Source organism: Sarcophilus harrisii, chromosome 4 (assembly GCF_902635505.1).
Source record: "Sarcophilus harrisii chromosome 4, mSarHar1.11, whole genome shotgun sequence".
In the NCBI taxonomy this organism is placed as follows: Eukaryota; Metazoa; Chordata; class Mammalia; order Dasyuromorphia; family Dasyuridae; genus Sarcophilus; species Sarcophilus harrisii.
The window spans coordinates 16,725,073-16,787,739 of record NC_045429.1 but is presented as its reverse complement, the minus strand read 5'-3'; the positions used below and the strand labels follow the sequence as shown (position 1 = coordinate 16,787,739).

The 62,667-nt window shown below is 35.1% G+C and overlaps 1 protein-coding gene across 2 annotated transcripts; it reads right to left on the bottom strand.

The window, feature by feature from the left end:
- Positions 1-6,881: 6,881 nt before the first annotated feature.
- Positions 6,882-39,430, bottom strand: LOC116419008 (cytochrome P450 2J2). Of its 2 annotated transcripts, XM_012547574.3 has the most exons (9): positions 39,105-39,430; positions 36,523-36,685; positions 30,856-31,005; positions 28,763-28,923; positions 26,547-26,723; positions 17,411-17,546; positions 12,733-12,920; positions 9,344-9,482; positions 6,882-8,204 (listed from the first exon to the last, which is right to left on the bottom strand). In XM_012547574.3, the coding sequence occupies exons 1-9, from the start codon at positions 39,315-39,317 to the stop codon at positions 8,023-8,025; spliced, it is 1,509 nt and encodes a 502-aa protein (XP_012403028.1). In that variant the 5' UTR covers positions 39,318-39,430; the 3' UTR covers positions 6,882-8,022. The 2 variants fall into 2 exon arrangements, with proteins under 2 accessions (XP_012403028.1, XP_031824875.1); XM_031969015.1 differs by lacking the exon at positions 26,547-26,723 and having other exon boundaries at positions 39,105-39,425.
- Between the last annotated feature and the right edge of the window lie 23,237 nt (positions 39,431-62,667).

Below are 62,667 nucleotides of genomic sequence, written 5' to 3'. Positions count from 1 at the left end.
AGTCTAGTAGTGAAATTGGCCAAGAACCTAGGAATTATGAATCTAGTTAAGAACTTATCAATCAGATTATACCCAGCAAACTGCAACTGGGACCTTGATTCAGTGGGAGACCTTGGCATTTGTAAACTTCCTTCCTTTCTTCTTTTTTTTCCTTCCCTCCTTTCTTTCTTCCTTCCTTCTTGCCCTTCCTTCTTCCTTTCTTTTTTCTTCTTCCCTTTCTTCTTTCCTTCCTTCCTTCTTTTCTCCCTCCCTCTCTTTCTTGCTTTTATTCTTTCTTCCTACCTGCCTGCCTTCCTGTCTTCTTTCCTGATCTCCTTTTTTTCTTTTTCAGTACTTTGACATTCAAAGGCTAAATTCCTTTCTTAAGGATAATGCCTCTTTGCCTCATTTAATTCTTACTCAGCCTCAGTCAAACTATGACCTTTTAAGATCTAGCAAGCACAGTGATGGAGACAACATGGTGGAATAAAGACAGGGATTTGCCTAAGCTCCCCCCAAAACTTCTCCAAATGCCTTTAAATAATGACTCTAAACAAATTCTAGAGTACCAAAACACATATAAAGATAGTGTAAATCAATATCTCAGCCTAAGACAACTTAGAACTTTAGCAAGAAAGGTCTGTTGCACCAGGATGAGATTGGGGGTTGAACCAGATTGTATCAGCACAAACCTGGTCCCAGCAGAGAAGGTCCTAGCAGACCAGGACAAGTCCTTGAGATCTCTCAACTTGACAGAAGTAGTGGCTTCTAGATATCTCAGTCCACACACACCAAAGAAAATTTGCAAAGTCAGTAGTAAAAGTTTGTCACACTAGGCTGTGCTAGCACAACCCTGATCTCAGCAAAGCAGGTGCAGGCATTAGGAACTAAATCAAGAGAGGCAGATTTCATAAGGCTCAGCCCACAGATAGTAAGGGGTCAAATATTTGGTCAAAAGGAGAAAACAGAAATCTCTGCTAGCATTGAGGGAAAACTCTTGCCTTGTCCATTCTCAGATCCAGATTACGATCGTGTGTCACAATCCCAGAGTGAGAAAGAGTACTAACACAATAGAATTTATGATCAAAATGAAGTAGGAACTCTCCTCACAGTTCCAGGACAGAAAAAAGTACTTGTCACCAGTCACAGACCAGAGTCAGGGCAGGAGAGTAGTAAACACACCTCTCCTTAAATCATAAAATCTCGGAGGAACTAAAAAGTGAAGTTCCTAGAAGTATCTCTGAAAGCAGCTGCACAAAACCCCTGAAGCTTAGGACGGTGACTCACTCTGTGAATGACTTCACTATGGAAATGGATCCCTACTTAACAAAAAAATTAAAAGTCAAGTAATAGACTGGGAAAATGAGCAAACAACAGAAAAAGATATTGACCACAAAAAGTTACTATAGGGACAAAGAAAATTAAAACACATACTCAGGAGATGATCACAAAGTCAAAACTCCTACATCTAAAGCCTCCAAGAAAAATATGAATTGGCCTCAGAACATGAAAAAGCTCAAAATGTATTTTGAAAAATAATAAGAAAGATAGAGGAAAAGTTAGTAAAAGAAATGAGAATGATGCAAAAGATATAAAATGCAAATTAGAGTAGAGCCTTAAGAAACAAAATTGGTCAAATTGGAAAGACCAAATTGAAAAACTCACTTTAAAAATCCTTAAAACTAGAATTGAACAATGGAAGCTAATGATTTCTTTTTTTTTTATTTAATAGCCTTTTATTTACAGGTTATATGTATGGGTAACTTTACAGCATTAACAATTGCCAAACCTCTTGTTCCAATTTTTCACCTCTTATTCCCCCACCCCCTCCCCCAAATGGCAGGATGACCAGTAGATGTTAAATATATTAAAATATAAATTAGATACACAATAAGTATACATGACCAAACTGTTATTTTGCTGTACAAAAAGAATCAGACTCTGAAATATTGTACAATTAGCTTGTGAAGGAAATCAAAAATGCAGGTGGGCAAAAATATAGGGATTGGGAATTCAACGTAATGGTTTTTAGTCATCTCCCAGAGTTCTTTCTCTGGGCATAGCTGGCTCAGTTCATTACTGCTCCATTGGAAATGATTTGATCTCGTTGCTGAGGATGGCCAGGTCCATCAGAACTGGTCATCATATAGTATTGTTGTTGAAGTATATAATGATCTCCTGGTCCTGCTCGTTTCACTCAGAAGCTAATGATTTCATGAGTAATCAATAAATAATAAAAACAGTACCAGAAGAATGAAAAAAAAATTAGAAGACAATGTGAACTATCTTATTGGGAAAACAATTACCTGGAACATAGATCCAGAAGAGATCATTTAAAAATTATTGGTCTACCTGAAAATCATGATAAAAAAAAAGACTCTAGACATCATCCTTCAAGAAACTGTCAATGAATATTGTCCTGATATTCTAAAAGCAGAGGGTAAAATAGAAATTGAAATAATCCATTGATCACCTTCTAAAAAGAGATCCCAAAATAAAAAGTTCCAGGAATATTATAGGAAATTCTAGGACTTCTAGATCAAGGAGAAAATATTGCAACTATCCAGAAAGAAATGATGTAAGTATAGTGGAGCCACAGTCAGGATAGAACAAGATTTAGGGGCTTCTATAATAAAGACTTGGGAAACTTGGAATGTGATATTCTGGAGAGCACAGAAGCTAGGATTACAATAACCAAGAACCACCTATCTCACAAAACTGAGTATAATCCTTCAGGGTAAAAAATAAATGAAAATTTAATGAAATAGAGGACTTTCAAACACTCCTGATGAAAAGACCAAAGCTGAATAGAATCTGACTTTTAAATGTAAGACTTAAGAGAAGCATAAAAAGTTAACCAGGAAAGGAAAATCATAAGGGGCTTGATAAGGTTAAACTTTTTATATTCCTACATGGGAAGATAATACTTGTAACTTATAAGAACTTTGAAATGAAGTCAATTAGAAGGAGAATATATAGACAGCATAAGTGTGAATTGAATATGATGGGATAATATCTAAAACAAAAACATAAAATTAAGAGATGACAAGATTCATTTGGCAGAAAGAGAAAAGGAGAGGTAGAATGGCATAGATTATCTCCTTGTAGAAATACTTTCATATCTCAGGAAGAAATTGATGAACAAAATGGAATAATTCTTAAGCTGACCTAGCAACAATCAATCCCTAATTCAATTTTTAACTTTGAAGTGATCATAAAATCCATTCTGGAAAATGGTTTTAAATGGCTACTTAATGAATCTCATATTAAGATGCTGCTCCGCTTCCTGAGAATCAAAAGTGGAATTTTACTCATCAGCTCTTGCAGGTTATGAATGCATGAAGTCACACAGTTTATGCACCACTTGGTCTGAAATTTTAACAGCTCAGAGCCAAAAGAGGAACAGCTGCTGTACACCCAAGGGAAAAAAAAAATAGCACTGTTTTTCCTTCAAGCAAAGTACTCAGAAAAAAAATCCCTTCTTTAATTCCTCTTTCAAATCTTCAAATTCTTATAAAGTGGGGGGAAGTTTCTTCTTCCCTTTCTGTTTTTTTAATTTTGGCTATAGTCCTTAAGCACAGATCACACAGAAGAACATATTGAATTTGAGTGACCAGAAATAAAAGTTGAGATGTAAATATAACTTTCTTTGCTTATCTAGCATTTACCCCACTTCTCCCTTAATTTATTCTGATCCAAATACTGACTTGAACAACTTACAACAAGAATCTTCCTAGAAAAACCACATTTCTTGGCTTATTTTACTTAGCTTTCTCCTTTGCTCCCACTTTTTCCCCACTTTGAATAAAAACACTCACTTGCTGTCTTATGGAGTTTCCTTAAATTATTGTCTGGTAAGTCTACTTGGAAAAGTGAAAAAAAAATAAAGAAAGAAAGAACAAACTGATAATTAGATCTTTTTTTCAAATAGTGATCTCTCAGAGAATATCTAAGTGATGCTAACAGGAGAACATCAAATCATGGCCAGAGTATTAGAAGAAAGCTCCCCCTTGTGGAAAAATTCTCTACTTGGATCCAAAAAATATAAAGGGGAGTTTTTCCTAAGAATCTGGGATGCAGATCTTTGACTCCTTCTGTGGTAGCAACACTATGACAAATTAAAAGCTCAAGAAACATAATTCCTGGGTAATTAATAACTGATTCATTAATTATGGATAACGTAATTTTAATATATTGAGATCACTGATTTTCTTTTATAAACCAAAGATCTTGGTTTATAATCTTGACGGTCCACTGGAAATTAAAATACTTTTGTCCCAACAGATAGAAATCAACTCTAATTAACAATTAATGAGAGAATGAATATTGTAAGGAATGATGGGCTTATTCTAATAAAGGGTCAGATTACTTGACTTTGATTTTGCCACTCTTGGACAAAGAGGCTCATCTCTTTCTAGACAACTTTCACCTCAGATATTCTAGACAAAAGAATCAGTCTCGTCTGAGTAAAACAATGTTGGAGTTACAGTAAGAATTTTTACCTAAACATTTATTTCACCTGTATATCCTTTGAAATTTAAAATCCTATAATTCAGTAGTCTTCAAACTGTTTTTTTTTTAATTAAGTGCACTCTATCAATCAAGAGCAGCTAGATAGAATCATAGTACATAGACTGCCAGCCTAGAGTGAGAAATACTCTTTATGAGATCCAATATGGCCTCAGAAACTAGCTGAGCAAGTCAGTAAATCTTTACCTCAGTTTCCTCATCTATAAAATGAACTGGAGAAGGAAATGGGAAACTACTCATATCTTTCCCAAGTAAACCACAAATGAGGTCACAAAGACTCAGACACAATTGGAACAAATAAACAATAGTTAGTCAAACTATTTTGAGCACATCTCCAATATTTATAAATTATCTGCAAGTCCTTTCCTAATAGATGCAATACATCATAAATATATACAAAATAGTCATTTCAAAAAGATGAGATAAAAAATAAATATTTTCAAAATAAGTATTTTAGCTGAATTGTGCTTTACTGGTTTAAAAATTTTGTGGTCATTCTATTTTTGTGTTTGGTTTTCCTGACTGTCATAACTGAAAGAAAAACTCCAGGACAATTCAAGCAGAAATAAACAAAAAAAAATCCTCATTTTTTATTAACTCGTATTTCTCATTTTTGCTACCACCCTTCAGCTATGAGATTTGTTCAGCTGGTATATTTCTGCCTTTCTTTATGCCAACCCATTCTTCCTAACTAGTTTTAAGATGCTATGAAACTCATTGAAACTCTTTATATGGAAGATCATTAAACATTTTATAAAATCTGTTTCTAATAATATTTTTAACTTGCAAATGTTGAAGGGATTTTTTTCATATGTGTATGTTCCCAACTTTATTTTAACAACAAAAGCTTTGTTTTCAAATGACCCATTAATTATGATGGCTTCATACTGTCACTAGCTAATATCTCAACACGTAACATAAATGTAGGGTTTGGGACTGTTGTGCAGTAATTTTAGTCATATCCAACACTTTGTAACCCTCCACTTGGACTTTTCTGGGTAGAGATACTAGAGTGGTTTGTCATTTCTTTCTGCAGTTCATTTTATAGACAAGGAAACTGAGACAAATAGGAATAAATGACTTGCCCAAGGCCACATAACTAGTATTTATCTAAGGTCAAAATGGAACTCGGCTCTTTTTTATTTCAGGCCCTGAACTCTCTCCACTATGCTACCTATCTACCCAAAATGTAGCCTGAAGTTTCTCATTAGCAATAGTAAATGAAGATGGGTATTTCTGATGATCTTAATATGTTTGAATGTTTTGAAGTCTCTGAATTAGACAAGCTGCTGAAAAGCTTCTATTATAATAATTATTTTGGCTATTTTCAGGTGGTTAAATGGTGAAGCAGTATTAGTGTAATCTTTAATCTGTGGTTTCTTAGCAGGAAAGTAGTCGAATGGGGCTCAATTAAGTGAAAACTACATAAGCTCATCCATAAATTCACTTAATCAGGTACATCATACATAAGCTTCCAACTTCATACCATGGCTATTTTTCATTTTAGAAATGCATTTTCATTTATTGAGGTTCTTCAAAAGTCAGTGCAAATCATATCCTTAGTATCCCATATTAAGGGTTCCTGCATTAACATTCCCTATACATAGTTTCTAATATCTTTCTCTCTGAGGTTACCTCTCCTTTACATTTTATATATATATATATATATATATATATATATATATATATATATAGTTGTTATTACCATGCTGTTTCCCCTTCTAGACATTGAGTTCCTTGATTTCATGAACATATTCACCATAGTTAAATGTTTGTTGACATGACTTTATATAATTCCAGTTTTTTCCTAAACATGACTTGTGTACCAAGAAAGGAGGCTACCACTCAATATCAATTAATATATTAAATATTAGTAAAACTGAATTCTTTTCTTAAATTTGGGTAAAAATACAGATAGCTTGACATTTTAATACCTTTCTTCCATGTCCCAAATAATAATCTAGAAAAAAAAAATTGGGAGGCCTAGAACTCATTTGGTAAACTACTGTCTAGAGAATGAGAGAGATCACCAACACCATAGGCTATTTCCCATTTTTAATTTTGACACTATCGACTGGCACATAGTAGGTCCTTAATGTTTGTAGAATTGAAATCAATTCACTGAAATGAAATGAATTGAAAAGGTATTCAGAGAAATATGAAGTCACTTTGGACTGAGATTGTTGGTTCAACATCTAAAGACGAGCAGAGATTGTTCTTACCATCCCTTTGTCCTGGAATTGTTTATTTTCAACCTTTGGTTTGGTAAACTCCTTTTCTTCTTCTGTAAACTGGGCCTAACACTGCTCACCATACAGACTTGCTGTAGTCATGACAAAAATCTGCAAATAAGAGAAACTGCCACAAAGGAATTGCAAGTACATTTAGTTTATTGGCAGTGGATAGTAAATTGCCAACAAGATAGATCCATAATGACTTCATTTATGAATTCACAGAGTATTTTTACAGGTATAATTGAGGAATGTTAGAAAGGAGAACATAAAAAATAAATGAGGAAGATTAGTAACATTTACATTTTGTGTTTAACTGGAGTATTACTGAGGGTTTTATTATCAGCATGGGAATCTCCCTTGTGCATGCATCTCTGACACAAGCAGGGAAACTTTTCAGGAAACTTTTTAACAGATGACCAGAGCAAAGATGGGAGCATTCTGAGCCTCATGTGAATAATAATAGTGAAGTAATTGTGATTTAACATCTATAACAAGGCTTTTCATAGGAATGAACAACTTAGCTCATCAGCTGATTTCACCTTAAAGTCAAAGAAATAATGAACATGAAAGGCAGTTCTTTAGAAATGAAATGATTAGCAATATTTATTGGGCTCTTTCTCTAGGCTGAGCACTGGGCTGGATGCTGTAAATCCAAATACAGAAAGAAAAATCTGTCTACAAGGAATTCACAATTTATAAGGATCTCTTAGGACCATCCTCATCAACTTGGGGACAGCTCTCCTAACTCATTTGAACTCTGAAATCTTGTATAAAATCACATTCATTGTATGAGTTATAAACATAGGAGAGAAGAATAATTGCAAACCAAAACCCCATCTGGCTCCACTGTTGAGTCAGGGGAAGAAAAACATTGGTTCTCTGTTCAGAGAATCAGAGGGTTGTCAATTTACAACTGGGGGGGACTTTAGAAATATTCCTCCTCCTCATTTTAGATTTGAAAACAGAGGCAGAGGTTCAAGGAACTTGACCAAAAATCATCCAGTTAATAGGTGACAGGCTTAGGATTTGAACTAAATCCTTAAACTTCAAATCCAGTAAGGACTATGTGCTCTCCTTTTGCTGGTGTTCATGCCTCTCCGTTTTCTGATTGGGAATGTTCAACCTGGGCTGCAGATAACCTCCCTTGTTCTCTCTTCTCTTTTTCCCTCCTTGACTTGTCTCCCTGTTCCCAGCCAAACTCCAAAGGCAGGGAGGATGAGGACGGCTCCAGATTTTTCCCTGTATTCCTTGGAAGCTCACCCTCCAGGCCTGGCTTGGTCTACATCTCTCGAGGAATGGCACAGATTTTGTAGGGGACAGGAGAGATGGTTAAGCCAAATCGGAAGTCCAGGCTCAGCTGGGTGTTTGGAGGAGGCTGGACCGTGAACTTCTGGAGCAGGCTGGTGAAGAAAATGAAGAGCTCAGCCCGAGCCAGCTGTTCTCCCAGGCACACTCTCTTTCCTGAAAGGCAAGGAGATCAGAAAAGAGTAAATGTACTAATTCTTGGTGCAGGCTGGGGGGTGGGAATCTCAAGAGCCTGGGAGTGAATCCTAGCACTGGGATTGGCCAGTAACTAGTCCACAATCACAAAGCTAATAATGGCCAATTCTTCTTATCTGAATTTTTAATAAGAAAGAGAATATAGTACTAATAAATAAGTACATATGGGATACCCTCACTTGGTCTCTCCCCTCTCTTTCCCTCCTTCCTGGTCTCCTTATTCTGTGGATATCTATGGCCACCTACTCCAACCTCCTCATTTCTTATAGATAAAAAAAAATGCACAGAATGGGTCTGAGTCACTCCAAGTCACACAACTAAGAAAAGGCACAATTAAAACAGATCCTTTGGTTTTCAATCCCTGTGTTTCTTAGATCTTGTCTCAGAACTGGAAGGAACCTTGTTGGCCATCCAGTCCAGTGCCTTTATGTGATAGATGGAGAACCTGAAACCCAGTTATTTCAATTAGGTTGCTCCAGTATACCCAGAGCTTGTGGGTAGTGTTTGGGCTTGGGGGAATTCTGGGGTCCTTGCAAAAGATCTGTAAATCCATCAGACAAACTGTTCTTTAAAGAGTACAGAACAACCCTCACTGTCTCCTCAGAGGCTCAGATGGCTACCATGTCCCCTGCAGAGTCACTTATAGGTTTATTTTTAAATGGTGAAGGTACTTTTGGGATGAATGAAATAAATATGGACTCTGGAGTTTTGCTGAGTCCATTGGGCCTTGGTATCTAGAAGGCCCTTGGAAAGAGTACAAGGACCTGGAGTCAATTTCATTTTGAACTTTCCAATATTGTGTGGCTGTGAGCTGATCACTTACTTCCCCAACATATAATTCCTTCATCTGTAGGCCCTCCCTCATGGGCTGCCTGTTAAGTATCAAAGAGATGTAATCTGTCTTATAGACTTTAAACAGCTATCTAACAGTCTGCTTTTTTATCCTTGGCTGTGGTGTATTTTCCCAATTAGTGACTATTCCTAGGACATGCACCATCACATGGATATGAGTTTCAGAAAGTAGAGTCTGCAAAGTTCTTCATGTTAACAAGGTTGCTGCCCCCAAACCTAGAGTTCCCCTCTTGCTAAGTGTGGCTCACCCATTGAGAAAGGCAGAAAAGACTCTCTTTTCTTAAATTGACCGTTCTCCAGAAAATGTTCCGGGTTGAAGGTTTCTGGGGTAGCCCATTCCTTAGGGTCCCTGTGCAAGGCAGTCAAGTTGATCAACACTATGGTTCCCTGGAAACAAGAGAAAATAATCTCAGTCTCAGGAACTGAGAACCAGAGGTAACATAGAACCTTCTAATGCCATACAGATGTTTAGTGGCCAAGCTTGTTATAGAACTATAGACTTCTTAGAGCAGAGTCTTCCAACATCTTTGGGGTTACAGACCATTTGGAAGGCTGGAAAGTCTTGGGACCCCTTTTTAGAATCATGCTGTATTAATATTTTTTTAAAAAATTCTGCAATAATATTTTATTTTTCAAAATACATATACAAAGAGTTTTCAACTTTTTTTGTAAAACTGTGTTCCAAATTTTTCTGCTTTACTCTACTTCCTCTCTCCCCAAGACAGCAATCTGGTGTAGATTAAATATGTGCTATACTTTTATTTTTATAATAGCTTTTTATTTTTCAAAATACATGCAAAAATAATTTTAAATATCTACCCTTGCAAAACTTTGTGTTCCACTTTTCTCTCCCTCCCTCTATCCTCCCCCTTCTCTAGACAGTGAGTAATACAATATAGGTAAACATGTGCAATTCTTCCAAACATATTTCTGCATTTATCATGCTGCATTAGAACAATCAGAACAAAAGAAAAAAAATGAGAAAGGAAAAAAAAGCAAGCAAATAAACAACAACAACAATAACCAAAAAGGTAAAAATACTGTGTTCTGATCCATATTCAAATCTCCATAGTTCTCTCTCTGGTTGTGGATGGCTCTTTCCATCTCAAGTCTATTGGAATTTCCTTGAATCACATCATTATTGAAAAGAACCACCAGGTCCACCACAACTGGTCATCACATAATCTTGTTGTTGCTCTACAATGTTCTCCTGATTCTACTCACTTCATTAGTTTCCACATTTGCCATGTTGCGAAAGAAAAATCAGACCAAAAGGGAAAAAAATCATAAGAAAACAAATAAAAAAAGGTGGAAATACTCTACTTAGATCCACATTGAATCTTCATAATTCTCTCTCTAGATGTACTAGCTTTTCTATCTCAAGTCTATTGGAATTGCCTTGCATCACCACATTGCTGAGAAGAGTTAAGTCCATCATAGTTGATCATCACACAATATGACTGTTATGATGTACAATGTTTTTCTGGTTCTGCTCACCTCATTCAGCATCATTTCATGTAAATCTTGCTAGAATTTTCTGAAATCTGCCTGCTCATCACAGAACCACATTTTAACATGAATAAAATGAAAATGTAGGATCACAAATGAAACTCATTATCTTGAAATATCACAATCTAAACAAAACAAAACAAATCGAGCACTATTGTTAGTGATACAAATTTTAAGAATGACAAATATCATCTTCCATGTAGGGATGTAAACAGTTTGGTTCTATTGAATCCCTTATGTTTTCTTTTACCTTTTTACCTGTTTTTGCTTCTGCTGTGTCTTGATATTGGAGATAGAATGTTTTTATTTATGATTTTTCTTATGAAAGCTTGAAATCATTCTATTTCATTGAATATCAATTTCTTCTTGATTTATTATTCTTAAATTTTCATTGTAGTCCTAGATCTTTTGCTTTCTGAAATATCATGTTGCATGCTCTCTGACCTTTTAATGTTGTAGTTGCTAAGTCCTTTGCAATCCGGATTGTGACTCCCTGATACCTGATACTTAAATTGTTTCTTTTAGGCCATTAATAGTATTTTTTCTTGACCTGATAATTCTGAAATTTATCTATAATTTTCCTTGAAATTTTTATTTTGGGGTCTTTTACCTGAGGTGATCAATGGATTATTTCAATTCTTATTTTGCCCTCTGACTCCAGGATATCAGGGTGGTTTTCCTTGATGATTCTTGAAAGATGATGCCATGTCCTCTTTTTGATTGTGGAATCTATTTTCCAGATCAGTTATTTTGCTCCCTGAGTTAGTTTGTATTTTCTCTTATTTATTTTCATTCTTTTAATTTGATTGATTCTTGATATCTCAAAGAGTTGTTAGCTTCCTATTGCCCAATTCTAACTTTTAAAGAGTTATTTCCCTCAATTATCTTTTGTGCTTTCTTTTCTATTTGGTCAATTTTACTTAAGTTCTTTCCTTTTTCTAAGTTGTTGATTCTATTTTTCATGATTCTCTCCTATCACTCTCATTTTTTCCTTATTTTTTCTTTCACCTCTCTTTTATGATTTTTAAGCTTCTTGTTGAGTTCTTCCATGAGTTTTTTTGGATCTGAGGCCATTTCCCATTTTTCTTTGAAGTTTTGCCCATAGATGTTTTGTCATTGTTGTCCTTTTTTTAATTCCTGCCTTGATCGTCCTTCTCTGTCACCATAATAACTTTCCATGGTTAGATTTTTTTTTGTTTTTGTTGTTGTTTGATCATCTTTCATGGCCTTTTGCTTTTATTTTAAATTTGACCTCTGTTTCTACAATGGTAGGCTTATTATCCTAGACTTCTTGTTCAGGAGTTGCAGGTGTTGGTTGTTTATTTGATGCTGTATTGTTGTTGCCCTGAGGCCTACTTGAGATCATTGTATATGGTGCTGTGTTAAGCAGGTGATGAAGTGGTTGGCCAGAGCTAGTGTGGGAGTTTGGGGGTGTAGCAGCTTACATGGTATTGAGCTGAGGTCCTAATGATGGCGTCTCTCATGTGTTGAAGCCATTGGAGTATTTCTGCATTTCCTTAGGGCTACATTGAAGTACATTGCAATCTGGTCACTGGAGGTTATCTGTGCTGAAACATGGCATTGTGTCTACTGCCCATAGATATGCTGAAACATGTGGCAGGGGCTAGCTTGTCAACAGTCTATTTGTTTAACTAGAATAGAGTGATGACACTGAAATCCATGGGGGTCTGACCACTGAAAGTTGTTTGCCCAAGGCACATAGTGTTTTCAGAGCTGGAGCATGTCTGTTTTCCTAGTTATACTGAAACACATGTAAGGGGTCCTGGGGTTTGCCTGCTCCACTGCACTGGGACTCGGGATCAATCACTGATTTGCTAAGGTGAAACTTGATGAAAGCTTGCTGGGATGCTTTATTTCATGATCTGTTCTTTCTCTTTACCCAACGAAGACTGATCTTTTCTGCTGATATTTCTAGTTCTTGCGCTCAAAGATTGTTGGGGATGCCATTTTATGGTTATTTGGAGGTGAATATGGGAAACATGTTCCAGACCAAGAAAGTTTTTTTTTAAATAATCTTTGGTTTTTGTTTTATCTTCTTCTATTTTAACTCCTAAGATATATGGAAATCATAGAGTCCCTTCAAGTTCATGACAAAAAAGTAATTTACCTTTGGCACATGATATCCTGCCAATGTGGTATCAAATGCAGCCATCCTGGGCACATTAAAAGGAAGAATATCACCCATTCTCTGAACTTCATGAACAGCTGCATTAGTGTAGGGCATATTCTCCTTATCAGCCATGGTGGGCTGCCGAGATTGGCCAATCACCCTGTCTATCTCTTCTTGTATTTTACCTGAAAAGAAGAGGGAGAGTTTTTTGAGTCCCAAATAATAGTTTTCATTTATAGATGCTTTAAAATTTGCAAAACATTTTACAAATATTATTTCATGTGATCCTCACAATTGTACCAGAAAGACAGTGCTACTATTACTCTTATTTTATATATGAAAATGAGGCAAACAAGTTAAATGACTCGTTCAGAGTCACGCATTGAATTCAGTCTTTTTTTTTTCTCTTTCCATACAGTAGCTTTCTGATCATGTAGGAGTAACATGGTCAAATCTGGGGTTGGATGAAAGTTTGACTAGATGCTTCAGCAGAGATGGCAATATGTATAGTCTGGAAAGGTAGAGACTTGATTAATTACAAATAAGGATATTTGCATTGTTGAGAAAGAATTCAGGAATGTGGTACCATGGAAAGTTTACTGCAGTTGGAGATGAAGATGTGGATTCAAATTTCATCTTCACTAACTCACTATCTGAATGTCCATGGGCAGGTCATTGGGTCCTTTTTTCTCTATCTCTAAAATGATCAAATCAGAACAGACAATTTTTAAGGTTTTAAATTTTATTTATATATTTATTTTTATAGCTTGTATTTAGTGCCCAATGATCCCTGACAACCAAGTCAACCAGATGTAGAATGCAGTTCTGAAGGACAAATGATAATTTAGAACAAAGATAATTTGGATTCCTATGCGAGCTTATTTCTGATAAAGCGTTAGTGATAAGTTATGAAGACATAGACACAGTATTTCAAAAGCAAGTCAACAAGCATTTATTAGGCACCTACCTTGTGTTAGGAACTCTACTAAATACTGAAAAAAAAAGAGAAAGGAAAAAGACAGTCCCTTCTCTCAAGAAGTTCATTATCTAATGATAGAGGCAATATGCAAATAAGAGACATGCAGGATAAATTAGAGATAATTATAGAGGAAATATACCACGATCTTGGTGGACTGGGAAATTATTATACTGAAGGTGGTCATTGAAAAATGCCAGGAAATCCAGGAGACAAAATAAAGAAGAAAAACCTTCCAGGAATAAGTTTGTGTATCTAGAGGAGTTTACCTTGACAAGGAAAAAGGTCACTTCTTCATGTGAAGAAAGAGTGAAGAAAACAGTAGTGGCAGAAGATATCTGGGAGATGGGATATGAGGGGGAAGAGAGAAGAGGGAACTCACAATGAATAACCTCAAGATTTGCAGGAAAATGAACTGATACAAAGCAAAGTGAGAAGAACCAAGAGAATGTTGTACATAGTAACAGAAATATTGTACAATAAACAAATGTGAATGACTTAGCTATCTCCAGTAATACAAGGATTCAGGACAATCCCAAAGAACTGATCATGAAACATAGCATCTGCCTTGAGACAAAGAACTGATTTTGTCTGAATACAGGCTTGCTTTTTTATTTCTTTAATTTTTTTTAATTGAAGTCCTCTTGTACATAATTGCTAATATGGAAACATTTTCCATATGTGTGCACATGTATAACCTAAATTATTTCTTTTATTCAACACACCCCAACATCACATTATCATCTCTAGGTTCAAATATGAGAAGGGAGAGGACATAATTTGAAATTCAAACTTTTTAAAATGTTAATAATTGATTTAACAAATAATTGGAGAAAACTAAAACAAGATATTATATATATGAACGTATATATATGTAATGATTTGAAATCGAATATGAGGGAAATTTCTCAGTTGAAAGGGTTGGAGGAGTGGGAACCAGAGTCCTGGCAGAAGGAATGAAGAGGATTGGAAAAACTGCTAAAGTAAACAAGAAAATCAATTAATTAGGGAAATGTAAAAGAATTGCCTAATAACAATAATTTTGATATTTTGTAAGATACTTTTTTAGTAGACATGATCAATATGGTTGTGTGATTTTCTTACCAGTATATGAGCGAGTATAACCAGTATATGATACTGAAAGTCAACTAAGCCTGAAGTTTGAAAGGGCAAGATAGATGATACTACAGTGGGGAAGTATAAATTGAACTGATTCATCAAGGAGTCAAGATGGAAAAAGGGAGAGAATATGCTAGTACAAGGATGATAACCTGGGAGTCAAGAGATTGGCATTCTGTTATGGGCCAGAGCTCTGAATTTGAAACAAGGATGCTTACAAGGTACTAAGTAGAATCGATGAGACAATGGTTATCTAGTTTAACATGGTGATTAATAAGAACTCTAAGTTCAGTATGATTGATCTAATCTTACAACAAATAGTGATTTCCTAGTGATGTAATGATCAACTTATACTCAGTGTGGAACATATAAGCAGGGACTGAAAGCCACAGAGGAGAAGCTTTCAGAGGGCAGAGAAGACAGGCAGAAGCTTAAGCTCTCGGAACCAAGGACAGACATTCATTCGTTCTTCAGTCAGGCCATTGGTGGCAGGCTCTCCTTCTGCTTTTCTCCACTGAAGCCAAGACTCTAGAAGGTCTCTAAGAAAGCTGTCCAGCCCCAGGCAAGGAGGCAATAAAGGATTTGGACTTTAACCCCTGGTGACTCTTTTTGTGATTACTGAACTGAAAAGAAGGCTGCTCCAAAAACCCCAAGAAAACGGAACCAAGAGAACATTACAGCAATCAAGAAAGGCAGAGGGAGAGATGGGATATCAATGAGTTGAGATCAGATAAAGAAATTTCAGAATTCATAAAGTGAATTTGTAGGCAATGGTTAGATTACCCACTTAGAGAAGCTTATAATTAAGCTTTTAACTTTGATATATCATAATACATAAATAATTCATATCACAGATATAATACATAGTAATAATATGTAATATACAACTACATGAGAGTAGCTTATAACTAAATTAATGCTTTTTTTGGCAATGTGATATTTAGCCCATTTCTCGTCATTCTGACATATTCTTTGTAGAAGCAGGAACTGACTGCAAAGGAGTGAGGGTTATTTTCTATCATTATTTTTGTCAAGAGATGCCATGGCCATAAAATTCAGCATCCAGTGTTCAGCCTCCTGGGATGAGCTGCTTGTTAAGTTGTTTTTTTGTTTAACTTTCTTTGTATCCCTAATAATTAGTCCTGTGTATACCACAAAGTAAGTATTTAATAAACACTCAAACTAAATCAACTAAAATACTTTGTCCAAAGTCTTATAACCACCTGCATAAAAAGCCTGAAGTAGAAAATAATCTTCTGACTTTTAGTTCTATTTCTCTTACTCCCAGATCTCTGAATTGTTTCATTCTTTGTACTTTTGTTGTGAATGCTTGGCACATAGAAGGCACATAATAAATACATGCTTTGATTTCCAAGATGCTAAATGGCTGCTTAGAAGGCTACTTTAGGGTATTGTCTCAGATAGTAGAAGGATTTTGTTACCTTAAAGATAACAAATATATATATAGTCCAGAGATTTCCAGTCTGGGAGTTGTGGATTTCTCCAAGTGGTTAATGTTAGGGAATCTGCAAATCCATAATCAGTTCATGGATCCCTAATCTGATCTTTAGCTTAAGGAAGATATGAGATATGTCACTGGATACTAAACAATGAAATAGAATTTCTGATTATGTTCTGACTTTCAGAAGGTGAAGCTCTTAAGAGAGAGGCAGCTAGATGTCCCTGGAGATGGAACTTTGAGCTTAATTTCTCTCAGCTTCAGTTTCCAGAACTGCAAAATTATGGGTTGGGACATTATGGCCCTCTATAATAAGTACTAAAGTCCAGATCCCTGGACTTGGAATCATGATGACCTCCGTTTTAAACCCACCTCAGAAATTTCCTACCTGGAAGGCTCTGAGAAAATAACATAATTTTTCTCAGCCTAGGTTTCTACATTTGCAAGATGAAGGGATGGGATTTTATGGTCTCTAAGATATCTTAACATTTTAAATGTAAAGACCTTATTACCATCTGTAGATTGAATTAATAATGCATCCTTCAATGAAATATTTCTATTTTGAAACTTCTGGAAATATCACAGTCAATAGGATGCAAACACATTTTTTAATGTTACTTTTCAATCAAAAATAGTTGTACATGAAAATAATAATTACTATAATACAATAGAATTTAGTATTTATGTAACACTTTAAGAAGTGTAAAGCACTTTATATTTATCGACTTGTTTGATTTTCAGAACAACCCTATGAGACATGGGTTATCACTGTCCCCATTTTACAAATGAGGACACAGTGACTTAGAGAAGTTAGGTGATTTGTCCAGGGTTTCATAATTAGTAAGGATCTGAAGCAGGATTTGAACTTGCATTTTCTTGACTCCAATTCTATATTCTCTTTGCCACCCTAGTTAGCAATTGACATCATATAGGGAACTGAAAAATATTTTCATGTTAAAAAGGGGTCTGCTTGATTATGAAAAATAATAATCACTGCTCTATTATAATGATAATTGAAAGAATAGAAAATATGAAAAGAGATTAGCAAACTTTTGAGCTCTTTGTAAATTTTTTTAGGGCAGAATTCTACAGGAGTACATAGCCTGATACAATCACTGTACCTTGGATCTCTGGATAAAGGGCCATATACAGCAGTGCCCACCGCAGAGTGGTTGAAGTTGTCTCGGTTCCAGCAAAGAAGAGGTCCAGGGTGCAGAAGACTAAATTTTTTTCACTAAAACTATAATGGATGTTATCCTTAAATTAAAAAAAAAAAAGATAAAAAATAATTATGGCTCTCTCCAAGCATGAGGAGCTGTATCCTCAATGGGGCCTTGGAAAGAATAAGGTGACAGATGCTGGGATTCCCCTTAACCCCCAAGAATATAGTAATTCTTCCTAAGAATGAGATTTCCTATTTCTTTTTCTTTCTTTGAAATGTTACTTTTTCAATTATGTGTAAAGAAAATTTTATATAGATTATAACAAATGATATAAATTTACATGTAAAGACATTCTATTTTGTATAAAATTTTGAGTTCCAAATTGTCTCTCTCCTATCCCTTTTCCCTCGCTAATATTGTAAGCAATTTAATATAGGTTTTATATATATATATATATATATATATATATATATATATACATTCATGTAAATATGTTCTATATTATTCAAAGAAACAGAACAAATAGAAGGAAACCATAAAATAAAAATAAGGTAAAAATAGCAGGCTGATCTGCATTTAGGTTTCATGCTGAGGCAATTGATTCTTTTAGATGTGTCTTGGATCATTGTATTACTGAAAAGAGTTAAATCAACCAAAGCTGATTTATTGCACAACTTTGCTGATACTGTGTACAATGTTTTCCTTGTTCTGTTCACCTCACTTTGCATCAGTGTATATGATTCTTTTCAGGCTTTTCTGAAATCCATGTGCTCATCCTTTCTTATATCTTAATAGTATTCCACTACATTTACATAGCATAATTTGTTTAGCCATTTCCCTATTGAGCCAATTTTCAACTCTTTACAAGCACAAACAGTTATGCTATAAATATTTTTGCACATGTTCATTCTTTTGGGTTTGTTTGTTTGTTTTGTTGTTGTTGTTGTTGTTGTTCTCTTTGGGAGATAGACTTATTAATGATATTGCTGGATCTAAGATTGATTGCTTTTGGGCATAGTTTCAAATTGCTTTCCAGGATTGCTGGATCAATTCATAATTCTACCAATAGTGCATTAGTGTTCCCATTTCCCCTCATCTACACATCATTTCTTCATTTTCTTTTACTTTCATATTATTCTATCTGATAGATGTGATGTGGTACCTTATTGTGGTATTGCTATGCAACAAATTTGCATTTCTTGAATCAATAGCGATTTAGAATATGTTTCATATAACCATAGATACCTTTGATTTCTTTATCTGAAAATTTCTTGTTCATATCCTTTGACCACTCATGAAAAGTTATGAAATGACTTGTAATCTTATCAGTATTTACAGTTCTGCATATATTGAGCAATGAGGCCCTTTTCAAAGACACTGGTTTTAAAATTTGTTTCTAAGCTTTCTGCTTTTCTTTCCCTTTAATATTGGTTGCATTGGTTTCATTTGTGCAAATCAATATAATATAATCAAAATTATCTATTTTATATCTCTATCTCTTTTTTGGTCATAAATTCTTCCCTTCTCCCTAGATCTAACAGTAAGCTATTCCTTGTTCTCCTAATTTGTTTATGGTATCATCCTTTTTGTCTAACACATGTCCCATTTTGATCATATCTTGTTATATGGTATAAGATGTTGGTCTACACCTCATTTTTGCCGAACTGTTTTCTAGTTTCCCCAGAAGACTTTTTGTCAAATAATGAGTATTTATTCCAGAACCTGGGGTCTTTGGATTTATCAAACATTACATTATTGTTATGGTCATTGACTACTGTGTCTCATGTATCTAATCAATTCCACTGATCCATCACTCTATTTCTTTTTTTTTAAATAGCTTTTTATTTACAAAATATATACATTGGGAAAGTTTTTAGCTTTGACAATTGCAAAACCTTTTGTTCCAATTTTCCCCTTCCTTTCCCCTACTCCCTCCCTGAGATGGCAGGTAGACCAATACATATTAAATATGTTAAATTATATGTTAAATATAATATATGTATATAGGTCCATACAGTTATTTTGCTGCATAAGAAGAATCAGACTTTGTAATAGTGTACAATTAACCTGTGAAGGAAATCAAAAATGCAGGTGGACAAAAATAGAGGGATTGGGAATTCTATATAGCCATCACTCTATTTCTTAACCAGTACCATATAGTTTTGATGCTTTATAATGTATATTGAGACTTGATAGAGTTAGGCATTCTTCCTTGGCATCTTTTTTCATGAACTCCCTTGATATTCTTGACCTTTTGTTTTTCCAAATAAATTTAGTTGTTATTTTTTCTACATCTATAAAGAAAAATTTTGGTAGTTTGTAAAATATGGCACTGAATAAGTAAATTAATTTAGGCAGAACTGTCTTTTTTATTATATTGATTTGGCTTAAATTTAACTAATTGATGTCTTCCTAAATGTTTACATCTGGTTTCATTTATGTGAAAAAAATGTTTTGTGATATGCGTTCATAGAGTTCCTGATTTTGTCTTAGCAAGTAGACTCTCAAGTAATTTTTATTGTCTACACCTATTTTAAATAGAATTTCTCTTTCTATCTCTTGCTTCTGGGCTTTGTTGATGTATAGAAATGCTGAAGATGTATGTGTTTATTTTGTATTCTGCAACTGCTAAAGTTCTTATATATTTCAAGTATTTTTTTTAGTTGATAATCAAGGATTTGTTAAGTATATCATTTGCAAAGAGAGAGTTCTATTTCCCCATTGTCTGTTTTTATTCTTTCTATTTCTTTTCTCTTATTGCTAAGGCTAACATTTCTGGTACAATATGGAATAAGAGAAATAATAATGGGCATCCTTGTTTTACTCCTGCTCTGAAAGGCTTCCAGATTATCCCTATAATAGAAAATGCTGTTGATAGATTGGGATAAATGCTACTTATTATTGTAAGGAAAGCTTTATTTATTTCTATTTTAATGTGTTTTTCTTTTTTAACAGAAATGGACACTGGATTTTGTTCAAAGCTTTTTTCTTTATCTGAGATAATTATGTGCTTTCTGTTAGTTTTGTTACTGATATGGTTAACTATGCTTATGATTTTCTTAACATCGAAACAGCCCCGATATTCTTGGTATAAATTCTATCTGGTCAAAGTGTATTAGTTTTATGAGTAGAGTAAATGTACTCATGTTATGTAAAATTTTGGGATTCATTAGGGAAATTGCTTTATATTTTCCTTTCTATGTTGTGGCTCTTCTTGGTTTAGATATTTACACAGTATTTATGTCATAAAAGGAATTTGGTAGGAATCTCTCTTTGCCTATTTTCCCAAATAATTTATGTGCTATTGGAATTAATTGTTATTTATTAAAAATCACTTATATATTCAGCTGGACTCAGGGAATTTTTTTTGTTGGAGGATTCATTGATGGATCAATTTATTTTTCTAAAATTGGGTTATCTAAGAATTTTATTTCATATTTTTTAATCTAGACAATTTATATTTTTAAAAATTTATCCATTTCACTTTGTTAAATTTATTGGCATACAATTGAGTAAAATAGATTTCTTTAATTTCATTTTCACTGATAATAAAATCATCTTTTTATTTTTGATATAGGAAATTTGTTTTTCTTTTTAAAAGCAACATAAGCAACATTTTATTTTTTTTCATTTTTCATAAAACCAGCTCTTAGTTACATTTATTAGTTTTCTTACTTTCAATTTTGTCAATCTCTCCTTTGATTTTTCAGGATTTCCAATTTGGCATTATTTGGGGATCTTAAAGTTATTTTTTTTCTATTTTTTTAAATAGTAGGATAGCTAATTCATTTATTTTCTCTTTCATTTTATAGATGTAAGCAAGTAGAGATATCATATATTCAGTATTGCTGTGGTTGTATTCCATACATTTTGGTACTTTATCTCATCATTTTCTTTGTTGATATTATTCATTGTTTCTATGATTTGTTCTTTGATTCATGAATTAGTTCAAATTAAATTAACTTCCAATTAATTTTAATCTTTCCATGACCATTTATTAAATGTAATTTTTCTACATTGTGATCTGAAAGGAATATATTTAATATTTCTACATTTTTTGCATTTTATTTTAAGGCTTTATGTCTTAATACAAAGTGAATTTTTGTGTAGGTGCCATATACTGCTGAGAAAAATGTTTACTTTTTTTTGTCCCTGTTCAAATTTCTCAAGTAACCTATTATGTTTAACTTTTCTAAACTGCTATTTACCTTCTTAACCTATTTTTTGTTTAGATATTTCTAGCTCTAAGAGAGGAAAGTTTAGGTCATCCACTATTATGGTTTTATTTTCCATTTCATTTTGTAACTCATTTAGCTTCTCCTTTTAAAAATGTGGATGCAATTCCATTTAATACATACATTTTTAATATTCATAGTATTTCATTTTCTATATAGTACCTTGTAGCAAGATACAGTTTCATTTCTCGTCTTTTTTTTTACTTTTGTTTTGTCTAAGATCATGATTTCTACCATTCCTTTTTTTAACTTCAGCAGAAGCTTAATATATTCAGCTTCAGTCTTTCACATTTATATTTATTTCGTGTGTGTATATATGTATGCTTCAGATGTGTTTCTCGTAAATAACATATTGTAGGATTCTATTTTTCAATTCATTTTGCTACCTCCTTCTGTTTTATGAGAGTGCTTCCTCTTCACATTCAGTTACGATCACTAATTGTGTATTTCCTTGCATCTTATTTTTCCCCAGTTTTTTTTTCTGTCTCCCTCCTTTCACTGTCTCTCTTCTTTGCAGTATTTTGTTTCTGTCGACCACTGCTCTAAATTGGATTACCTTCTATCAGCACCCTTTTTTCTTGTTTCTCTCCCTTTCTAATTCCATATACAACAAGATAGATTTACCCAAATTAGTGAGTTTGCAATTCCTTTTCTGAACCAAATTAAAAGAGAAAAAAAGTATATCATACTCAATTTTACTCCTGCCTTTTAAAATATTGCCTCAGTAATAACAATTTTAAGAATACCATTAATAATAACTAACAATTACTAATATAAATGACATTTTCAAATATGAGTAAGCAACTTGATCTTAATTAGAACCTTATAGTCTTTAATGATTTCCTTATTTTTTTTAGAGTTTTGAATCAATTTTTAAATGATATTTGATTTTTTGTTACAAATATCTGTCTTTTAATTCATCAAAAAATATTTTTTTTCATTTATTATACCCAACTGGATTACTTATTCTTGGATGGAATTCCAACTTCTTTATTCTTTGAAATATAAGGTTCCAAGACCTATGGTCTCTTAGTATAGAAGTTGCTAAGTTTTGTGAAATCCTGATTGCTTTTCTGCAGTATGCATTTTTTTTCTTTGTTGCTTGCTATATTTTCTCTTTAGCCTGGGAATTTTGAAATTTGACCATGATATTCCTATAACTTTTCTTCTGGAGATCTCTTTCATTTGTGGAAATAACAAGACATTCTTCAATCTTCCCTCACTCAGCCATCTGCTGTTCTTTAGATGAAAATTTGTAAAGTAAAACTATCTGAGTTATATATTTCTGAGGTCAAATTGCTTGAGGCCACAGTAAATGAAATTTCTCAAGGTTTAATATGTTTCCCTCAGAGTCTACAATTTCTTTATTCAATGGATTCAGCCTGGAAATGTTTGTAGTCACTGAGATCAAACCTCTGCTACCAAAATCTTTTCTATTTTCTTCCCAAAATGTTTTAGAAGGACAACACCAAACTTTTTTTTTTTTTTTTTTGCTTCTCTATGTTCATTTTGTGGTGATTTTCTGTTTAGAGAAAATCTGTAGAACCTGGAAATTTCTGACCTCCTCTGCCATCTTCCCAGAATGCCTTATTCCTCTTGGATTTATCTTCCAGGTTAGTTCCTTTTTTTTTTTCCAACGAGGTATTTTACATTTTTCTCTATTTTTCTTTTCTTTTTAAAAAATACATTTAATTCATTCTTGATATCTCATAAATTCATTAGCTTCTATTCCCTAAGTCTGATTTTTAAGAAGTGTTTTCCTGTATTTAGCTTTTGTACTTCCTTTTTAATTTGACCAATTCTACTTTTTTGAAGACATTTCCTTCAGTCAATTTTTGTGCTTCCTTTTCCAAACTGGGGCTATTTTTTTAATGATTCATTTATGTAGTTCTCATCAATTTCCCCAAATTTTCTTCTCCCTCTCTACTTTTATTTTTTAAAATAAATTTTCAATTCTTCCAGAAGGACTTTGGGGGCTTGAAACCAATTCATATGTTCCTTTGATAGTTTACATGTCAAGGTTTTGACACTGTTGTCCTCTTCTGAGTTTCTATTTTGATGTTCCTTGTAGCTTTTTATAGTAAGAGCTTTTTATTGTTATTTTGCTCCTTTTTAGTCTACTTTGTGACCATTTAAAATTGAGCTTCTTGTGTTGGTACCAATGACCTGATCACTAACTTTCTGTGGAGGTTTGCCACAGGGGCTTTGGGGCGGTCAAATCCCCTGTTACACTAGAGTCTCCTGACCTTTTAGTGCCTATTTCACCAAACTTCAGGGGCTGACAGCACACCTGTTGCAATACTCACAGTTTGTCACATGTACCACTAACCTGCTGAGTCTGGTTCCTGATGTGTGCTGAGGGTAAAGCATCCTGATGGCTTAGCCCTTCCACTGCCTAACTGGGCTGTATTTCTATTTAATCCAAGTGAGACAGCTCTGTCTTGCAATCCTGCTAAGTTATTTCACCTTGGAAAGTTGTTTGAACCTTTCATTTTTGTAGATTTTTGTCATTTGAGAGTTCATTTTATGGCTTAATTTAAAGCTATTTCCAGGGTATATGGGGAGAATCCATTTCTGTCCCTAAGTTGGGAGGCTTATTGTGAGTGCTTTTCTCATCAAAATCATTCACATAGGTAGGAAATTTGTTTTATAGGTGAGAAAACGGAAGTTCAGAGATCTTTGGGAAAATTGCCCCTAAGATGAAGGCTAACAAATAATAGGAATCCTGACCCCTGACTAAAATCCATCACTCTTTATTCCACTGCTCTACCCTGTGTGTATTCACTTCCCCTAACAATCTTTCCCCTTCTTAATTCTATAAACAAAGAAAAAAAGGCTGGCATGGAGTTTTAGTTTTTGGAAGGTGATTATGAGGATTTTTCTATCATTGGATTAGAAAATGTGCTGGTCAGAATCATACAAACTTATATAAAATTTGAATCTGTATTTATTTGGATTGAATTTTTCCTCTCCTTTTTTTCCTCTTTCTTTTTTTTTTCTTTCTTTTCTCTCTTCTTCTCCTTCACTTTTACTCTTTCATTTTCATTCTCCTCCTACCACTCCTCCCTTTCCTGCTCTACCACCTTTTCCTTCTCTTTCCCTCCCTTTTCCTTATTTTTATTTCCTTATTCTTATTTTCACTCTACTAAAGATCTATCCATATGCCTATTAGTAGCTCCTGATTTTTATTCTTTTGGCAGGAATAAAGGAATTTATAATATGGAGAGTTATAATAGCTAGCAATTTTATATAGCACTCTAATAAGAATTTCAAAAATATATTTTCATTTAATCTTTACAACAACTCTGTGAGATAGGAGCTGTTATTATCCTCATTTTACTGTTGAGAAAACTGAAGCAGAGATTAAGTGACTTTTGCAGGTCACATGGCTAGTATCTGAGATCAGATTTGACTTCAGGTTTTCCTGATTTCAAGTCTAGTGCTCTATCCATGTGCAGGATACTTGCCTTGGTGGCCCTCCTTTAATTCTAGGTTTATTTCTTACCTGTTTTGTGTTCTTAAATAGAGCACTGCATCAAAACAGTCAGATTCATCTATTCATCCTCCTTGATGGTTGGACAAATCTTTTAATCTCTTTTGGTTTTGATTTATTCATCTCTGAAATGGAGATATCTATTCTAGGTATTTCATGACATTTAATTTCATGACATTCCCTGAAAGGGAAAGAAAATCTAAAATATTTTGTAAGCCTTGATGTATTATATATAGCCAAGTGGAAGTTCTGTTGTCATTTCTTAACATTATTACTATTTGAGTAAGAATAGATATTTTACCCTAATGATTAATTAAATAAAAAGAATGGTATCAAAATGATTTACAATTTTCAACTACTTTGCCTATAATCTTATAAGATAGATAGTACCAATGATATTGTGCCCATTTTTCAAATGAAGCTACTGACATTTAGAGAAATGGTTTGTTCTCATGTAAATGTGACTAATGAATTTATCATCTGATAGACTAATAAATAGATATCTGGCTTTCTTGAATTATATAGGACATAATCACAAAATCTTGAAGTTGTAAAGGAACTCCATTAGTGTCAAACTCAAATGTAAAGGAGGCCACTAAACCATGTAAAACCATGACTACATATGTAGGGGCTATATATTGACTGCATCTGGGAACTACATATTGACTTACATGATCTATGTTCTAATGTCTTTTTATTTATATTGTTAAATATTTCTATATTATGTTTTAAATCTTATTCCACAGTACTCAGTAGTGACATGGGCTGCAATGCTACCCACATGTTTGACTGTCTCACAAATTCCCCAAAGTAGTCATATTTTGATTGCATATATGATTGATAATTTTACTTATTTTTTTATACTATTGTAAAGTTATAAAGAATATACCTGCAATAATTATAGATAGGAGAGCGGATACCTAGAATGTCTTAATGTTATTGATAAGAAAAATGGAGTGCAAAGAGATGAATTCATAGGGATAAAATATATAAAATACATATTTTAAATATATATATACATATATATATATAAAATATCAGATTCATAATAGCTGTGTAATTGGAACAAGTTTACTAATCACTCTAAACCTCATTTTCTACCCTAATAAAATCAAGAGGTTGAATTCATTGAACACGATGGTCCCTTCTTGTTCTAAATCTAAATCTAAAATTAAAAATTAAAAAAAAAATTAAAAAGAGCTCTCCACTAACAAGCTCCATCACTTGTATACTTTACCTTCCAGAGCTGTCATTGAAAAAAAGATATTTACATTATGAGGTGGATATAAACTTTGGAACATTTTAAAACACTTAACTCTGCACAATTTAAACACACAATGTCCACTTTCTGAGTTGTCTATATTACCTTGGACAGCTCCTTCAGGTAAGCATCAATGAAGTCCTGGGGCTCCCCTGGGTTCAAGTCTTCCTTGTGTTGTTTGATCACCTGTTCTACAAAAGACTCTATCTTCTTCCATTCTTTTATGAATGTCTGGTGAGGTCCTGGCAGGAATTTCATTATCCAAGGAAATATATTGAAGAGCTAAATAATATGAAAGGGCACAGGAGGAGGAAATCACTTCCTATTGGACTAACCTATCTCTTTATCTTCCTCGTTATAAGTCAGATTCTTGACTATTTTTTTGCATCATGTAATTTATCTTAATTACATGTCTTTGCACTCCTGAAATCCACGTTCCCTGTAACCACTGTCTATCCTCCCAAATTGTTGCTCTCCCAACACCCAGGCTGGCATCCAACCGTCTCTTGTCTCATATACAAGCCCCTTTGCCATGTCCTAATGCACTCAAATAATTCTTTTGAGATATCACAAATCTAGGTAGTTTCCCAACCTTCAAATAAGAGAAAGATTCTTTCTAGGGAAATTGCTATTTCCCTTCTAGCAGCACAGAATTCTCTCTTGAATTTCCATTTTTCTCCTCGTAGGGAAAGGAGGGCTAGGGTTATTCACCCTTTGCCCTGATTTTCTTCCAAAGCCAGACTTGGGAGGAGTTAAGTGAAATTGTTAGCCAGTGACTTCTTTGGTGAGACTTATTCACTGATCAACCAGGAGGAAAGGTAGATGGAGAGCTGGAGTAAGACTCAGGAAGACCTGAGTTAGAATTCTGCCTCAGGACTTAATAGCCATGGAGCAAATCATTAACTTCTCAGTTTAGGTTTCATTACCTGTAATGATATTAATAGCAACTAGCTCAAAGGGCTGTTGTGAAGATCTAAAGAAATCAGACAATCAACAAGCATTTATTAAGCACTTACTATGTGCCAGGTCCTGTACTAAGTGCTGGGCATCCAATGAAGGGGCAAAAATGGCAGTCTCTGTCCTCAAGTAGTTCACATTTTAATGGGAAAGATGTCATGGAAATAAGTATGTGCAAGATATATTCAGAAGTGTCAAAATATAATCTGAAAGAGGAAGGCACAGAAGCTGGAAGGACTCAAACTGTGAAATTTGAGCTTATTCTTTTTTTCTTTTCTTTTTTTCTTTTTTTTCTTTTCTTTCTTTCTTTTTTTTTTTTTTTTTTTTTTTTTGAGGCAATTGGTATTTAATGACTTGCCCAGGGTCACAGAGCTAGGAAGTGTTAAGTGTCTGAAGGTAGATTTGAACTTCAGGATTTGAAGTCCTCCTGACTTTAGGGATGGTGTTCGATCCACTGCCCCACCTAGTGTCCCATTGAGCTCATTCTGAAAGGAAGCCAAGAGGTGGAGGTGAGGAGGGAGAGCACTCCATGGAAAAGCACTGAAGTAGGAGCTAATAAATGTAAAGTTGTTTCCAAAACTTAAATGTAAGCAATTAAACTGTCTGTGTCTCTATGATTTTTATTTTTTTCTTTCTTTAGCTGTCTCTGTCTCTTATAGCTGTCTCAGAATCTCCCTCCCTTTCTGTTGTCCTCCTCTGCGCCTGCCCCCCCCCCTCTCTCTCTCTTATTGTGTGAGTGTGTATCTCTCCATTTTCATCTCTGCCTGTCTGTCTCTTTCCCTGCATAGGTGAGAATAAAATTCCCAGTTTCTCTCAGACTCTGCTCAAGAGACAATTTCTCCATGAAGTCTTTCCTTGTCCTCCTGGCTCCTAATACCATGCCTACAAAAAACTTTTCCCTGGATTTATTTGTTTGCACATATACTCACTTGAGTATATGTTGTTTCCTCCAACAAATCACCAGAAATCAAGTACTGCTTCATTTTTGTCATTGTATCCCCTTTTCCTAGCACAGTACTTGACACATAATAAATGCATAATGAGCATTTATAAATAAGTAATTTGGATAAAGATTCTAGAAAAAACTTAATACTGAATGGAAATTTGTTTTCCATTATTTGGAGATCTCAGTGTTCTGGAACAGCATGGGTCCCCCAGGCATGTTTTTCATGCCACTGTTTATAAAGCTCTTGTTTCCTTCCTTTCCCCTCCTCAGCCCCTTTTACTGCTTAGAGGAAATCATGCACAAGCTGATGCAGCTCCTGCCAAAATCACACAGCCGTTCTTGTTTCTTTTCCCATGGAGGAAGCCCATGACCCAACTGATGCTGAGCCAGCCCTGCTCAGGAAGGGATAGTCTGTTACCCGACACTCCCACCTGGTTTCAAGCACTGTGATATCATCCAAACTCTTCAGCAGCTCCCGAAACTGAGAATCATGATACTCAAAACGATGTCCAAAAGTTACGGAGCAGATGATATTGGAAACAGCATTGTTGATCTGAAAGTGGGGGTCAAAGGGCTGTCCTGTTGACCAGAAGAGAAAGGGGACAAACAATTCTTCATGTTACTCATATTCTTTAAAGGAATCCAACAGAGTTTTCTCCTGTTTTCTCCTAAACAAGATTTTTTTCCTAAAATAGATGTGAAGGGGAAAAAGCTCACTTTTTATATTTTAGTCAAGTCTTGGGATTTAACTGACATGTTTTGTTTCAACAGGTGGCTTTAAGCAAAGTACTTTACTTGTCTTTGTCTCCACTTATTCATCAGTAAAATGGGGGGCTGGACTAGGTGACCTTTGATATATCATGTGTATATTTTCTCAAAGATATCACCAACTGTGTAATGGCCATGGGCACAAATGTGCATGTGTATCCCCTGATTTTTGTGTGCATCTAGCAATACCCATGACTATATATATATATCTGTGGGCTACTTTTATGCATGTGTGTAGTAGAGTTGAAATTACAACTAGAAATACTGAAATGTAAAGAAAAGAAATATGAAGGTAAATAAGAAAGGAGGCAGGAAAAGTCAATGTCTAAGGAACTGGTCCTGGAACCTCAGACATTGCCTACTTCAGACATTTACTTAAATACTACTTTGGATATTTATTAGTTGGGTTACCTTAGGTCTACTGTCTTTCAACAGTCATTTTTCCCCATTTTCTCTTGTTTATATTTTGCTATACATAATTGTTTTCATGTTGTCTTCCTTAATTTAAACTAGGAACTCCTTAAGGAAAAGAATTCTCTTTTTCCTTTTCTTTATATTCCCAGTATTTAGCAAAATACCTGGAATATCATAGGCACCTGATAAATATTTATTAGTTTAATGACTCAACTTGGACAAGTCACTTAACTGGTCCACTTCTCAGTTTACTCATTTGCAGAATGGGAGGGAAGATTGATTTGATAGGCTCCAAGATTCATTTTTACTCTTAATCTATGATAATAAGAGGAAGCAGAAGAAGAGGAGAAAAAAGAAGTGGATAATTATGGGAGGAGAAAAAGAAAGAAAAATAGAAACACAAAACGAGGAAACATAGTAGAAGAACAAATATCTACAATAGCAACATGATAATAAGACAGATAATTTGGATGGACACAAAACCCTGGATCAATGCAATAACAACTATAATTCCAGAGGTCCAATGATGATACAGAGTATCCATCTCCTAACAGACTTAATTTACACAATGAGATAAATGTTTCTGTATATGGCCAATGTAAGAATTTATTTTGCATGGTTATGTATATTTGTTCTTAGGATCTGGTGTGTGTGTGTGTGGGGGGAGGTTCCCAGTGGGAAGAGGAAAAAGAACAAGAAAAAAAGATTATTGAAAAAGCAATCAAAATTTTAAAATAAATGAAGACAACAATATGTGTATATAACATACACATACTCATACACAGGAGTAGAAAGTAGAGAGGAAGTCAGAAGACAATAATAATAAGGGGGAAGATATGAAGAAAAGGAAATAGATGATTCAATAAATAGAGAGAAAGAAGGATGATTACAAAGAAAAAGGAAAGTTGGAAAAGGGCAATAGGAGAGAATAGAGACAGGTGTGTGTGTGTGTGTGTGTGTGTGTGTGTGTGTGTGTAAGAAGTTTCTGGAGTGACCAGTCAAGGCAAGGCTCCATGTGTGATATCTGAAGAATTAAGTATGTACTATCTATGTGTTGAGGGCAAAAAATGACTATAATGGCTTTCAAAAGAATGAATTGTCAGGGGTTGTGTTCTTGTTTTATTGCCTCATTTCCTAGAGAACAATGTTGGGTCTTTGAAAACATTCAATGGGGACATGGGGGGGGGTGTATTTTGCCTGTCTCTAGTCTAATGATGACCTTTCCTCCCCTGCTTCCTCCATCTACAATTACTGATTCTCTTTAATGTTCATTTGGTCAAATGGAAAATAACAAGAAATTGAAAACATCTCTGTCTGACCAGTGTTCACCTTTTTCTTCCCTGATAGCTTCAATGAGAAACATGGCCTCCTCCCGGATCCGATCTTCCAGGGTCTTCTTTCCCAAACCAAAGTTCCTCAAGGTCATTAAGGCAAATCTTCTTTGCTGTTTCCATGCTTGACCATTAGACAAGGTTAAGCCTAAATAATAATAATTTAGGTCAACATTTCAAAAGATCTGTAATCTTACTGGTGTGGTTATTTTCTCTACTATCAATAGAATTCAACTGAACAGGCATTTTTAAAAAATCCTATTATGTCCCCCAAACTATGCTGAGTATATAAAGTAAGGTGTAGCCAGTCCCTGCTCTGAAAGAACACTAATTTAAGAAATAAGAGTTAAAGTTTAATTGTATGGCACATGGAAATATTTGGATGTCCTAAAGACAAATAAGAAATATATCAAGGTTCAGAGGTCCTGAGAACCTATAAGGAAATTGGGATACATAAGTGTGAATTCCTGAATTCAGAGAAGACTCACTGCTGGATGAGTTTCTGCTTTGGATAAAATGGCTATGGACAAAAGGATGAGCATAAATCCTAATCTGGATGGTCGAATGCATTTTTGAGAATCCTAATTAATCTCAGGTAGCCCTTGTTGACTTTATCATCATGATGCTCCAGGTAAGTCAGCAATACTTTGGCCTCTGGGGAATAGATGTTCCCCAAGTAGACTTGTTGTCCCCCCTTTGTTTGATTTGATATAGAACTGATAAAGCTCATCTACCTTGATGACAGTATAGTATGAAAAGTCAACCCCATTTCTGTTTATCTCCCAAGCATGGGAGATAGTAGAAGAAGAAAATTGGGATATTCCTTTTTCAGGAAGGATCTTTACCTTGAAGAACTTGAGATGAGAGCAGAGAGTTTGTGAAAGGTGCCAAAGAATGGATTTGTTTAAAGACATTGTTTTTAATGACTTGGGAGAGGTTTCTGTACAACTACTTAGCCTCCACAGGAAAAAAAAATATAGGGTGTTCCTTTCACAGATGGTGCTATTTAAAGAGAGTTTATAAATGTGAAAAGACATTAAATAGATAATGGTACCCTTGACCAAAAAAGATGAAAGATGTAGAGAGATATTTTTTAAGCAAAGAGAGTCATGGGAACTCACAGTGGTTGAGGATTTCATTTTATACAATGATAAACATATTCATCCCAGTCATCTGCAGTATCAAGTTAATGTTAAAACAAAAAGAGAGAATAAGAGCTAGTAAAATGTCAGCAGAATTGCATTGCTGGCATCATGCCAAAGGGGGATTAACTTTTTTCTACTTGGACCCGGAGAGCAAAACCAGGAACAATCAGTGAATGATGTGAGAAGTAGAACTGAAATTGGAAGGAAGGACAGACTACTGATCAGTTAGAATTGCCCTAGTGTATCATGGGCTTCTTCTAAAGGTAGTAGGCTCCCCATTGTTAAAGATAATTCAAACAGAATCTTGGGGTAGGAATGTTGAGAGGAGATTCCAATTCAGGTGCAGGCAGTCTTAGGCAGCTGGGAAGATCCCTCATGCTTCTGAGATCCCATAATCCTCTCAAATGTCAAAATGTCTACCCTGAGCCCTTTCACTCATTTATTCAAAAATCATTTATTAAGGTTTGAAGATTAGCAAAGCACTGCTGGGAGTGATGATATACAGGCGGTATTAGACTGGTTGAGCTTTAATGGAAATTTCCATCTTATAAGGAAAATAAGTCAGAAATACTTAATAAGGGTCCAAGGAGATTATGAGACTAAACAACATAATCTTAAATAAATGTTTAAACACCAAATCATATAAACTATTAATAATTTCATTAAAGATAATGATAACAATGAGATAACATATCAAAACCTATGAGATACAGCAAAAGCAATCATTAGAGACAAATGTATCTCATATAGAGAATGAATAGACTAATGAATTGCATATACAATGTAAAAACCTAGAGAAAAAAATCAATAAAATCTCCAATTAAATACTATACTGGAAATTCTAAAAAATAAATATAATATTAATGAAAATTTGGAATAAAAAACCATTAAATTAAAAATAAAAGTAGGATCTGAATTTATGAAATAAAACAAATAAAATAGATAAATAATTGTTTAACATTAAAAAGAGAGAGAAAAGAAAAACAAATCACTAGTATTAAAACTGAAAAGGGTAAATATATTGCTCATAAGCATAAGATAAAATTAAAGCAAGTATAAGGAGTTATTTTGTTCAATTATAAGTCATTAAATTTAACAATTTAAGTAAAATGGAAGCAGTATTTATAAAAATATAAATATTTTTAAATAAATATTTAAATATTTATTTGAGCTTTGTAAAATTTTTTGTATGTATTGTAAAAAAATTAAATAAATATTTAAATAAATAAATAAATAAAAATCTAAATTTCTCAAAGTATCAAAAGAGGAAATAGCATATAAAAATAGAACTATTTTAACAAAATAATTTGAACAAGCCATAAATGAGTTTTCTAAAAAAAAAAAAAAAAAAAGCATCAGGACTAGTTGGATTTACAAGTGAATTCTATCACACATTTAAATATCAACCAATTCTGATATTAAATAAATTATTTGGAATGATAGGTAAAGAAGGGATTCTACTAAATTCCTTTTATGAAACAGATATGATACTGACACATAAACCAGAAAGAATACAAACATAAAAAAGTATAAACCAATTCCATTAATGATTATGTATACAAATATCCTAAATGAATTTTAACTAGGTTACAACAAAATATTACAAAAAATTACTCATTGTGATCAAGTGTAACTTCCTCAAAGAATGTTAATTTGACATAAAATAATTGTTGGACAATTGATTTTTTCAATAAATTGATTTAATCAATAATAAAAAAATATTAAAAATATCAATAGATGCAGAAAATGCTCTCAATAAAGAGCATTTCTATTCATTTCATTTCTATTAAAAACTTTGAGTGTATCTCAAAGACATAACTAAAAAAATTAGGTAAAATAAATTATTTTAGTAGAGTAGCATATAAAGTTAATCCATATCAGTCATCAGCATACTTACACAAACAAAACTTTACAAGAAGTCATAGTAAAAGATAACTTATTTAAAATAACTCAAGACAGTCTAAAAACTCTTGGAGTACACCTGCCAAATCTCAGGTATTATATAAACAAAATTATATAAAAAACTATTTTATGCAAATAAAATCATATTTAAATAATCAGAAGATATGAATTGTATATTGGTAGGCTGCTTCAACATAAGAAAAATGAAAATTTTACCCAGAATAATTTATATATCCAATGCCATTCAAATTAAATTACCAAAAAATATTTTGTTGAATTAGAAAAATAACAAAATTAATTTGGAAAAATAAAAAGTCAAGAATATCAAAGAAAATAATGAAAAGAGTGTAAAGGAAGTAAATTTAACAATATCAGATCTCCAACTATATTATAAGGAAGTCATTATCAAAACTATCTGGCACTGGCCAAAAAATAGAAAGGTAGATCCGTGGAGTAGAATAGACATACAATTTACAACAACAGATAAGCATAATAACTTTGTATTTCACAAGTGCAAAGACTTAAGATTTTGGCATAAGAATTCATCATTTGGTAAAAAATTGTTGGAAAAACTGGAAAACAGTATGACAGAAACAGAGAAAACATAGACTAACGAATTGCAACAATTCACAACATATATCAAGATAAGGTCAAAATGTACATATGATCTAAATGTAGGAGATTTTATAAGAATATTAGAATAACATTAAGCATCTCATAAGTCTTATGAATAGGTGAACAATTTACAAATAAAAGATAGAGAGCAATGTTTGGTATAAAATGGGTGATTCCAAATGCATTGAATTGAAAAGTTTAGTACAAGTAAAAGAAAAGTAGTTAAGATCAGAAGAAAAGCAAAAAAAAATTTGGTTGTTGGGGAATTTATAGACAGTCTATCAGATAAAAATCTTATATGTAAAATATAAAAAATAAACTTTACCAAATCTAAAAGAATATGAGTTAATTCCCTAGGTATAAATGATCAAAAGATGTGAAAAGGCAGTTTTCCAATGAAGATATCAAAACCATTTATAGTCATAGTTAAAAAAATCCTTTTACATTATTGATTAGAGAAATGCAGATTTAAACAACTGTGAAATATCAATTTATATGTGTCAGATTGGCTGAAATAATTGAAGGGGAAGGTGATATGTTGGAGGGGATGTGGAAAATTGGGATATGAATTCATTGTTGGTAGAATTGTGAATTGATCTAACCATTTTGAAGAGCAGTCTAGACTTACTAAACTCTCTATACCCTTTGCCCCCAAAATATCACTAATACCCCTTTTCCCAAAGATAATTCAAAATAAGGGAAAATAATCTATATGTTGTAAAATGTTTATAACAGCATCCTTTGTGGTGTCAAAGAACTGGAGACTGCAGGAATACCCATAAGTTAACTGAACAAGTTATGGTAGAAGATTGCAATGGAAGACTACCATGGTATCAGAAATGATAAACTCAACTATTTTAGAAAAACTTGGAAAAACTTGTAAGAAATAATGAAGAGTGAAACAAACAAAACCAAGAGAACATTATATAGTAAAAATAATATTATTTTAAGAATTACTCCGAATGAATAAGTTTTCTATTATAAATACCCAAATTAAGCATAGGACATATGAAGAAAGATGCTATCTGCATTATGAAAAATGACAGATACTAGTATTCATAGAATAATTTTACACAGGTGTGTAGCCATCTCTTCTGCCTATCTAATGGTAGCATTTCTAGGAGGCTAGTGAGGGGAAAATGGGAAAAAAAAGAAATTTACATAATGATTTTGTTGTTTATTGACAAGAATATTGTTATGCACAATAAATTTATAGTTTCATGTGCAATCATCTTTTTATTGCACTGTTATATAAATGCTTATTTCATTTTATAAAGTAAAAATGTTTTTTTTTAATTTTAAAGCAAAGCAAAATAAAACAAAACGAATTTGACTTTGATTTTATCAAGTTCCTCCAGATGCAGCTGACTTATAGGTCAAAGGGCTTAAAGTTAGAATTATAAACCCATAGAATTTCAAAATAGGAAGAGATCTGAGAGTCAATAGACTAACTTATACCCAGAAAATAACGCCAACAAAATATACTGAACACCTTTTGCTTGAAGACATCAACTGAGGGGGAATCTACCATTTCTAAAGGAAAATTATTTCATTTTTGATAGCTCTGATGGTGAGAATTTTTTCCTAGTGTCAAGACAAATTGTACTCTTCTGCAACTCCCTCCCTTTTCTGCTGGTTCTGGGGCAAATAAACTTACTCATTAATATTTTCAAATACCTAAAGACAGTCATCATACTCTTTTCATCCCCCCCCCCAACTGAATCACTTCTTCTCTTTAAGTTAAATATTACAGTTTCCTTCAACTGATCTTCTTATGGGAGACCCCCCTTCTCTATTCTCATTGCCCTTCCTCTCAATCCTGTTCCTCTCATTTCACTCTCAGACATGAAGGAGAATTCAAAGGCTTGTTTTTTTATTTTTTCTGGCATTTTTTTTTATCAACAAATGGGCTGGAATCCTTCAGGGATGGTGGACAGGAGTCAAAGATATCTTTCAAAGAATTCTGGAGATGAAAAATGTTTATCATAATCCAGAGAACTCACCAAATGATTTAAAGACATGGACGAGGAGAGCAAATTGGGGACGATCGATAAATGCCTCATCTTGGTTAAGTAGGACCTCCTTGATCATTGGCAATCCAGTTACCATCATAAAGATAAGAGTGCCTGCACGTGTGATGAAAACATTTCCATATTGCTTAGCAAGCTGAAAAAAGAATTAGTTAGAGTTGAAAACTTTTATTGTCATTCAAGCTATTTTTGGTGAAACAATGTGAAATGGAGTCCACCCAATTCTGTCTGATCCAATTAGGTTGAATTCAGTTCAGTTCACCCCCAAAGAACAATGAATCATCCAGCTACATCCCAAGTCCTGTGCTAGGAGTTGAGCAAATAGACACAAATACCAAACAGTTCCTTTCCTTAAAGAATTGACTCTGGATGGAAATTTACTGTGCATTTATAAGTAAATACAAAATATATATAAAGAAAATTCTAAATGATTTCAGAAAAAGATTAACATGAATTTAAAAAGGCACTTGTCTTCAGACACCCTTATCTGAAATCATTACAGTTTAATCGGACCCCCAAAAGCTTGTCTTCTGCTTCAAGAACTTCAGACAGTGAATGACCTCAACTTTATAGCATAATTTGACTATTTTCAGGAGCCAGGAATATTTAGACTTTTAAAAAGTAAAAAAAAAAATGAGGTAAGAAGTGGGATATGATAGGAGTTTAGAATTTGAAATCTATTAAGATCTGGATTCATATCCTACCAGGATCTTTGACCCCTACTAGCAACCAGTCACTGGACATTTCCCAGATTTAGGTAACACAGATAATTTTATTGAGGATGAAATGAAATGGTGGATACAAAATGTACATAGTATACATCTTTATAAAGATACAAAGACTACATCAATCTCATCTGGGAGGCAGAGTGGGATACTGCTAAATACCAACCATCATTAACAGCATCCTAAAAGCCTGGTTTCACATCCAATACCTGATCCATGCAAGGCACTTAACCTTTTAATGTATCGGGTAGGATACCTCTAATGGGTTACTCCTTGATCTGGGCTTGGCCCTGGACTACCATTTTATCAATAAAGGCACAGATGGAGTGCTCATCTGATTTGCACTCAACACTGAGTCAGGAAAGGCATCTGGGTGTTGCAGTTGACCAAAACAGTTTCAATGGGCTGTGATTGGACTGAATGCAATAATGTGAAATTCAAAAGGGTAAATGTAAAGTGTATCTTATTCAATCTAAGATTCAAAAAGTAGGTTCAAAAGTGCATTTGCTCTGAAAGAAATCTGGGTCTTAATAACTTCATTTTCTTTTCTGATAATAGAATTTCATTATAATGAATTTCCTAAAATAAAATCCAATTTTATTTAAAACCATGATTCTGAGGAAGTATCCATCGGTGTCAGCAGACTGACTGCCAAAGAGGTGCAGAACACCAAAAAAGTCTTTATATAGGAACTGAGTAAACTGTACCCAATAATCACTATTGTGATACGTCAGGTTAAAAAATTATTGTTAGTGTTTGGTGAACTTAATTGACACAAATACTACCTGGATGTTGGCAACATAAAGTTTACACTCATAATTGACCAATAAGTCAAGTGAACGTCAGAGGCTGACATGGCTTGTCCATAGTCTGAAGATCAGAGTTGAGGACCATGGTTTCTTAACTTTTCATAAATGTGTGTGTGTGTGTGTGTGTGTGTGTGTGTGTGTATGTGTGTTGTCCCTTTGTTCCTCTGGTTAATTCTTTGTATTCCTTCTAAGAAAAAAAATTGTAAGTTCATAAAATAAAATAAATAGGATTATAAAGGAAACCAAGGATATTAACATTGAATGACAAAAATGTTTTTATTTTATTTCTTTCTTTTTGGTGAGGCAATTGGGGTTAAGTAACTTGTCTAGGGTCACACATCTAGTAGATAAGACACTTAATGTGTCAGAGGCCAAATTTGAATTCAGGTCCTACAGACTTCCGGGCCAGTGCTCTATCCTCTGTGCCATCTAGCTGCCCGTCAATAAATATTTGTAACTGGAATTCAGGGGCCCCAGGCAAAGTGTATCTGATTTAAGAATTTGAAAAGACCTCAGATGCTGCCTATGTAATTTTTGCTAGTCAGTCCACTAATGAACATTTATTAAGTGCCTACTGTATACTAGGTACTGTACTAAGCCCTGGGATAAAAATAAATAAATAAGCAAAAGACAGTCTCTCAAAGAGCTCACCTTTCTCTTAATGCATAATAGTAATAATAGCTGACATTTATCTAATGTTTAATGGGTGCCCATCACTGTGCAAAACACTTTACAATTATTATTTTATTACATCAGATTCATATGCTAAAGGAAAGTCCACAAGTAAACCCACAGGTGAGGAGTTTCTCCAATTCAGAAGAGGATGAGAACCCAACTATCTAAGCCCCAATCCAGACGTTCCTTCCATTGCAAGAGGATGCTACTTCTCATGTAGGGCCAGAGCAGGGAGGGACATCCAAGGTCGTTTGCTGCCTGCTCCAGGACATTACCCAGCATATGCCCCAGTTCCCATGCTCCACTCACAGCCAGTAGAGTCCTGCCCTTCCATCTTACTCCTTACCTTTTGAATGTTGGCTTGAGGGTCATTATAATTTATGTGGAAGAAGTTGCCCAATATGGGCAGCCCCGGAGGGCTAGGAGGGTAGTTTAGGTGTCTCCTCCTGCTCTTCAGATAATGTGCCAGGATCAGGATGATGGCAGAGAGGAGAAGGAGGGTTTGGAGGGAAGCTTCTTCCCAAAGAGAAGGGAGCATGTTTCTCAGAGAGAGCTGCATCTTTCCCCAGTTCTGACACAGACCAAACAAGCCAAGCTCCTCCTCCCTCTTCCTCTTCCTACACCACAAACAGTGTTTACGTGAGAGACAAAGCTCAAGCTGTCTTCTGTCTCCTTGGAGCTGTTGCCTGGGATGGCTTTCTAGGTCAGCCTGCCCTCGGTGCCCCAGCCCTCTGCCAGGGCCTGCCTCCTAGGAGCAAACACTACACCCCTCCAGAGGAAAAGAATACCAGGCTTGTCAGCTGGGAACCAGAGACACAATTTGGCCAGGGAGATCTGGGGAGGCTCCACACAGAGACAGATCCACCCAGTGGGCCCCAAATCACAGGGCCAGAGCTTCGGGGCAAGAAGAGACTCAGAACCACAGCCCTTGTTTAGGAGAGCAGCAAGCTGAAGCCCAGGGAGGCCAGGAAACTGACAAGGTCCCATCACTCCTTCTAAGTTTCAGAACCTTTACTGGAACCTTGCTCGGCTGGTCCAAGTTGGCACTCCACTCCCTATTGCAAGCTGCCTCCAAATGGGCTTGGGAACTAACTTAGAGGGGCTCCAAACCTAACATTCAGGGATCTTGAGTGGTATGTGATTAGATTTTAGTGGATCTGTAAACATGAATGGGAGAAAATAATCTCAATTTTATTGGAATAATTCCAATAGATTTGAAATAAATTGGCATTATTAAAGTAAAATAAAATGAAGAATAAATTAAAATGAAATTCCAAAAGAATTAGAATAATTGAAATAAAATTCCCCAATAGAATTGGAATAAATGGAATAAGATGTTAGTATACTTAGATTAAATTGGAAGGAAATTCTAATATAATTGGAATAAGATTTCAATTTAATTAGAAAAAATTGGGATAACTGGAATAAAATTTTAATATAATTGAAATAGATGGAATAAAATGTCAACATAATTAAAATAAATTAAAATGAAATTCCAATATAAGTAATGCAAACTGGAATAATTTGAATAAAATCCCAATACAATTGGAACAATCAAAATAAACATACAATATAACTAGCATAAATTATGATAATAAGAATAAAATCCCAATATAATTGGAGTAAACGAATAAAATTTGAATATAACTGGAATAAAATTTTAATGTAATTAGGAAATAACTGGGCTAACCAAATAAAATTCCAATCTAATTGGAATAAATTGGAATAAATGGAATAACCAGAATCAAATTGCAATATATTTCAATATAATTGGAATTTTATTTGTAATGGATATGTGTTATTTTATGCATTTAAAATGTTATTCTACATCCAGCCATTCTGGAGAGCAATTTAGAACTATGCCCAAAAAGTTATCAAACTGTGCATACACTTTGATCCAGCAGTGTCTCTACTGGGCTTATACCCCAAAGAGATACTCAAAAAGGGAAAGGGACCTGTATGTGCCAAAATGTTTGTGGCAGCCCTGTTTGTAGTGGCCAGAAGCTGGAAAATGAATGGATGCCCATCAATTGGAGAATGTTTGAGTAAATTGTGGTATATGAATGTTATGGAATATTATTGTTCTGTAAGAAATGACCAACAGGACGAATACAGAGAGGATTGGCGAGACTTACATGAACTGATGCTGAGCGAAATGAGCAGAACGAGGAAATCATTATATACCTCAACAGCGATACCGTATGAGGATGTATTCTGATGGAAGTGGATTTCTTCAACAAAGACAAGATCCAACTGAGTTTCAATTGATCAAGGATGGACAGAAGCAGCTACACACAAAGAAAGAACACTAAGAAATGAATGTAAACTGCTTGCATTTTTGTTCTTCTTCCCAGGTTATTTATACCTTCTAAATCCAATTCTCCCTGAGCAACAAGAAAACTGTTTGGTTCTGCACACATATATTATATCCAAGATCCACTGCAATCTATTTAACATGTATAGGACTGCTTGCCATCTTTGGGGAGAGGGCGGAGGGAGGGAGGGGAAAAATCGGAACAGAAGTGAGTGCAAGGGATAATGTTGTAAAAAACTACCCTGGCATAGGTTCTGTCAATAAAAAGTTATTTTAAAAAAATAAATAAAAATAAAAAATAAAATGTTATTCTGAGAAAGGATCCAGAGACTTCTGCAGATTTCCAAGTCTGCTGAGACACAAAGAAGGTTAAAAAAAATTATCTCCTGTGATAGCTCAGCACTTCTAAGTGCTTGAAATAACTTTTTAAGCCTTTCTCAGTCTGTGAGATTGAGACCAAGAGCCAGAATGAATGGAAATCCTTTTGTTTCCCTTTCCAGTTGCCTTCATGGAGCACAGGATAGGAAGCTGGACTTGGATGGGAGGGTCTGGACTTGAATTTTAGCTCTTCTAGTTTTGCTTCTCTGAGTCTGTATTTCCTCATCTGTTAAAAAAAAGGATATTTGGCAATTAGAGCTATCAAACACAAGACCCTTGCAAAGTCATGTCTACTCTCCACCATCTTGGCTCCAACTCAATCCTAATATTCTAGAGGGAATTAAGGTTTATGAGGAACTTTGCATGTATCATCTCATTTGCTGTTTACAACAATCATGTAAATCCAGGATGATTATCATGCTTTTGTACGGATGAAGAAGCTGAAGCTGAGGAAGTTTCAGTCTTGCCAGGGTTGCATAGCTAGTAAGTGTCTAAGGCAAGATCTGAATTCAGTTCTTCTGACCACGAGTGCATGGCTTGCAGCTGCCAACATCATGAAGGTGTTTTTTGGAGGATCTCTCTTCTGACTGAACACTTTCCTACTCCATCATCCTACATCCTAGAAGTGACAAATATACTGGAAATTGGGAACAGGATGCTAAAGTCTCTAAATGGTCCTCAGCCTGTTGGGATCTCTGCTATGATTTCATCCTGAAGCTCAGAAGGCACTCACTCTCACTCTCTCTCTCTCTCTCTCTCTCTTTCTCTGTATGTGTGTACATACAGTATATATGTATGTAGGATGTATATATGTTTATAGCTATATATGTATAGCCATGTAGAGATAGAGACAGAGATATTTATGTATATTTGTATGTGTATATATCTTTATACACAAATATACATGAGATGCTCAATAATACATTTGATACATTTAATTTAAAATTAAATAAAATACAAATGCATGTTAAGTCTTACATTTGAGTCCAAAAATTCAATTTCAGGAAGACAAGATAGACAAGGCATGACTAGCAAGAGTTTGGCTGAGAAAAAGAGCTGATAATTAAGTAGACAACAAGGTCAATGTGAGCCAAGGCAGCCTGGGGCAACCTCTCCTCAGTTGAAAATCCTCAAATCTACTCCTCCTGCCCCAATCTCTTTGTGGGTGTGATCTCCCTTCTTTCATCCTCAATCACTATTTAGACATCTCAAACCGGATGTCTACTAGACATCTTTAACTGAATTCATTATCCCCCTTCCCCCTAAACCTTGCCCTATCCTTTAATGTACCATTACTGTCAAGATTTAGCCCCTAAAAACCATCTTGGATTACTTACTATCTTTCACCATCTACATCCAATATGGTACCAAGGATCATTGGCTTCTGCTTTGCAGCATCTCTCAAATGCACCCACTTCTGTGTCCTGAGTCTGCTACCATCCTGGGTAGGTCGTTGGCGTATCACAACTGGATTACTGCAATAGCTAGCTGGTGGGTCAGCTTGTTTTGAATCTCTTCACATTCAAATTCATCTGCCCATTCAGGACTCTGGAAGAATTTAACATGGATGACCCACAAACTGAAACAATTGGAACCAATAGTTTTCTGCTTTGTTTTGGTTTCCTAGAAAGTGGGTTGCCTGGTTGGAAAACAGTGGCAGTTTACTACACGCGTGTCTGTCTTTTCTGTAACTATTTTACTTTGAGAGAAACTCCATAATAGATCAGGCTATTAAAACAGCCAACAATGCCTGGATATTCTCTCTCAGAACTATTCTTTGTCTTCCATAAAGGAGTTAAAAAAAAGTCTTGCCTACACAGAGCACAGACTCTCTTGAAATATTCATTTTTTCCACTGAAAATGTTACTTTCTTAGTTTTCTGAAAAACTCTTTTCTTCCGCGTCACAGTTATTATATTCTTGTTTCTTTGCAAGGCAATTGGGATTAAGTGACTTACCCAGGGTCACACAGTAATTACCACATTCTTGCAACAACCAATTTGTACCTAGAAATAATGTAATTTTCAAAGCCTCTTAGGGAGAGCATAGAAGTGAACTTAGAAGGCATTAAGTCTAACCACTTATATCCACAAATGAAGAAACTGAGGTACAGAAAAATTGTGTAGTGAATATTGAAGCAATATTTAAACCCAGATTTTCTATCAAATATTGTCAGTAACATTTAATACTTACATAATTTAGGTGGTTGCACTGAACAGAGTGCCAGGCTGAAGTCAGGAAGATTTATCTTCATGAGTTCAAATGATAGCTGTTTGACCTTGGACAAGTGACTTAACCCTATATAACATGTAGAATTCGCAATAGATGACCTCAGATCCCCATTTAGCTCTAAATTTCTACCTCTAGGGGCAGCTAGATAGCTTAGTAGCTAATGTACAGGGTCACAGTCAGTGAGGAAACTCTGGGTAACATATAAGACCCTTCATCCCAGAGAGTACTTGCTGATGTTGTCTGATTCAGTTCCCCATGTCCCCTAAGGGCTCTCGGCTTTCCTGAGAAGTCAGGGGGCAGTGACAACCTGTGTTGTGATTGAAGCAGAGTGATACCAGGTGAAAGACTGATACTATATGGAAGAGTGATAGCCAGAGGCAAACTACATACAATAGCAAGTTGTTCATGTGGTCCCATGTGCACAATATATAGTTAGTACACGCCTAGTGTTGTTTTGGTTACATAAGAGTAAAAAAACTGGGAAAAAATGGACTCCATATTTCCATCATCCTGGGGAGTCCCACCTCATCACTTCCCCACTAGGAAGGCATATTTTAATCACTCCAGCGTGGGGGCTCTAGAAAGCAGGGCACAATAAGAGAGAACACTGGCTCTCAAGTCAGGAGGACCTGAGTTTAAATTCGGCCTCAGACTCTATTTCTAGCTATGTGACTCTGGACAAGTCACTTAACTCCAAGTGCCTTGGAAAAAAATAAAAAATAAATAAATTTGTACTTCTATAATTTGTTGACAAGGATGCTTCAGTAAATCTCCCCTATGGTATGGGGTCATGTGATCTGCCAATTGACATTCAACAAGTATGTTGACCTCTTTTTGCCTTTTATCTTCATTATTAAATGAGGGAGTGGGAAGAAATATCTCCAAAGTTTCTTCCAGTCAATGAGCTATGATTCTATAAACTAAGACTTGTGATCACTAGGAGTAGAAAATTAAAATAAAAAATAAAAAAAAAAACAATTTAAAGTATACAACAAAATCTTTATCTACTATCTGACCTTTCAGAATCCTTTGGTTCCAGAACCTGCTCCCCCAAATCTTTGCCAGTGAAATAGGCAAAGAGCCAGGAATAATGAACATAGGTGAGAGCTTACCAACCAAAACTTATCCCCAGCAAGCTACAGTTGGTTATAATACATACAGTGTTGCAGACATATGCTGTTCATCTTGATCTCCATCATTTCAGGTCTTTTGGTACCCCCCCCCCGCCCCTATATTTTCCCATTTAAATGTTGACTCAGAATTGCACCATACAAAGAGACCATACCTGCTAGGGCTCTTTCATCATTGTCCCCAAATTTTTGAATTACTCTTCAAGGTGACACTGTGACCTAGTAATAACACAATCAATCTCACCGAGAACTCCAAGCTAATTCTCCACCCTCTTCACATGTTCTAAATCAAAGTTCACTCTAGGTATAAACAAGCCAATCCTTCAGGGATCAAGGTCCAGACTTCAGCCATTGCCCCTTGCAAAATACACTCAAACTACTCCAGTCTACACTCACTTCACACTCACTATTATTCTCTTCTTTCCATAGCAGTGTTTAGTTTCATTTTGCCAACAGCCACTCAGTCATAAATGTATACAAAGCCAGGATATGTTCTGATTACTTCATAATAAATTTGGGAATGGAGAGTGATGGGAAATAGGGAATTAAGAGCTACATTTCTAAACATAAAGCCTCTATAGAGTCTTTCATGACCACATGACCACTTTTTGGACCCGACCTGTGATTTCATTGCTATAAAAATTCTCTGTATGTAAAAGCAGATTTGATGGGATCTGTAGATTGTATCCAAAGCAAACAAACAGACACTGAATATTGACATGACTCGCCCAGGAGAGGCAGCCACTTGTGTCCTGAGTCCTCTTCTATTTTCTCCCTGTACAGTTTCATTTTGTGATCTTAATGGTTTCCATGTAAGCACTGATCATCACTAAGCTGATGGTTGTGCAATCTATTGATCCAGCTCTGACCTCCCGCTTGACTTCTAGTCACAAAACTCCAAAAATCCCCATGGAGAATTTAATCCAAATGACCCCTAGATATCTTAGATGGTACCCTTTATCTTTTCTCCCCAAACTTTCTTTTCTTAAATTGCCTGTTACTTCTGAGTGTGCCTCCATTATCCATGCCACCTGGATTCTCTATCTGGACATCTTACTTAACTCATCATCCTCTCTCACCCCTCTATCCAATTTGTTGCAAGGTCTGTCCATGTTACCTTCATAATATCTTTCATGTGTTCCCCTTCTCTCCTCTGACATTGTCACTGCCCTGCCTCAAGCACACGTCCTCTCACATCACCGGGTAAGGCAACAGCAATAGTTGCTGATTGGTCACTAATAAGTGATACAGTAGATAAAGTTCTATCTATGAAGTCAAAATAACCTGCATTTACATCCTGCCTCAGATACTGAGTCATTCAACTTCTGTCTGCCTCAGTTTCCTCAGCTACAAAATGAGGGTAATAATAGAACCTATCTCCCAAAATTGTTGAGAAGATCAGATGAAATAACTTGTAATACATTTTGGAAACCTTAACGTACTATAGAAATGTCAGCTGTGAGTCTTTCCTTGCTCTTGTTCATCTTCCACTCAGTTCTTACATGGAGCAAGTGAATGGTACCATGGATAGAAGCCACTTGTTTGGGAATCATGCAGCCATATTTGAACTTGGGTCTTCCTGACCTTGAACCTAAGACCCAAGTTCAAATATGGCTACACGATCCCCAAACAGGTGGCTTAATCTCTACTCACTTTAGTTTCCTCATTTGTAAGATGGGGATAATAATAGTACCTTTATTTCAGGATTGTTGTGAAAATAAAATGAAACAACAATAAAGACTTAACACATTGTGTGGCACATAGTCATCCCTAGGTATACATTAGCTACTGTTATCTTCCTAATGTACAAGGCTGACCATATCATCACTCCCTACTCGATAAACTTCAGTGGCTCCCTATTGCCTACAGGATCAAATACAAAAATTCTCTTTTTGGCATTCAACATCCTTTATAACTTTAGCCCTGCCTATCTGTCCAGGGTCCTTGCATGTTATTCTTTGTCCATGTAATCTTCGATCTAGTGACACGGTTTCCCTGACTGTTCCATGAACAAGACACTCTATCAACAGACTTAAGGCATTTGCTCAGACCCGTGCCCTAACCCTGAAATCCTGATCGCTGATCTTCCAGGCTTCATTTAAATCCCAAGTAAAATCCTACCTTCTGCAGGAAACCTTTCCTAATCCTCTCTCTGTTAATTATGAAGCATTTTATACATATTATGTCATGTCATTCTCATGATGATCTTATGAGGAGGGTATCTTAATTATTCCCATTTTACAGCTAGAGAAACTGAGGCAGGCAGGCAGCAGTAAAGTGACTTGATCACAAATCACCCATGTAATGACATTTGAAGCCAGCTTTGAATTCAATAAGTCTTCCTGACCTCAGTCTCTGTGCACTTTGGCGCCACCTAGCGGAACAGGAGTGATATGTAATGAGCCTCCATTTTTATCATACTCTCTGATCATGGATCTTGTCCAAGGTGCTGTCCTGGTGCTTTAAGTCTTCTCTTCCAAACTTTTTGTAGGCAAATTCATCAGCTCCCAAAGAGCTTAGCTATCATATCTGAACAGATGACTCACCTTTCTATCTATGGGGCACCAATGTCTCCCATGAACTTTAGACCTGGATCAGTGGTTATCTATTGGACAGCTCAACCTGGATGTTCTGTGACAAACTCAACTCAGTAGTTCAGATATAAAGGTCATTATCTTCCTCTTCCTCTCCTCCCAAACATGTTTCATTCCCAATTTCCCTTTTATGCCCAAGGTATCCTCATCCTCCCTCACTGGTCACCCCTGCTCACATCTCACTATCATTCTTAACTCTTCCTCATACTTCACTTCACCTCTATAATCCAATTCAGCCTCTAGGTGGTGCAATGTCTAGGGAATGATGAACCTCTGTTACAATCCTGCTCAGACGATAACTAGTTATGTGACTCTGGTCAAGTCATTCAACTTCCTATCTCAGACTTCCTCATTTAAAAAAAAATAGAAATAATTTGTGTGACCTCAGGCAAGTCATTTCACTATTTCTTGCCTCACTTTCCTGAATTGTAATATGGGGATAATGATCACATCTACCTCACAAGGTAGTTTATGAAGTAGGTGTTGAGGTATTTCAAATGAGATAATGTTTACAAAATGCTTAGCACAGTGCCTAGTACCATTTAAATATCTTACTGTGTTATTTTGAGGATCAAAGAAGATAACTTTTGCAAAGCACTTTGAATAGCCCTTATTATCATTAATTATTATGATTATGATTATTAATGCCAAATCTTGTCTTCACCTTCTCTATATGGTTACCTCCTAGTTCAGCCCCTTTATAGCTCTCACCTGAATTTCTGCAGTAGACTTTTCCTTGGTCTCCCTGCCTCCAACTCTGTTCTCTCTTCCACTCAGTTGCCAAAGTGATTTTTCTAAAGTTCCTATCTCAACATGATATCTTCCCTCTTTAATAAAATCCAGTGGCTCCCTATTTTCAGTAGAAGCAAAGAACTATTCTGGGTGATATTTAAGTCTCTTTCTAAGCTTGCACTTTGCTATCTTCCAGTGTTTCCTTTCCATTTCTCTCTTCATCCACTCTGCTGCCCAGTCAGTATTGTTTGGTCTCTTTGATTTTCCACACACAAGACATTCTATTGTCTTTTCCTTTTTTTGAGCTCATTGTCTTCCAGAGTGCATTAATTTTCCTTCTGGACTCTATGTCTAACTTGATTCAAGTCAACAAGTATTTATTAAGTGCTTACAAATGATAAACATGCCTTTAAATGGTGAGATATAAAGAAAGGCAAAAGCAAAGCCAAAAAGTCAACTCTGAGCCTCTAGAAGTTTTTGATCTAATGGGGGAGACAGCATGCAAAGAGCTATGTAAAAACAAGATTGTTGCTGGTGTTGTTCAGTCAGGTTCAATTCTCTGTGACCCCATTTGTAGTTTTCTTGACAAAGACACTGGAATAATTTGCCTTTTACTTCTCCAGCTCATTTTACAGATGAGGAAACTGAGGTAAATAGGGTAAAGTGACTTGCCCAGGGTCATCCAGCTAGTGAGTGTCTGACACTAGATTTGAACTCAGCAAGAGGAGTCCTATTAGGAAAGGAGCTTTAACTACTGCATCATCTAGCTGTCCTGACAAACAAGATATGCACAGGCTAAATTGGAGCTAACCAGGAGAAGGAAGGCCTTACTATTAAGAGGGACCTGAAAAGGTTGCTTCTAGAAAGTGGAGTTGTGGATGAGACCTGAAGGAAGTCAGAATAAAGCAATGAGAAGGGAGAAAACTGGGAAAAGGACAGCCAATGAAAATGCACCAGTGTAAGAATTCTGGGAACAGAGAAGAGGGGCTGGTTAGGAAAGGCTTTAAGAGCCAGACAATTTCCTATTTAACTCTGAGGGGAATAGGGAACTCTTGAAAAATATTGATTGGCTGTGTGTGTTTGTGTGTGTATATGTGTGTAGTGTACATATGTGTGTATGTGGTATATATGTGTATGTGTATGTATGTGTGTATATGTGTGTGTATTATGCATGTGTGTGTGTGTGTGTGTGTGTGTGTGTGTGTGTGTATGTGACTGACACAGTCAGGCAGATGCTGAATTCATTCAATGAATGGAAGAGCCTTTTATGTGGTGTGGGTCGGACTCCCTCGTGTGGCACTAGTGCGCCATTACAGGCGTTGTGTCCTCTCCTGGGTGAGCTTCCATCCACATTCATTTCAATTCAATGATGACCTTTCTTTAAAACACCTTCTCTGTGGAAGCCAAGAGAAATAAGGGACTGTTCCAGCCTCAAGAGGCGTAGATACTCATGTTGTTTTCCTTCTGCAAAGCAGCTCCCCATATTCCTCATTTCTGGCCAATTTCAGGGATGAGAAGAGGCTGAGTTCTGATTCTAGATTCCTTGCATTTTATTGCTGCAAGGGGCCCAAGAACCCCCTCCCCTAATGGACTCTCTCCCTTCCTGAATTCTTCCTCTAACCCCTACTGCTGGTATTGGGTTCTGAGCATGGCAGATAGTTAGTGTTGAATGGTAAAGGAACAGGACAAAGCTCTTGACTAGGGATCACCTAGTTCTTACTGTGGATGAGGAAACTGAGGCCCAGAGTGGGAAAGTGATTTGCCTAAATTCATAAAAACAAGTTAGTGGCAAATCCAGGAGCAGGATCCAGTTCTTCTGATTCTAGAGAACAAGACGTGAGTGATCGTGAGAGAGACGTGCACACATGTATGTCCAGAAATGCTGGAATCATCTCAAATTGGCTTTTCACCAGAAATTGGCAAATGCTCCAAATTGGGGTTTGATTTATTGTTTAGATTTGAGAGAATAACAGGAAAAAAAGGTAATAATGTTCATGCGAACAATTCAAAATAAACTCTTTCATCAGGGAGAATCAGACATGAATGAGAAACCTGAGGAACAACAAGTTTTCCAAAATGTTGAACTATCTACCCGGGATATAATGAAGCACAAATGAACTAATGGATATAAAGCACTTTGCCAACCTTAGAGCACTATCTAAATGTCAGTTATCACTTTTGTTAGCCTATAATTTGCTAATGACTTCATTCCCCAAGTTTTTCTTTTCCTTGTACTCTGACTGAACTCAAGTAATATGAGTTGATCAATACAAGGTAAATGTTTAACAACTGAGTTTTCTGAGAAAAAGATATGAAATCACATTTAAAACATTATAAATAAAATTTTTATTTTCAGTTCCAAATTCTCTTTTTGTGACAAATTTTCAGTCTTTATTTCATTAAATATTTCCAATTATATACAAAATGTTAATTTTTAAAGTTTTTCACTTAAAAATTCCTTCCTTTCCTCTCATCCCTTTCCCTTTCTTGAGAAGGTAATCAACTTGATATCAATTATCCATGTATACGCACAATTTTAAGTATAATATGTATTATTGACATGACATTAAATTTAGAAAATAAACAAAACAATAATTTCTGAGATATCCCACTGAAATTTTAACAAATGATCTCCTCCGGCACACTCCTGGCAATCTCAGAGTGCAGGGGACTGCCTGAAATGGTTGGGCTCTCAGGAAACCTTTGACCAGAGACTGGAAGCACAGATAGATATTGACACTCAAACTGTCTTATGATGACCTTGAGCAAAGCAAAATGTGATGGCCAATTATTCCTAGGAAATGATGCCTCTTGTTGCATTAGAACACAGGATGAGGATGACTGACCCACTGATATCTATTTTTTCCCATTCTAAGTTGAACCCACAAGATGTGGATCCCCTTGCACCTTCCTCCTTTTTTATATAGATTATACTCAATGCCAATTTAACTCAAGGGGAGGGGGAACTGATAGAAGGGCAAACAGATTGGAGGAGACAGTAATAAGAAGTAAAAGACTTGTGAAAAGGAAAAGGGTGTCTGTAAAAGGGAGGGATAAATGAGGAGAAAATAGCATTGAGAGAAATACACTTAATTATCATCAGTGCAGTAAATGACCTTGATGCCATGTTTGTTCTCATTGAATATGTTTAACAACATTGCTGAAAACTTAACTCTAAAAAGCATGGGAGCAAACGCAGAGCCTTGTTCCACTTCTTTGGTGACTGGAAAAGAGCAAAAGCTTCATCTATTATCCAGAACCCAGACAAGCATACCACCGTGAAATTGATGTACAATACCGATGAATGTCTCCAAGGAGCCAAATCTTGACATACTTTTCCATAAGTCCTCATGACTGACTGTATTAAAGACCCACTAGGTTAGATTGATAAATGTTGTGTATAGACCTCTGTTTCACTCCTGGTATTTCTTCTAGAGTTGTCAAACAGCAATCACCATATTGATTGTTCCTTGGCCCTTTCCAAAGTCACACTGGCTCTCAGGTAGATGATCATATTCCAAGTAAAAGATCAATCTACTAGAGTCCTCTGACAAGAATCTTGTTATCAGTTCTTAAGAGACTCCCTCTGATTGTCATAGGATGACACTATTCCTTTACTTTTATAAAGATGGACAATGTAAGTGTCCTTGAACTAACTCCTGGGGGATAATGGCCTCTTGTCACATAAGCTTGAAAATTTTAAGCAAATTTTGTATGAACAATGGACCCCCACATTATAAATATTAGCTAGAATAGAATCAATAACAGGTATTTGGCACAGGAGAGGAACCTAATGGTATTCAAAACCTCTTCTTCAGTTGGAAATTTGTCTAGAGAGGGATTGACTTTAACCAAAAGTAAACAATCAGTGTTTTCCGAGTTGATTGATAATGGTCTGTTGAGAACACTATGAAAGTAATCAGTACATCCCTCCAGGATCATCCCCTTATCACAAATCAATGTGGCTCCATCAGCACTGAATAGTTCAGATGTACCATATGTCTTTGGTCCATAAAGAACCTTCAGGGCATCATAAAAATGCTTTGGATGGCTACTATTAGCATAAAACTGAATTTCATCTGTCTTTTTTTACTGAGCCAAGAATCCTGCATTTCTTTAAACTTCTCTTGTAATTTACTCTTGATGGAGTTAAATGCTTCCTTCTTAGAGATAGATGAACTATCCTGCTGATACACCCTGTGGAGCATTTTTCATTTAGCAACTTCTGAATTTCCCCATTATTTTCATCAAACTAGTTTTGAAGTTTGTGAGTGTTCTGATGCAGATCAGTAGCTGACCCAGATGAGTAATGCCATCCTGTACACCAAATCTCCAAGAGCTGTCCATTCCTTTTCTATTCCACTGTTGTCAAAGATCTCTAGGCTCAACTTTCCCTCTGAGTTAGTAATAATCTGTTCCTATTTGGAAAAGCACTGTAATCTATTGACAATAAAATTTTGGGAAGTTGTCTTGCCTTGGGGCTACTGCTTTTGTTGAATTTAAATATTTAACTTAGGATAAGTCTACAATCAGTCCAGCACTCTGTACTACAGCTGCCTTCTTCACTCTCACGTCCTGTTTGTCTTTTCATCTTACAATGACATGGTCTGTTAAATACCAATGCTTGCTACAAGGGTGCATCCATGAACTTTTATTGCATTTAGGTAAATGGAATACAGTGTTGGTGATAGGAAGGTCATGAGAAGCACAAGTCTTCAGTAGTAAATGACCATTACTGTTGCTCTTTCCAGCTCTATTTGTCCAAGAACTCTCTGACTCTTTGTCGTGTCTGGTAGTCTATCTTACTCTACCATTAAGATTAACTCTGAATTATAAGCTGATCTTCTTTTGGCACATTGATGATGAGGCTCTCCAGATCTTCATCAAGTTTTTCTTTGATCTCATCAGTATTCCTCACAGTGGGAGCATAGGCACTGATCATGGTGACATGATATTTTTCTTACAAATGAAAATTGCATTGTCATTCACTCCTTTTTTAGCCATCTGAACTTGTTGACTAAATTGGTCTTAATTGCAAAACCTCTGCCAACTTTACAATGTTCTTCTTCACTGTAGCTACTCCAGAGAAAATATGTATCTAGTTCCAACTTTGATAATCTGGACTTCATTTGCCACCTTTGTTTCACTTAGGGCTGCTATTCACTCTCTGCAGACAATATGATGGTATACTTAGTTCTTTTTCGTTGCTTCTCTAGGATTCTCTATCTGAATTAATTTACAACTTTTTCATTGCCAACAAAGTCCACCAACAAGAGATCAAAAGAAAGGTCTCATTTAAAATAGTTGTACAGCAATCTAAAATACTTGGTTGTCTATCTACTAAGACAAACGCAGGCACTATATGAGCACAATTACAAAGCACTTTTCACACAAATAAAGTCAGAGCTAAACAACTGAAAAATTTTAGTTGCTCATAGGAAGGCTAAGACAATAGAAAAAATGACAAATCTACTTAAATTAATCTATTTGATTAAGTACCATAGCAATCAAACTACCAAAAAAAATTAGAGCTAGAAAAAAAATCACAAAATTAATCTCAAAGAAGAAAATGTCAAGGATATCAAAGGAATCAATGAAAAGAATTTCAAAGGAAGGTTGTCGATATCTAAAAATATATTGTAAAGTAGCAAAATAATTTGCTGCTGGCTAAGAAATAAAGTGGTATCTCAGTGGAAAAGATTACATTATAGTACATGACCATAGTAATCTAGTATATCATAAATCCTCAAATCCAAACTTTTGGAGCAACAATGTATTATTTGACAAAAACTGCTGAAAAAAATTGAAAAACAGCACGGCAGAAACTAAATATAAATCAACATCTCCCACCATATATCTAGATGAGCGCAAAATGGGTACATGATTTACACATGAAGGGTGATATCATATGCAAATTAGAAGAGCAAATAAGAGTTTATTTGTCATCCATGAATAAGAGAAGAATTTAGGACCAAAGAAAATATAGATTGCATTTCAAAATGTAAAACTGACAATTTTGATTATATAACATTGAAAAGGTTGTGCACAACTGAAATTAATGCAACCAAAATTTAAAAGAAAACAGAAAATTGTGGGGAATGTATAAAGAATGGAGTCAAATTTATAAAAATCAAGTCATTCCCAAAATCAAAAGATATGAACAGACAGTTTTTAGATAAAGAAATAAAAACAATCTATATTCATACAAAAATTGTCTAAATATTGACTGATTAGAAAAATGCAATTAATATCCCAGAAAAGAAAAATAATAAATGTTGGAGGGGATATGGGAAAACTGAGTCACTAAGACATTACCTGCAGAGTTATGAACTAATCTAGCCATTCTTGAGAGCATTTTGAAAGTATGCCCAAAGGCTATAAAACCATGTATTCTTTTATGAAGCAATGTCAATGATAGGTCTATATCCCAAAGATTCAAAATAGGTAGGAATAGTTGCACAAATTATTCATATCAACATTTTTGTGACTAAGAATTAGAAATTAATAGAAAACCATCAACTGAGGGATGGCTAAACAAGTTACGGTATATGATTGTGATTATTGTGCTAAAAGAATTGACAATCAGAATGTCTTCAGGAAAAATCTTGAAAGACTTCCATGAACTGATGCAAAATGAAGTGAGCAGAACCAAAAGAACATTGTACAAAGTGACAGCGACATTATATGCTGAAGACATGTAGATGATCTAGCTAATCTCAGTAATACAGTGGCCCAAGACAATCCCAAAGAATTCATACTGCCTGCTTCCAGAGAAAGAATTGGTACTGTCTGAATAGAGAATGAAGTATGTTATTTTTACAGCTTCATTTTTTTAACATTGAGTTTCCTTGTAAAAAATAATTAATATGGAGATGTTTCACATGATTGCACATGTATATTTATCATCTGTGGAGGAAGAGAAGGATATAATTTGGAATTCAAAATTTAAAAAAAAGTTTTAATATACAATTTGGAGGAAAATGAAATAGCATAAAATAGGGAGGATTCTAAGTTCATTGAAAATAGAGTCTGGTTTTGTTCTTGTTTTTTCCTCTCTAGTTGCTGGACAAGTGTCTAAAATATAATGAATGCTTAATGAATGCTAAGATGTCTAAGGAATGTAGTGAATAGGGATTGGAACTGGGAGTCAGAAAGTCCTAAATTTCAACTTTGCCTTACACACTTAGCTGTGTGATCAGGGACAACTTCTCTCATCCTCAATTTCTTCATTTGTATAATGGGAATAGCAATAACACTTACCTCCCTGAGTTGTCTTGAGAATGATATGGGTAAAAGCATGGGTAAAATCACTTTGCAAACCTAAAAACACTATATAAATATTAATTGCTATTTGTAGAGGGCCACAGATAGTGGGGAACACTGGGTGAAGTATAAGACCATTTAGTACAGTTAAAGGAACCCTAGTGATATATCTGGTTTGGCTTTCCATCCCCCCTAAGGGTGTCTCAGCCTTTCTGAGAAGTCAGGGGCATGGAAGCCTGTGTTGTAATACTAAAATACTGTAACACTATAATATATATTAAATATTATGTATTTAAAGTTTGTGGAAGTTTTTCATTTTTGTGGGGGATCTAGAATGAATATAAATCATAGAGAGGAATGCCTCCTTACAATTATTATGGTAAAACAATAATTATCCCAGGAGACTACAGGCTCTCCCTCAATGGAAACCTTCAAAGTGATGCAGGATAACTACTTCCCAGTTGGGCTTTGGTATACATTCTTTCTGCAGGTGCAGGTTATAGACTTGAAGCTCTAAGATCCCTTCCCAGTCTAAAAATCTGTGATTCTATCCTGAAAAACTCTTGAATCATGACTCACTTCTGCAACATTCCCCAATAAGTGTTTAGTCACCCAGTCTCCATTGGAAGACATCTGGTGCTAGAGAAATCAATAACTCTTGAGAAATCCCATTCTACTACTAAGCACCTCTTACTATTAGATGACTTTCTTTAATATTGAGAGGGAAAAGATAAAGAGAAATGGAGAGAGAGAAAAATAGAGAGACAGAGACAGAGAGAGAGAAGAAAAAGAGAGAGAGAGAGAGACAGACAGACAGACAGACAGACTATGGATTCCATTATCCATCAGGCTATTTGCTTTTACCTTTTTGTTGCTGAAATTTATTTTTATTCCAAAAATGTACTTCCTGTAGCTTCCAACCATTGGTCCTAGTTCTGCCTTGTGAAGCCAAGCAGAATTATATTAATTTATCTTCCATTTGAAAACACTAGTCTAAATTCCGCTATGCCCATTTATTACTTATGTGACTTTGGACACATCACTTAATCTCACTAGGCCCCAGTTTCCATCTTTATAAAATGAAGACATTGGCTTAGATTATTACCTCTAATGCTCACCCAGATTCTAAATCTATGAGCCTCTGACTGACATCCTCCCACCTACTCAACCAAGTTATCTCCTTCATTCTCCACTATTTTACTAAACCATTATTTGAAACCAAGTAGTCTCTGACCTATATTTTTGATCAAGAATCTAAACATACATCCATTACATGGGCCATTGTTCCCCCTACTTCTTCCCTCAAAAAGTCATAAATCACACTTTGAGAATGTGTTCTTTCTTAGCATCTTTTTCTAATCAGAGGCTAATGGCCATATATCCACACCCCAGGAGTCTGGGGCTCTTTGTGGTCTGGTGCCTGGAAAAAGTGCTTAGGAACAGATGTCCACATAGCCTAAGGAACTCTTTCAGCTGGGATCTATTCCAGGGTTCTCAAAGCTCTGTGTATAACTTGGTCCTGGCCAGTGGTGCTAATGAGACCCAGGTTAAGGGTTTGATCTGAAGAGAAAGACCCTGTTCCATGGCCGTAGGCTGTGCCCTTGACATTGGCTAGCCTACATACAGACCACCATCTTGGGAATGGATGTCATTAGTCCTGAAGCATGGGGAGTATGAAGAGGGAGTGGGAGAGGGAATGCAGATTTCCTAAGAAGGACTCAAAGTACTTTTCTAGCTTAGAATAAATTAGTAGAGTATTTTTTTCACAGTATGCTACATTTCTTTTTTTATGTGCCTATACCTTAGCCATTCTTGGAAGCCCAATGGATGATCTAGGTTCTCCTACTCCAACTGCTCCTTCCTTTGTGAATCTCCCCTTTCTGCACAGAACAATGGGAACAATAAAATATATGCATGATAGTTCCAATTTGGATGTAATATGTTTGTGACTTTCCTGTCAAATGACCTAGCTTCAGTTTCCTCATTTCTGTAATTAGGATAACAATAATGATATTGTTTCTTCCATTACCAAGCTTGTAGTGAGAATCAAAGCAAGCAAGTGGTACAATATAGTTTACATATATACATGTGATATATATATATATATATATAATATAGATAAACACAGAGAAAAGAGAGAGAGAGATGGAAAAAAAGAGAGAAAGAGAGAGAGAGATGGAAAGAGACGAAGCAGACAGACAGACACTATGGATTCAAATTCCATTATCCATCAGGCTATTTCCTTTTACCTTTTTGTTGCTGAAATTTATTTTTATTACAAAGTTGATAAATACCACATGAAGTGGGAATTTTCACACCCATAATAGGAAAGAAAAAGCCATAAAACTGTAGATTTTCATTTGTAAGAGGCAAGATTTGAACTTAGGTTCTCTGATTCCAGAACACTGTGCCATATGTTCTCTAAAAAGGAGGGAATCTACTAAGGTGGAGAGGTTTAGAAATGCAATAAGCATTTATTTCATTCTTAAGGCTTATATGACTTACTATAAGGCACTGGGAAATCTGAGAAGGGAAAGAAGCTTCATTTGTGTCTTCCTATTTCCAGTACCCCTCAAAGTGTCTAGAATACTTGACATATGATAAATGCTTATTAATTAATGCATTAATTAGAACACAATGGCTGTCACCAAATATATGAAGAATTGATGTGTACAGAGATATAGTTTGTTCTGCTTGGCCCCAGAGGGTAGGACCAAAAAACAATGGGTAGAAGATGGAGAGAGACAGATTTAGGTTTGGTATTGGGAAAAACAGTGTTGGCAATTATAGATTTTCAAAAGTTAAATGATAGTGGAGAATAGGAGGCAATGAAATTCCCCTCACAAAGCCTAGGTGACCTCTTTTTGAATATGAGTAGAATGTATTGGATTACCTGCCATCTAAGGGAGGAGGTGGGGGAAAGGAGGGGAAAATTTGGAACACAAGGTTTTGCAAGGGTCAGTGTTGAAAAATTATCCATCCATATGTTCTGTAAATAAAAAAAATTATAATAATAAAGAAAAGAACATAAGTAGACTGTGCATGTATGTGTGCATGTGCATGCATGTGTGTGTATGTGTGTATGTGTGTGTTGGATATGTTCACTTCTCATTCAGTTAGGGGCTGGGCTAGACCAGGTGATGCTTAATTGTGTGAGGTTGGGGTTTTTTACATGTGTTTTTGTCTTTTGTTTTGTATCATGAATCCTTTGGCAATCTAGTGAAACCTGCAGACCCCTTCCAGAATAACAGTTGTTATCTACATTCCTAATTGAAAAGAAGTCTAAATTTCACTTAAAAATCCATGAAAATAAGATAAGTTGAATTCTGCCTCCCCCCTCCAAGTTCATGATCCTGCTAAAATCCATCTACCACTTCTTTTAGGATCTTTATATCCCAGGCTAAGAGCCCCTGGACAGAACCAGACAGCCCTGATTTCCCTCCCAGCTTTAAATTTTGAAGACCTATAAAACAAAACACCTTCATATCCCAGCTGGTAGCACATTTGTTAAGGGATTTGAGAGCTTTCAGCCGTGGATACCAAATGCCTATCAACTCTTGAGGCTTCTGGCTCCAAGTTATTCAGCTTCTCAGTGGTTCCTATATTTATTGCATTTTTCTTAATCAACTGCAGATGACTTTTACCACTAGGCACTGGGTTCTTAGCTCCCCCAGGTTCAAAGGAGGTGTGGAACTTATCTAGGGCATGGAGTCCAGATGCCAACAACCAAAGGGCCAAATATAGTCTTGAAGTAGAAATGAATTGAAATGCTTTGTACTCAGGGATCATACATAGAAGTTTTCCAGATCTGAGGAAAACCAATGCTAAGGACACACCAAGTTCAAGAGGAGAAACAAAGACATCAAGTGGACTATCCCTACTGGGGAAAGGATCATGAGGGTTAAAGTGAGGGAATCACAGTTTATAAAGGAGTAAATTGTATAAAAGACATTTGGGGGATAACAAAAAAACAGACAAGCAAAAAACTTTTCTCCTTTGTAAAAATGTAAATGTGAGCCTGAGATGGAAACTGGTAGGAAGGAGACCAGTTTTAAATCAATGATTCTATGATTATTTTACATTGTGATAACTTCCAATTACCCTGAGATTTCCATCATTAATTAATTTTTTGTCTCATGAATATATCTTATACTACCCAAACCCTTTTGCTTTTGCTCACTCTATTATATATTTAATGTTTTACATTATTGGTCTTGATCTCTTCTCTCTCTCTCTCTCTCTCTCTCTCTCTCTCTCTCTCTCTCTCTCTCTTTCTCTCTCTCTCTCTGTATGTATATATATATATATATATATATATATATATATATATATATATATATATATGTCTTTATATGTCTATAAAGACCTGGAGAGAACAGGGATGCCTATCCATTGGGGAATGGCTGAACAAATTGTGGTTTATGATTGTGTTAGATTATGCTGCAATAAAAGATGAGCTCAAAGATCTTAGGAAAACATGGTAAGATTTTCAGGAAATAATGAAGAGTGAAAGGAGAAGAGAACCAAGAGAACAGTGTGTACAGTAATAGCAATGTTGTTTTAAGAACAGCTGTCAGTGAATAAGCTATTTTGACTACTATATATACCCAAATTAACTATAAAGGACATATGAAAAAAGATGCTCTCTTCATCCAGAAAAGAACTAATAAATAGGAGCATGAACTTTTCATGTACACACACATACCTATCTATTTGTATCTAATGGTCATCATGGAGGGGAAGAGAGAGAGAAGAAAAAACAGAAAAAGGTAATTTACATGGTAACTGTTATATATTTAAAAGAAATAGCTATATGTGGTATATAAAGGGATAATTATATATAGCTAATTTGCAGTTTCATGCGCAATCATTTATTTTATTGTATTTTTAATAGAAATGTTTTATTCCATAAATTAAAGTTGTGAAAGCAGTAGAGGAATGGTTTTAAAAGAAGAAAAAAGAAAAGAAAAAAAACGTAGTTAAGAAAATCTAATCAGAATATCAGCTGTTCCAAAACTCCAATCCTTACCTCTGCAAAAAAAGGAGGCCATATGTTCCAAAGATATCATAAAGGAAGGAAAAGGACCCACATGTGCAAAAAATTTTGTGGCAGCTGTTTTTGTAGTGGCAAGGAACTGGAATCTGAATGGATGCCCATCAGTTGGGGAATGGCTGAATAAATTATGGTATATGAATAATATGGGATATTATTGCTCTGTAAGAAACAATCATCAGGATGATTTCAGAGAGGCCTGGAGAGACTTACATGAACTGATGCTGAGTAAAGTGAGCAGAACCAGATCATTGTACATGGCAACATCAAGATTGTACAATGATCTATTCTGATGGATGTGGTTCTCTTCAACAGCAAAGTGATTCAGGCCAACTCAAATGGTCTTGTGATGGAGAGAGCCATCTGAACCCACAGAGAAGGCCGGGGGGATTGAATATGGTTCACAACATAGGATTTTCATCTTTTTTTGTTGTTGTTATCTTGCTTGTTTTTTTTTCTTATTCATTTTTGATCTGATTTTTCTTGAGCAGCATGATAATTGTAGAAATATATATAGAAGAACTGCACATGTATAATATATATTAGATTACTGGTGGGGGAAAGGGAGGAAGAAAACATTTGGAATACAAGGTTTTGCAAGGATGAATGTTGAAAATAATCTATTTACGTGTTTTAAAAATAAAAATAATACAAATTAATAAGAAAAGGAAAACAGTTTGTAATTACTTTTCTAAAGCTAACCTTGGTCATTTTAATCATACAAGCTTTAGTTTTAAGTGCATTTTTTGTTCTTAGTAATCCTGTTTAAGGATTTGTAGTCATTTGTATTTTGTTCTGCTGATTCTCCTTATTTTGCTTTGTGTCTGCTTATATGATCCCCCAATTCTTCTCTTAAGTTTTCATATTTACTTTTCCTTATGGAGCAATACTGCTCCATTACATGTATGCAGCATAATTTATTTAGCCCTGCCGTAATCAATAGGTACCTATATTGTTTCCAATTCTTTACTACTATAAAAACGTATACAAATATTTTCTTGCATATGAGACTTTTTTTAATTCTTTCTTTGGCTTAGTAATGATTAAGGAGAGTCCAAGGGTGTAGAAATTTTAGTCACATGTTGAACATGATGCTAAATTGCTTTCCAGACTGATTTGACTACTTCCCAACTCCACCAACAATGCATTAATGCGACTATATTTTCTTAAGTCTAACAACATGGATAATTTTACTTTTGTAATCCTAACTAGTTTTTCAGGTGTGAGATGAAACCTCAGAATTGTTTGAGTTTTCTTCCTTTCCTCTTAATCTTAGTGATTTCTATCCTAGAGATAATATCTATCTTAATTTTAGTGATTTAAAGCAACCTCTCTTAGAGTTGATAATAGTTTGGAATTATTCTTTTAAGAACTTTGTTTATATATTTTGATCTCTTATAATATTCTCTTTTCCACTCTTTGTTTATAGCATCCTATCTAATTTTTAAAAGAAGCTAGATGATATAGTGAATAGTACATAAGACTTGGAGTCAGGAAAACTTGAGTTCAAACCCTACCTATTGACACATCTTAGTTGTATGACCTAAGAAAAGTTCTTTAACTATATCAGGACCTCAATTTTCTCAAATATGAATTATAACTGCAAATATATCACAGGGCTGTTGTGAGAATCAAGTTTACATATATAAAGCACTTTGTAAACTACATAAATGATGAGGAGGAGGAGAAGCATTCTCAAATTTATTGTTCCTTCCTCCAGGAAGTTTTCCCTAATTTATTTTACATTCATCTCACTTTAATTTAGCTCACTGAGTATGTGTCATAACTTGTTACTGAGCAGTAGGATCTGAAAAGTTTGGAATCGGAGCTATTTTTTGGTCTTCCTTTGCAAGTAACACTGTGCTCAGATATAGCAGATACTTAAGAAGTGTTTATTGAAGCATACAGCAACCATTTATGTGTGAGACTCTCTAAGGAACTTTTAATTCTGCTTGAGAAAGAGCATAACTGGTTGGAGGAATTAAGAAAGATTTTATGAAGGTTGTAGCATTTAGATATTTGAGGCACGGTTGAATTTTAACAATAGAGAGGTTCACATGACTGCTACATTGTTTAATTATTAAGAGACTGAGCCTATAGAATCCTAATATTCTCTTTTCATTTATTCTCTGCATTCTCCCTTCAGCAATATCAGATAAGCCCAAACATATTTATAGTAGCCCTTTGTGCAGTGGCAAGGAATTGGAAACCAAG

Excerpts from the sequence above, each read along its gene's own strand:
- LOC116419008 (XM_012547574.3), bottom strand. The coding sequence starts at position 39,317 with ATGCAGCTCTCTCTGAGAAACATGCTCCCTTCTCTTTGGGAAGAAGCT. Across the intron at positions 28,924-30,855 it reads AGCTATCAGGGAAGAAAAAG|GACAGCCCTTTGACCCCCAC; the intron begins GTGAACACTGGT and ends TCTGGTCAACAG. Across the intron at positions 8,205-9,343 it reads TTTTCTGCCTTTCTCAATGG|GAAAGAGAGTGTGCCTGGGA; the intron begins GTGAGCCACACT and ends CTTGCCTTTCAG.